Consider the following 72,089-nt stretch of genomic DNA (forward strand, 5'->3'; position numbering starts at 1 on the left):
CGGTCTGCCCGGGAGGTTTGTTGATTGGTTGAGAGTTTTATACAATGGGGCAGAGACTTTTCCACTTGTGAACGGTTGGGTCGGACCCCCTTTTGAGGTGAAGTCTGGTGTCCGCCAGGGCTGTCCACTGAGCCCACTGTTATACGTATTTGCGATTGACCCCCTTCTAAGGAGGGTGGAGCGTGGACCGTTGGTGGGAGTCGGGATGGACCAGGTGGAGCCAGATGCCACCTTGAGGGTAGTGGCGTACGCCGATGACGTTTCCCTTTTTGCAACCTCGAGAGGGGAGGCAGATTGGGTCATGTCTGAGGTTGAGCGCTACTCGGTGGCATCCGGGTCCATGATCAACCGGGATAAGTGTGAAAGTCTCTGGCTGGGAGGGGGAGATCCTAGTTTTGATCTCCCGGACACTCTTCCAGGGCCTCAGGCCACAGCAAAAATACTAGGCATCAGTTTCGGCCCGGGGGACTACCCCCAGCAAAACTGGGAGGGCAGACTTAAGATTGCCGCCCAGAAAGTGGATCAGTGGAAGGGCTGGTCCCTGACCCTGAGGGAAAGGGTTAGCCTGGCCAAAGGGTATTTGCTTCCTTTACTAATATACCTGGGCAGTGTCTGCATCTTGCCAGAGCCTCTTTGGACACGGGTCTACAGCCTGTTCTTTCAACTATTATGGGGGAATAGGCTGAACCTAATCAGGAGGGAGGTCACATACCGCACGAGGAGACTGGGAGGGTTGGGTATGGTCAACCCAGTGGTGTTTCTAGTAAACACCTTTCTTAAGGCAAACATCGCCAACCTCTGGTTAGAGAGGGCTCCTCCGTGGGTATTCTCCTGTAGGGGGTGGTTTCGGCCTTTCTTCCAGGAATGGGAGACAGGAGGGCAGGTGAAGGACCTTCGAACGCCTCATGGGCATCTTCCGGCTTATGCTACCCCGGTTATGAAGGTGATCCTTTGGTGGGGTCTGGGAGTGTGGGAGATCAGGACCTTGTCAAGGAGGTTACTTGACAATAGGGTCCTGTTGACCCACTTTCAGAAGCCCCTGGCGCTCAAGGATTGCCCAAGCCGGGATCTGGAGGTAGGGCTTGGGTTATTGAACTCTAAACGGATCCCCTTGAAGTTTTGGGACTTGGCTTGGCGCTGCTTCCATGGGAGACTGTATGTGAGGGACAACCTGAAGTACAGGAACTCTGATGACCGGGATTGTCCCCGCGAGGAGTGTGGCGGCATGCTTGAGAGCATGGAGCACTTCCTGCTTCGGTGTCCCTTTAATACAGAGGTCTACAGTAGGGTGGGTGCTTCCATTGGCTGGCCCAGGCTGGCAGGCCTTTCCTATGCGGAGTGGGCCTATGGGGCATTCAGGTCCCTGGGTGGCCGAGATCGGGGCACTGTTTTCTTAGTTAGCTTAGTGACTAGGTTTTACACGTGGAACGCACGGTGCTTAGTGTCCACCCAGCAGAAAGCCCTTCCCCGGGAAGAGGTGATTAGGAACATCCTGGGTGACCTGGCAAAAGTGCGCTCGCTGGAGTATGAGAGGCTGGGTGCAGGGAGGGCTTCCCTTCTATGGAGGGGGTTCTCATTCAATGTGCCCTAGGGAGAGTTAGGTTATGCGAGTCTGTGATAGGGTGAGTTAATCTCCTTCTATACTTTATATTTTTTTTTTGTAGCGTCAGGTCGTTGTGTAGGGTCAGGGAGGGACAGACAGGGACAGTCATCAGGGATAGGTAGTTTAGTATTAGGTTAGTAGTGAGGGTCAGTGAGGGACAGGTAGGGACAGGTAGGGAAAGATTGGTAGGGCGCTAGGGACAGGTTTTTTCATTTCTTTAATAGGGAGGGACAGGGTGTTGTGTGTTAGATTAGGGTGAGAGCCTCTGTAGTCTCCAGTTTCCTGGTGGTGGGCTGCTCCCCTCACATTGTAGTTTTGTTTTGCGGTATTGGAATCGGAATATAGGGCTTGCAAGCACTGAACTTGGGTCTGATTTTTGATTTATGGTTGGTTCTTTGTGGTTTGAAATTATCATGTTACTGCTAAGTGTTAAAACAGACTTTTTATGTTGTGTATTGTATGTATATGTGTATTATATGTATATATATGTGTATTGCGCGTGGGGGGATGTAGTTTTAGGTTGGGTGGGGGGTTTCGGGGGGGGAGGGGGAAGGGGTGTTTTTATATAAAAAAAAAAGAAAGAAAAATGGACATCCTGCGGGATGCGGGAAAGGGACCCTTTTTGCGCGTAAATGGCCACAAACTTTCGTGGGACCTTGTTGGTGTTAAGAGGCCACAGACTTTCGTGGGACCTTGGGTGTTTAAAAATGGTGGTGGGGAAAAAAAAAAAAAATTTGTGCGTAGAGTGTTAGTTTTGGCCAGGTGGCCCATCTCTTATTTTTTGCGGTGGGCCGGTTATTTAGTTTTCCTTTTTGGGGTTAGGTGTGAATGTGCAGGTATGAATGTTGCGGATGTTAGGGGTCTTGTGCGCTTTAGGGCGTGGCCTGGCTGGTAGGTACGGAAGGTCTTCCCTTGCTGGGGGGTCTTTTGGAAAGAACGAAGACGTTTTGTGTCTTGTGTTTCGTGTCAAGTGTCATGTGTTAGTTTGTTGGACTCTATATAATTTTTGGATTTGGGCTATGTCTTGCTGGGGTTTTTTGTTTTTCTTGTATAATGTTTGTATTTGTGGTTTATATTTGTGTTTTGTTTTTGTGTTTTTGTACTTTTATATAAAATAAAAAAAAGAGTTCCAGCTCCAGTAGCGTCCACTAAAGCTGCTGCAGTTAAAAAGCTTTTATAAGGATCGAGCTTGGCGGTCCACAGCAAGGCGTGCTACCGCCAGTCCCAGCCCCTTTGCCTTGGGGCGCCTCATTTCCTTTGAAAAAATTAAGTGTCCAAACCACAGGTAGTGTAGCTTGCTTAACAGCTGGGATACTCCGCTGACTAGCAGACACTGCTACTAGGCCCAAAGTATTGCCTGGGCTTGATGCAGTTAAAAATTTGTAATTAGATCTACAGGCGGTGGCTACTCCGCTGACTAGCAGACACTGAAGCTTTGGAGCAGACCTCTGATTCCCAGGCTATAGTATGAGTAAACAGGTCTTCAGACTCAACTATCTGTGTTACCCCAAGCCATAGTGTATGTCGTTTCTTACGGTTAAAAGGGGGGGGAGGGACCCGACCCACCTGGAATTGACGATGCCAGCGTCATGTAAAACACAGCAAGGGGACTCTAAAAGAGTCTCAATTTTTTCCAAAATTTGTGGCACAGACACCACTTAAGTGGCATCAATTGTCCCAGAGTTGCTTAAAATGGTTGGTGAGGTGATTTTCCAAAATCCTCAAGCTTTTAGTCTCCCCAGGATGACACAGGTGGGGCAGATGGTGGTTGGCCTGGCCCGCTAGGCCGCATTGTAGCACAGTGAGCTTCCCACTGCAACTTATGCTTCATATCCATGTGACGGTTCATGCATGAAGTACTCAAGCTATGGTTTTTTTGGCCTCTACTTAGCTTTTGGTGAAAAATATTACAGATAACAAGAGTTGGGTCATCCTTATCAATCTGAAAAAATGCCCAGGCTATGCAAGACTTAGAGCCCATGCGACCTGAAGAGCCACCACGACTTGTGGTCAGAGGCAGAGTTGTGGTTGAGGATGTAGTTGTTGACGTGCTTCCAGTACTCCGTCTCTGTCCAGGAAGGCGCAACCTAACCTCGTCGTCAAAAGCATCCTCCTCCACCTCCTCTGCTGACCTCATCGACTGGCTGACTGTGGGTTGACAGTAAGTAGGATCTCCAACCTCATCAGCATTACCCTGTGTGTTCTCACACCCGTCATCCTCAGAGCCAACCTCTTCCTGCCCTGACCGAAAAGTCAAGTTGTAGCTCCAATCAGGTATTTGAGTCTCATCATCTTCTTCCTCATTGTCTCCACCAACAGGAGCTACAGTTTGGGAACGAGGGTCTACATTATGCTCAGAACCTTCTTCATCTGGTCCTGGATCCAACTCATAAAGATTCTGGGCATCAGTGCAGATCATTTCCTCGTCTGGATTAACAGAAGCTCTGGAGCAGACCTCCGTTTCCCAGGCTATAGTATGAGTAAACAGCTCTGCAGACTCAACCTTCTTTGTTACCCCATACTCAGACAGGCAGCTGGAGACTTGGGAGCTGTGAGGAAGCAAGTGTGATTGTGGTGACACCTCTGAGGACTGGAGTATTTGTGATGTTGAAGTTGAGGTGGAGGAGAGCCCACTTGAAGGAGCACTTGATATCCGTTGAAGCACCTGCTGTTTTTGTGCCTCATCTGGAATTTGTAGCGATGGGCGTGTCCGTAAGAAAGGGATCGTATCATATTGTCCACGAAAAGAAGTAGACATCTTAGTTTGGCTGGAAGATGGTCTTTCTTCTGCAGATGTTACTGTTGCTTTAACACCTACCCCACGGACGCAACATTTTTTTTCCCTTTGCATCACGCCTATTCCCCTTTCCACCAGCAGCAGGCCTTTTGCCTCTCATTTCGGTGGTTAACTAATTGACAACTCTGTAGTTGTTTGCACAAAAAACAATGGATGGAAACCGAGCAGAGCTGAGTGGCCAAACTGTGGTACTAGCCCAAAAGGATTGGCTGGGTTAGATGCAGTAAAACAATTTTATTAGATACACAGGTGGCGTAGCTTGGTACAGATGGGCTACTACAATGAGTAACAGACACTGCTACAGGCCCAAAAGAATTTACTGGGCTAGATGCAGTAAAAAATTGTTATTAAATACAAAGGTGGTGTAGCTTGGTACAGATGGCCTACTACAATGAGTAACAGACACTGCTACAGGCCCAAAAGTATTTACTGGGTTAGATGCAGTAAAAAATTGTTATTAAATACAAAGGTGGTGTAGCTTGGTACAGATGGGCTACTACAATGAGTAACAGACACTGCTACCGGCCCAAAAGTATTTACTGGGCTGGATGCAGTAAAAATTGTTATTAAATACAGAGATGGTGTAGCTTGGTACAGATGGGCTACTACAATGTGTAACAGACACTGCTACAGGCCAAAAGGACTTACTGGGCTAGATGCAGTAAAAAATTGTTATTAAATACAAAGGTGGTGTAGCTTGGTACAGATGGGCTACTCCAATGAATAATAGACACTGCTACTATGCTCAAAAGGTTTTACTTGGCTAGGTGCAGTAAAAAATTGTTATTAAATACAAAGGTGGTGTAGCTTGGTACAGATGGGCTACTATAATGAGTAACAGACACTGCTTCCGGCCCAAAAGTATTTACTGGGCTAGATGCAGTAAAAAATTGTTATTAAATAAAAAGGTGCGGTAGCTTGGTACAGATGGGCTACTCCAATGAGTAACAGACACTGCTACAGGCCCAAAAGTATTTACTGGGCTAGATGCAGTAAAAAATTGTTATTAAATACAAAGGTGGTGTAGCTTGGTACAGATGGGCTACTACAATGAGTAACAGACACTGCTACAGGCCCAAAAGTATTTACTGGGCTAGATGCAGTAAAAAATTGTTATTAAATACAAAGGTGGTGTAGCTTGGTACAGATGGGCTACTACAATGAGTAACAGACACTTCTACAGGCCCAAGAGTATTTACTGGGCTAGATGCAGTAAAAAATTGTTATTAAGTTCAAGAATGGTGAAACTTGGTACAGATGGCTACTACAATGAGTAACAGACACTGCTACAGGCCCAAAAGTATTTACTGGGCTAGATGCAGTAAAAAATTGTTATTAAATAAAAAGGTGGTGTAGCTTGGTACAGATGGGCTACTACAATGAGTAACAGACACCGCTACAGGCCCAAAATTATTTACTGGTCTATATGCAGTAAAAAATTGTTATTAAATACAGAGATGGTGTAGCTTGGTACAGATGGGCTACTACAATGAGTAACAGACACTGCTACAGACCAAAAGGACTTACTGGGCTAGATGCAGTAAAAAATTGTTATTAAATACAAAGGTGGTGTAGCTTGGTACAGATGGGCTACTCCAATAAATAATAGACACTGCTACTATGCTCAAAAGGTTTTACTTGGCTAGGTGCAGTAAAAAATTGTTATTAAATACAAAGGTGGTGTAGCTTGGTACAGATGGGCTACTATAATGAGTAACAGACACTGCTACCGGCCCAAAAGTATTTACTGGGCTAGATGCAGTAAAAAATTGTTATTAAATGCAAAGGTGGTGTAGCTTGGTACAGATGGGCTACTACAATGAGTAACAGACACTGCTACAGGCCCAAAAGTATTTACTGGGCTAGATGCAGTAAAAAAGTGTTATTAAATAAAAAGGTGGTGTAGCTTGGTACAGATGGGCTACTCCAATGAGTAACAGACACTGCTACAGGCCCAAAAGGTTTTACTTGGCTAGATGCAGTAAAAAATTGTTATTAAATACAAAGGTGGTGTAGCTTGGTACAGATGGGCTACTACAATGAGTAACAGACACTGCTACAGGCCCAAAAGTATTTACTGGGCTAGATGCAGTAAAAAATTGTTATTAAATACAAAGGTGGTGTAGCTTGGTACAGATGGGCTACTACAATGAGTAACAGACACTGCTACAGGCCCAAAAGTATTTACTGGGCTAGATGCAGTAAAAAATTGTTATTAAATACAAAGGTGGTGTAGCTTGGTACAGATGGGCTACTACAATGAGTAACAGACACTTCTACAGGCCCAAAAGTATTTACTGGGCTAGATGCAGTAAAAAATTGTTATTAAGTTCAAGAATGGTGAAACTTGGTACAGATGGGCTACTACAATGAGTAACAGACACTGCTACAGGCCCAAAAGTATTTACTGGGCTAGATGCAGTAAAAATTGTTATTAAATAAAAAGATGGTGTAGCTTGGTACAGATGGGCTACTACAATGAGTAACAGACACCGCTACAGGCCCAAAATTATTTACTGGTCTATATGCAGTAAAAAATTGTTATTAAATACAAAGGTGGTGTAGCTTGGTACAGATGGGCTACTCCAATGAGTAACAGACACTGCTACTATGCCCAAAAGGTTTTACTTAGCTAGGTGCAGTAAAAAATTGGTATTAGATACACAGGTGGTGTAGTTTGCAACACAGATAGGCTACTCCACTGACTAACACACACTGCTAGAGGCCCAAAAGGATTGGCTTAGCTAGATTTAGCAAAATGCTGTAAAAAACACTTGCACAGAACTGGCACAGACCTGCCTGGAAAAAAGTGCTAAGAACTGCTGTAACCTAGCCCTCAAAAGGGCTGCAATTACAACCAGTCCCTACTCCCTAAACCTATCTGTCTATTTAAGAGCAAATTTGCCTGCAATTCACACAGTTACAAAGTATAGCGCCCACAGCAGCAGCGGTGCCGTCTAACACTCAGCTGCAGCAGTGAGAAAATGGTGGCGACGGGGAAAATGGCTGGGTGTTATAGGGCAAGGACATGTGACATACACAGCCAATGACACATGCCCTTGCTTGTGTGAAAAAAAAGCACTTCGCTGCGTGTGTGCGTTGCTGATAGGCTTACAGACTGCACCTACCCACTGTAAATGTGGGAAAGAAAAAAAAAATGGAGATCGGCATTATTTCTGCAGAGATCCATCCCCTGCCCCTCCCCCCGCCCACTCTACACTGAAACTGTCTATTAACATTGATTAACAGTATTACTGTGAAAAAATCCAGTTACCCTTTTGGTGCACGAACAGTTATCGAACATAACCTCGAACAGCCGGATTTTTTGCAAATCGTTCGGGTTCGTCTAACGGCTCGAACACCGCCCAAAACAGCTCGAATTTGAGATTGGCGAACAGTTCGAGTCGAACACCGCTCATCTCTATATGTGATCCGTGTGACGGACCATCCACAGTTTTAAATACCTGGCCTGTAAGTAACTATTTTGAACAGCAAACTGGTGTCAATTGCTTCACTGACACACTGAAAAAAATTTTTAATGGAGGTCAGAAATGGCAGTATTTTTTGAAAACGTATATGTGATCCGTGTGATGGAGAAAATACAGTTTTAAATACCTGGCCTGTAGGTAACTATTTTGAACAGAAAATTGGTGTCAATAGCTTCACTGACACATTGAAACAAATTTTTAATGGCGGTCAGAAATGGCAGTATTTTCTGAAAACGTATATGTGATCCATGTGACGGACAAACCATAGTTTTAAATACCTGGCCTGTAGGTAACTATTTTGAACAGCAAACTAGTGTCAATTGCTTCACTGGCACACTGAAATTTTTTTTTAATGGAGGCCAGAAATGGCAGTATTTTCAGAAAACGTATATGTGATCCGTGTGACGGAGAAAACACAGTTTTAAATACCTGGCCTGTAGGGAACTATTTTGAACAGCAAACTGGTGTCAATTGCTTCACTGACACACTGAAATAAATTTTTAATGGAGGCCAGAAATGGCAGTATTTTCAGCGCAATTATATGTGACCCGTGTGATGGACAAACCACAGTTAGAAATAGCTGGATTTTTAGCGCTGTAATATGAAAATGACCTGGCTGTATTCCGCAGTGTCAACAAGCAAATGGCGCAGAAAAACGTTGTTCTCTGGATTGCTTTTTAAGCAAATAATGAGGATTAAGATCCAAAAAAAAATTATCCCTGGCCCCTGAGACCTGGGCCTATTTCTAGAAATATCTAACAGCAGCAGCAGACCAAACTGGATTGGAGCCTCTTGTGCTATGTGCACTGCAGTCTGCTATATACCCTGCCTGCCTATATACATTGCCTGCCTGATATCTTTGCAGATGGATTAGTCCTCAGAAGTACTGTTTGTTGAGATGGATATGTGTCTCTAATATAGTTTGGTACACCTACACTAACTAGAAACAAGCAAATCTAGCCCTAACTCAGCAGCACCTCTCCCTACAGTGTCTGATTCCGGAGTGACTGTGACGAGCATGGCGGCACCAGGTCTGATATAGACCTGATGACGCTGTGCGGCCAGCCAATCACTGCAATGCCACAACCAACATGGCTACGGCATTACAGTGAGTGGCACGCAATCCCTGCATGTTCATTGGCTCTGTAAAGAGCGCCAAACATGCAGGGAGGAGACCCGAGCTCCCGCCAAGCAACCCAGGAAATACTCGGCGAGCGCCGAGCATCTCGAGCAGTGAGATGCTTGGGCGAGCACTGAGCAGTAGCGAGCATGCTTGCTCATCACTAACTATTGGTGATTCAAGCAGAAAGCCAGAACTGATTTAGAAAATTCCACTTCTTTCTTTTGTATTTTTCTAAAGCACGTTAATTTAATGCTGTTACATTTTCTTCACATTACAATCACTGCTTCATTTCTGTGTTTGAAAATTATTAAAATTTATTTTAGCATTAACCTCTTCACAACCTATGATGTACAGTTGTGCTCAAAAGTTTACATACTCCGGCAGAATTTTTGCTTTCTTGGCCTTGTTTCAGAGAATATGAATGATAACAAAAAAAATTTTTCTCCACTCATGGTTATTGGTTCGGTGAAGCCATTTATTGTCAAACTACTGCGTTTTCTGTTTTTAAATCTTAATGACAACCAAAAACATCCAAATGACTGTGATCAAAAGTTCACATACCCCAGTTCTTAATACCGTGTATTGCCCCCTCTAACATCAATGATAGCTTGAAGTCTTTTGTGCTAGTTGTGGATGAGGTTCTTTATTTTCCTAGATGGTAAAGCTGCCCATTTTTTTTTTGCAAAAGCCTTCAGTTCCTGTAAATTCCTGGGCTGTCTAGCATGAACTGCACGCTTGAGATCTCCCCAGAGTGGCTCAATGATATTGAGGTCAGAAGACTGAGATAGCCATTCCAGAACCTTCAGTTTCTTCTGCTGTAGCCAATGACAGGTCGACTTGGCCTTCTGTTTTGGATCGTTCTCATGTTGGAATGTCCAAGTACGTCCCATGTGCAGCTTCCGGACTGATGAGTGCAAATTTGCGTCTAATATTTGCTGATAATGTGCTGCATTCATCTTTCCTTCAACTTTTAGTCAGTTTACTGTGCCCTTGTAGCTCACACCCCCCCAAAACATCAGCGATCCACCTCCGTGCTTTACAGTAGGAATGGTGTTCTTTCATCATAGGCCTTGTTGACCTCTCTCCAAATGTAACGTTTATGGTTGTGGCCAAAAAGTTCAATTTTGGTCTCATCACTCCAAATTACCTTGTTCCAGAAGTTTTGAGGCTTGTCTCTGTGCTGTTTGGCGTATTGTAGGTGAGATACTTTGTGACATTTGCGCAGTAATCGCTTTCTTCTGGCAACTCAACCATGCAGCCCATTTTTCTTCAAGTGCCTCTTTATTGTGCATCTTGAAACAGCCACACCGCTAGTTTTCAGAGAGTCCTGAATTTCAGCTGATGTTATTTGTGGGTTTTACTTTGCATCCCGAACTATTTTCCTGGCAGTTGTGGCCAAAATTTTTGTTGGTTTACCTGACCGTGGTTTGGTTTTTACAGAGCCCCTGATTTTCCATTTGTTAATCACAGTTTGAACGCTGCTGACTGGCATTATCAATTCCTTGGATATCTTTTTGTATCCCTTTCCTGTGTTATACAGTTCAACTACCTTTGCCCGTAGATCCATTAACAATTCTTTTGCTTTCCCCATGACTCACAATCCAGAAACGTCAGTGGCTGGATGAAAGATGCAAGAGTCTGTCTGGATCCCAGAGATTCACTCAGCTTTTATGCACACACACTGATCACAAGCAAACAGGTCACAGGTGAGGATGTTACCTTTAGTAGCCATTCAAACCCATTTGTGTCAAATTCTGAGCATGTGCTCAGGCCTAAGTCACCAGGGTATGTGAACTTTTGTTCAGGGTCATTTGGATGTTTTTGGTTGTCATTTAGAATTAAAAAGAGAAAACACAGTAGTTTGACAATAAATGGCTTCACCCAATTAATATCTATGAGTGGAGAAAATTATTTTTTGTTATCATTCATATTCTCTGAAACAAGGCCAAGAAAGCAAAAATTCTGCCGGGGTATGTAAACTTTTGAGCACAACTGTATAGGTATGTCATAGGTCATGTCCCGGCATCTTTCCAGGCACATGACAGCTGATTTGATCAGCTGTTAATCTCAAACAGAGGCATTTAACATGTGCGCCAGAAGCGCATCACAAACCCCACCCATTGTTGCCCCTGTCACATGATCACGGGACGCTCATGGGTTGCCATGACAACCAGGGGTCTGAAGAAGACCCCAGTGCTTGTCATTGCAGATCTACTATGAGTACCACCCCGTGGCCGACGTTCATAGCTAGCAAATGATAATTTCTGCTACACATAGCACAAGTAGTGTTGAGCGATACCTTCCGATATCAGGAAATATCGTATCGGATTGGATCGGACCGATACTCAAAAAGTATCGGATATCGCCGATTCCGATACCGGAAACCAATGCAAGTCAATGGGACACTAATATCGGAATGAAAATAAACCCTTTCTTTCCTTGTAGGTTAATTCTACATGAAGTAAAACAACTAAGAATAATGTAGAATGTATTATGCGAAAAGCCGGCAATTCATCAGCGCATACACCGGTACCCGACAATTTACAACAGAAAGAATAGAGATTCTCACATAGATTAGATAGATAGAAACATGTCAGTCACATATATATGAAGTACAGTGACAATGTTGCTTACTCTACTTGTCATTTAGTGTAAAGGATTTATTAAAAAAAATAATAGTGTTTTCATGCACTGTCTCTTTAAAAAAGCCGGCCGGCAATTCAGCAGCGGTACCTGACAATTTATAACAGACAGAATAGAGCTTCACACATAGATTAGATAGATAGAAACATGTCAGTCACATATATATGAAGTACAGTGACAGTGTTGCTTACTGTACTTGTCATTTAGTGTAAAGGATTTATTTAAAAAAAATAATAGTGTTTTCATGCACTGTCTCTTTAAAAAAGACGGCCGGCAATTCAGCATCTGTACCCGACAATTTAGAATAGAAGGAATAGAGAATCATACATAGATTAGATAGATAGAAACATGTCAGTCACATATGTATGAAGTACAGTGATAGTGTTGATTACTGTACTTGTCATTTAGTGTTAAAATAAAGGATTTATTTTAAAAAAAATTGGCGTGGGGTTCCCCTTCATTTTAGTCTCTAGCGGAGGTTAAGCAGACAGCTGGAGCAGATGTTTGAAGCCTGGGAAGGGAGTAATACCCACGGAGCTTCCCAGGCTACTAATATCAGCCCCCAGCTGAATACGTAGCCTTTACTAGCTATTAAAATGGGGGACCCCCCCAAAAAAATGACGTGGGGTCCACCCTATTTTAATAGCTAGCAAAGGCTAGGCAGACAGCTGGGGGCTGATATTAATAGCCCAGGAAGGGTGCCATGAATATTGGCCCCCTCCCAGGCTAGAAACACCAGCCCACAGCCGCCCCAGAAATGGCGCATCCATAGGATGCGCCAATTCTGGCACTTAGCCTCGCTCTTCCACGCTGCCCTGGTGCGGTGGCAGGGGGTAATAGGGCTGGGGTTCATGTCAGCGCCAGCTGCCATGAAGCCCAGGTTAGTAATGATGGGCGTCTATAAGACACCCCCATTACTAACCTACAAAGTGTTAAAAAGAAAAAACACACTACACCCAGAAAAAAATAATTTATTTGAAATAAAACACACCATTTTATTTAATTCTTAGTTTACTAAAAAAAATAGTTACCTGTCCACGTTCCTGCGCTGATCTCCCATGCACAGCTGTCACATCTGGAGATGGTGACAGCTGTGCATGGCTGCTGTAAGCTCACGCTGCCGGGAACACGTCCGCTCCCGGCAGTGTGAGCCCTGACTGAGGTCACCGGAGTGCATTCAGTCAGCGCAGCTCCGGAGACCTCCTTTACGGCACTGCTGTACCGTGGGAATTTCTCACGATACAGCAGGGCCGTAAAGCAGCTAACCGGAGCAGCGCTGCCTGAACTCCGGTGAACCCGCTTATGCAATGACGGGGCTACTTTACGGCCCCGTCATTCTAGCGGCGGCAGCGGTTCAGAGCGGTCACATTCTATGTGGCTGCTCTGAACTGGAGATCTTCGTGGGACACTCGTGGACTACTACGGAGGGGTAAGGATAAGGTTGTGGTTTATTATTTTATATTTTATTACAGGAGATCGCTGGCTTCGGGGAATTAGGTGTCTAGGTGAGTATAGGTGTAGTTTTTTATTTTTTACTTTATTTTAAGTGGCGATCGGCGGGGACAGGTAATGTATGAACTAATTTATTGTAGGTAACCACTGGCCACCAATGACATGTATTTAAAATTTATTGGGGACACAGTAGGGCAATTTAAATAGCAGGATCAGGCTGATGGGAACTACTGCTCCCATCGAGCTGATCCTGCTGGCACGAGTGGACGGGGGACAGACATAGGCCGATGGGAGTAGTAGTGTCACATCGGCCTATGTCTGCCTGCACGCACACACCCGCACACATCACACAGACACCGTGCACACCCGCGCACATCGCACAGGCACCGCGCACACCCGCACACATCGCACAGACACCGCACACACCCGCAGACATCGCACAGACACCGCGCACACCCGCACACATCGCACAGACACCGCGCACACCCGCAGACATCGCACAGACACCGCGCACACCCGCACACATCGCACAGACACCGCACACACCCGCAGACATCGCACAGGCACCGCGCACACCCGCACACATCGCACAGACACCGCACACACCCGCACACATCGCACAGACACACCGCACACATCGCACAGACACCGCGCACACCCACACACACCAATCATGACGGGTCTGGGAGGTGTGGCTGACCTGTGCGACCGTGGGAAAGTTCATGTGAGTTCATGCAATGCAGTCAAGCATGAACTCACATGAACCCTCCGAGGGCACCGCGGCGACTTCAAATGAACAGCTGATCGGCATCACCTGATACCGCAGCTGTTCATTTGAAATAACCGGCGGGAAAGCGCAGCACAGAACGGGAAAGCCGGCGGTGAAGTCTTTTCACTGCCGGCTTCCCCGCCCGGGTCCTTCGCTCCCCGCTCCTTGGTGCTGCGCTCCCCGCCCGGTCCTAACTTACGATCGGGATGGGAGGTGGCGAGGGGAGCGGAGGATCGGGGTGGGAGGCTGCGGGGAAGCAGTATGGGGTTGTGTGATTGTTTAAAAGCCGGCGGCTTTTTACCGCCCGCCGGCTTTTAAACAATCAGGAGAATTCTCTCACGCTGGGATGGCATTCTGATGACAGGCTGGATCGCAGCTGAGCGCTGCCATCCAGCTTGGCATCCTTCAGAGAAACGGCAGAGCGCAGGCATTATGGGAACTTCCGATTCCGGTATTCGATATTGTAAAAGTATCGGAATTAAGTATCGGAATTCCGATACCGCGAATATCGGCCGATACCCGATATTTCAGTATCGGAATGCTCAACACTAAGCACAAGTGATCAGAACAGGGCCGGGACAAGGTATTTTGGTGACCTATGGAAATGAAGCTGATGCACCCAAGTAAAGGAATGGGTCAGAGCCTAAGGTAAAAGGACTCCTAACTTACACCCCCTCCTTGTCACCAAAAATTCCAGCAAAAGTAAAAAAAAGTGATGTACTTTAGTGGGGAGGCTCAACAGGGAGTGGGGCCGTTTCATTTCAATTAAAGTGTCCATCATTTGGCAGATGCCCTAATGGAAACGAAACAAATAAAGGGATATGGATACATATGGTTATTTTTAAAGAAGCACTCCTCCCATGTAAAAATTGTATTCTCTTAATATCTTATTTTGCCTTTCTACCCATTTAGGTATTCTCTTTTCCATTAGGTCTATGGCATCACATGATTAAAAACTGACGAGCTGAATCCTTCTAAGTCAAGCCCATATACATTTGTATCTCATTGATGTACAACTCCTAGTATATCCTTAAAAATGGTAAAGAGATGCTGGGAGTTGTTGTAATCAGTCATTAACAGACTGCGGACCATACAGGAACAACAGCACTGATGAGACGTAATAAGTAAACATTTACATCCAGGTACCTTATAGGTGATCTCTTCTTTAATTGAGTAGTTTCTTTCTTTTTGTCTCCATTTTGTTCAGACGCCATGATGACTTTTCACATTCACAGCTCGTCTCTCCAGATTCCCTCTTCTCTGGTCTTCTGCAGCACATCCCGACACAGCGCCTTTTAAAAATAATAGTGTTATTAAAATTCCCTGTGCATAAAAAATATCTGTCCATATTATGACCTAAGTAAGCCTCCTATAGTATATGGGTTCCACACTGTCCGCCTTAGTGTGCTACACACACCATACTGTCTGCCATTATCAGCTATAACTGCTACACCATCTGCCCTTATGAACCATGGCCTATACCATGCTGTCCCCTCTCTAGTTTTCCCTTACACTCTCTAAATCTTTTCACTGCCCCCCACCATGCTAATCTTTCTCCATACTGTGTCCCCATTTCACGCTGCCCCCTGTCCATATCCATTCTGTGCCCCTATTCACACTATGCCTTCATACTGTCCACCACGTTGTCCTCTCCAAACTGTAACCCCCCCTCACACTGTTCTCCTACATGGTATGTTGGTGACCACAGCCGTCCATACAGTGCGATATCTACAACATCCCCCCAATATACACTACAATGTCCATCATAGCCCCCAATATCCAGTATGATGTCCACCACAGTCCCTGTACAATTATGCCCCCAACATATTCTATATAGTGTGATATCCCCACAGCCCAGGTATAACATCCCACACAGCTCCCAGTATAATGTTCCCCACATTCTTTGTTATAATATGATATTACCCAAATCCCCTCTTGTGATAGCTCCCACAGCAAGACCCTAATTTGTTCCCACACCCAGCCTATCTTATGTCCCCTAGAGCCAGCGCCACTTAAGTCCCCCACAGCCAGCCCCTCTTATGTCCCCCACAGCCAGCCCCTCATATGTCCCCCACAGCCAGCCCCTCATATGTCCTCCACAGCCAGCCCCATATATGTTCCCCATAGCCAACCCCACATATGCCCCCCAAAATCAGCCCCACATATGTCTCACATAGCCAGCCCCACATATATCCCCCGTAGTTAGCCCCAAATCTGTCCCCCATTGCCAGACCGACATATATCCCCCATAGCCAAACCCACATATGTCCCACATAGCCAGCTCCTCTTTTGTCCCCCATAGTCAGCCCCATATATGTGCGACATAGCCAGCCTCACTTATGTGCCACAGAGCCAGCCCCACATATGCCCCCCATAGCCAGCCCCTCATATGTCCCACACAGCCAGCCCCTCATATGTCCCATGTAACGGGTCTGGGAGGCGGAACCTCTGAGCTACTATACAAGGGGGCGGTCCTTGTAAGGGAGCGGGTGGCAATCCGGGATGACGGGCAGGCAGTCACAGCAGGTGACCGGGACAGTCTCTGAGTGGACGGGCTGGAGGTCACGGCAAGTGACCGGGGCAGTCTCTGGAAGAACGGGCAGGAGGTCACGGCAAGTGACCGGGGCAGTCTCTGGAAGAACGGGCAGGGAGTTACGGCAAGTGACCGGGGCAGCCTCTGGATGAATGGGCAGGGAGTTACGGCAAGTGACCGGGGCAGTCTCTGGGTAAAGGGTAGGTACGACCTGTGATGGCAGAGCCTCCGGGTAGGCTAGCAGGCAGATGGTAGATGTGTGCTCCCAGGTGAGCAAGCGAGAGTCTCTGGAATGGTAGGTGGTCACAGCACGTGATGGCGAAGCCTCCAGGTAGGCTAGCAGGCAGGTAACAGGTGGGCGCTCCCAGGTGAGCGGGCAGGAGTCTCTGGATAGGCAGATGGTCACAGCACGTGACGGCGGAGCCTCCAGGTAGGCTAGCAGGCAGGTAACAGGTGTGCGCTCCCAGGTGAGCGGGCAGGAGTCTCTGAAAAGGCAGATGGTCACAGCACGTGACGGCGGAGCCTCCAGGTAGGCTAGCAGGCAGGTAACAGGTGTGCGGTCCCAGGTGAGCGGGCAAGCTGGTCCATAGACAGACTGACAGGAGTTGGAAGGCAGACCGTCGGACCTCAGGCTAACAGGCAGGTAGCAGAATATCAGGCAGGACAAAGGCAGCAAGCTGGCAGGAATCTGACAGGTAACTGGCAGGTAACTGGCAACGGGACCTGAGGGCTGAAGCACAGGTGAGACACAGGTGCAAACAACATTGCTCAGGCACCTCCATTTTGGAGGAGGTGCCCTTTATATGGGAGGTCCTCCGGCAATTGGCCGGGGACTCCTTAGGACGGCGCGCGCGGTCCCTTTAAGAGAGGGGGAGCGCGCGCGCGCCCTAAGCACACTGCCGGGGAAGGAGCGCGCGCCGGAAGCAGCGGGGAGAGCAGCGCTGGAGGACGCCGCGCCAGGAGCGGGGAGGTGAGAGGGACGGCGTCTCTGCCTAGAACGGGGCAGAGACGCCGATGCTACATCCCACACAGCCAGCCCCTCATATGTCCCACACAGCCAGCCCCTCATATGTCCCACAGCCAGCCCCTCTTTTGTCCCCATAGCTATCCCCACATACAGTATGTCCCACATAGCCAGCCCCTCTTTTGTCCCCCATAGCCTGCCTCTCTTTTGTCTCCCGTAGCCAGCCCCAAATAAGTGCCCCATAGCCTGCCCTAAATAGAGGTGCATCTCACTAAATTAGAATATCATCTAAAAGTTTATTTATTTCAGTTCTTCAATACAAAAAGTGAAACTTATAGCTGATAAGTTCTTGAGTTCCTTTCACACACGGCAGGAATAGTTTTACATCTGGACCCCATGACTGGACCCCAGGCTTGCACAAATCCTTCTGTCTCGTCATATAATCCCAGACACTAAATTACACTTCAGTAATTGAAGGAAGAATGTGACCCCGCATGTAGAGCAAGATTAACAGAATTGCTAATTTCCCAATATACACTAGGCCTTATGAACCTTTGCAGAATTTTACCCTCTGTCTGGTTAGTTGCTAAAATTATTCCCATGTGCATGTGGATAAGAAGACCCCTATTTTTGTGCAGTACCAGGAGCCTTTTTCACAATTGTACTGTTAATTTTGGTAACACATAACCATGGCAAAATGTGGAAAATATGTGTCAGTGTGTGGTTCATCTGAAACACTTTTTATAATCACAACATTTGTCCAGAGCATTTTTGAGATTGGGATCTCTAATGTCTGCAGTACATCTCTAGTTATGACGTGTTATGGGAGATCACATTTTTCATACATTCATACCATTTACAGTATACAGCATGCTTATTCTGGGAGGTCGCACTATTATTTCAGCGAATTTTACATACCCCATAACTGTTGACAGTTCCACAATTGCTATTTTAACAAGTTCTTTGAGGAAATTCATAGTATCTCTAAGGACATCAGTCTCTACTGTACTACTGATGATGCAATACACAAAGGAACTGAAAAAGCTACTGACACTGGCTGACTCCACAAATTTTGATATTATAGATCAATTAGCAGCAATCTTTCACACATCACTAGAGTTCTAGTACTATATTAGCTTTGGTCTCCTAGGTGAGGAGTCCCTACTAGGGATTTGTCCACTTGTAAACACCATCACTCTTTTGCTCATGCACACAGTTTGACCCATCTCCAATAGAAGGAACTTTCTTACCAGAGGAAACCATATATCTGGCACTTCCAACCTAGCTCCTTCCACTGTAGAGTAACAACCTCCAGCGGCTATTCTCTTTGCATTTCGTTAATTAATAAAAATATACTATTAACACTTCTATTTTTTAAAACTTTGCAGCATTATTTTCGCCTTTGCCTAATTGCACAGTATTCTCTCTTTCCCTATCTATCTACCTATTTTGTATATATACAGTGGCATGTAAAAGTTTGGGCACCCCTGGTCAAAATTACTGTTTTAGTAATTTTAAAATGAAACTAATTACAATACATTGATTTTTTTGCCAAAAATACAAAGGAAATGTGTCATCTTTAACATTAGGCCTTTTAGAGATTATTGCATCTACAACTTGCTTAACTGTTCGCAATAACAGTAATTTTAACCAGGGGTGGCCAAAATTTTACATGCCACTCTAACTACCTTATGCTATTTCTAACATACAGTATTAGGATTTTTCTGCTTGTTATCAGATGCCTTTCTAAAGATTTCTAGACTGTAATGCTCTTCATTATGCCTCATGTAATTTCAGCTGGGCTTTTCTGTTTTGGTAGGGTAAAGCACTCAGTTGCAGGTGTTGTATCTCCCCTCCCCGGTTGCATCAGAATGGTTTATTGGAATGTTTCTTATTCAGTTTTGAATTCAATTCTCAATAAAAATGACATATGTACAGGATTGATGGTATCAAGCATCATCAGGATCAATTCAAGTAAACATTTTCTATTTTGAAACAAAAATCATGTATTGTTTTCATTTAAAATTTTAAGGTGTAAAAACAATTTTTAAGAAAAATTGCATGAAAATAGCATGTCAATTTAATGAAAAACAAAATTCACCTGTGCCTTCAGCAGCTCTGACATGTTGGCCTCCAGTCCAAGCAACGCAGGTTTCTTTTTCTCCTAACTCGTTCTCTCCTCAGCCAGTCAATAACAGCCTCCCGCTCTCCTCTTCCAGCCATTGTTGAGCACCGTTTGCACACATAGACCCAGAGCAGCTACTTTAGCAAGAGGTGACGATTGCCAGCTATGCAAACTGCTGCCTGTCATCTTCTTCAGAGAAGACATGGCAGCACAGTCAGAGATTAGAGTCAGCGATTTAGTTACTCTGATGCTGTAGCACTGAGCTCTATGGTCGGTGCAGGATCAGAGCTCTGAGCACAGTCACCATATCACTGATTCTAATCTCTAACAGGGCTGCATCCTTTCATTACCTCTGGGATGAATGCAGGCTGGGACTGACCCCTGATACTATCCCCCACATCCAGTTTTCACTATATTATCTATGGTGTTATATAGTACAGATAAAGTAGTAGATGTCACCTGCAGTCCTATGTAACACCATAAATATCAGAGTTTGTACAGATAATATAGTAGATGTTATTTTCAGTTGAAAGAGAGCTATCACTGTGTTATCCGTGATGTTACATAGGACTGCAGGTGACATCTAATAAATAATTTCTCTGTACTCAGAGAGTTATCTCTGTGTTGTTCTTTTTTTTCGGGTGGAGGGCAAAGTACATGTCTTAGAGCTTGGGCCCCTGATGTTTTCTGACTCTAGCTGTGCACCTAAATCACTTTAATCAGTTCCATGCTCCACTGGTAACTCCAGCAAAACACAGACTTCTTCCAGTCTGTGCACTGTTGGAGAGGGCGCCATGCAGGGAATATAGGGCAGCACGATGACATCACCACATCATGCCATACAGAGCCCACCGCTGTACCAGATAGAGGTAGAGACGGCGGAGCAGTGGATGAGGAGCCTGGATTAGATGAGTATAAGCTTTTTTTGAAAAATTTTCTTATACTATTTGGCCACAGAATGGGTGACTGTGGGAACATCATATTATATGCGGGTCTGTTGGGAACATTATAGCTGCGGTGTGGGGACATATTATATGAGGGGCTTTGGGGGACATTATACTGTATAGAGGCTGTGGTGACCATACTGTATAGGGGGTTGTGGTAGACATCATACAGTATATAAGATGGCTGTGGTGGATATCATACTCTGTGGGGTACTGTGGGGGCCATTATACTGTATCAGGCTGGGGAGTCATAATACTGTGTAGAGTGTTGTGGGGACCATCATACTGTATATGGGGGGCTGTGGTGGACATCATACTGTATAACGGGGTCTGTAGTGGACATCAAGCTGTATATTGGAGGCTGTTGTGGATATCATACTGTATGGACGCTGTGGTGACCATCATACCATGTAGGGGGACAGCGTGAGGAGGGGTACAGTTTGGAAGGGACAACATTGTGGGCAGTATGAGGGCATAGTGTGAAGAGGGGCACAGAATGTATATGGAAAGGGGCAGCGTGATTTGGGGGCACAGTATGAAGAGAGGTTAGCATGGCGGGGGGGACAGTTTGGAGCTAAAGAGAATGTAAAGGAAAACAATGAAAAGGGGACAGCCATGGTATAGGCCGTGGTTCATAAGGATGGACGGTGTGGCGGTTATAGCTGACTAGCTATTGAACCCGTTCTACTCCCGGGTGGCAAGCATTTTTATTGGTATATGGTCTCCCATGCTGGTATGTGCTGCCCCCCTCCTGGTATTTGCACTGCCCCCATCCTATCTTCACCATCCTATCCTGGTATGCATGGCACCCCTCACCCCCAATCCTGCTATGCATGGCACCCCTCATCCCCTAATCCTGGTATGCATGGCACCCCTCATCCCCAATCCTGGAATGCATGGCACCCCTCATCCCCTAATCCTGGAATGCATGGCACCCCTCATCCCCTAATCCTGGAATGCATGGCACCCCTCATCCCAAATCCTGGTATGTGAGGCACCCCTCATCCCCAATCCTGGTATGTGTGGCACCCCTCATCCCCAATCCTGGTATGCGTGGCACCCCTCATCCCCAATCCTGGTATGCGTGGCACCCCTCATCCCTATCCCGATATGCGTGGCACCCCTCACCCCCATCCCGGTATGCGTGGCACCCCTCACCCCCAATCCCAGTATGCATGGCATCCCTCATCCCCAATCCCGGTATGCATGCCACCCCTCATCCCCAATCCCGGTATGCATGGCACCCCTCATCCTTATCCTGGTATGCATGGTCCCCTCACCCCCCAATCCTGGTATGCATGGTCCCCCTCACCCCCCAATCCTGGTATGCATGGCCCCCCTCGCCCCCCAATCCTGGTATGCATGGATCCCCTCACCCCCCTAATCCTGGTATGCATGGTCCCCTCACCCCCCAATCCTGGTATGCATGGCACCCCTCATCCCCAATCCCGGTATGCATGGCACCCCTCATCCCCAATCCCGGTATGCATGGCACCCCTCATCCCCAATCCCAGTATGCATGGCACCCCTCATCCTTATCCTGGTATGCATGGTCCCCTCACCCCCCAATCCTGGTATGCATGGTCGCCCTCACCTCCCAATCCTGGTATGCATGGTACCCCTCATCCTGATATGCATGGTCCCCTCGCCCCACAATCCTGGTATGCGTGGTACCCCTCACCCCCCAATCCTGGTATGCATGTCCCCTCACCCCCAAGCCTGGTATGCATCGTCTCCTCACCCCCCAATCCTGGTATACATGGTCCCCTCACCCCCCAATCCTGGTATGCATGGTCTCCTCACCCCTCAATTCTGGTATGCGTGGTCTCCTCACCCCCCAATCCTGGTATGCGTGGTCCCCTCAACCCCAATCCTGGTATGTGTGGCCCCCTCATCCCTTTCACACTGTACACACATACAAAAAAATAAACACTTATACTCACCTTTCTTCTCTGTGTTCCAGCGCTGCGGTGTCTTGTTCTGCCGGAGGCCGGGGGAGGAGTGCGGCGCCGGAGCACCGCGCTGTCCGGCACCATTTTGCTGAAGACACACTGCAAATGTGTCTTCAGTAAAATGGTGCCGGATAGCGCTATGCGCATGCGCCGATCCAACGCCTCACTCCTGCCCCGGTCTCCGGCAAAGAGAGGCACCCGGCAACGCTCCTCCTGGTCATGTAAGTATCTAAGTATGGCGCAAACTGCGATCTCCGGCGCCATACACACCCTTTTACCTGTAACGGCTGGATGCCTGCTTCTGTCTGGAGCCAGACTGCGCGTCATACATGTGCAGTTTATAAAGGATCAGACAGAGACACACATCCCCGGTTAAATTATAGATATTTACAGACAGTTGGGTGGTTATCTTTCATTAGGTGAACAGTGTGGAGGCCATATACCTTAAGAAGTGTATTTAGGGCTTAGTATGGAGAGATATTTTTACTCAGGAGCATTTTAATAACACTCTTATTTTTAAGGGCTCCATGTGGGAATGTGCTGCAGAAGACCGGAGAAGATGGAAGTCTGCAGAGAAGAGCTGTGGATGGGAAAAGTCACCATGGAGTCGGACTAGACGGAGAAGAAAAGAATGAGAACGATTCAATCAGAGAAGTTGTCACCTATAAGGTATCTGGATGTAAATGTTTATTTTATAATACTAACTACGTCTCATCAGTGCTGTGGATAGATGAAAACTTGGTACTCAGAAGGACAAAGTGAAAGAAAACAATGTCTGTTGTAACTCTGGAAAATTATTGACGTTTCGGTCACACAACCTGCAACGTCAGTTGTAGTTTGCATAGTGCTACTAACATGACTCATTCACTTCACCCATAGCAATCCACATCTTTCTGATGCAGACCGACATGCAAAACCAAAATGTTAATAATTTTCTGGATTTAAATTCTGGATTTATTGCATTGCATATATAAATGAACTTTGTTTATTTCATTTTATCCTCCTGAGTACCGAGTTTTCATCTATCTAATATTACGGATTGGAACCCTACTCAGGCACCAACCTATCCACACGAGTGCCATATATCATCAGTACTGTGGTTCCTGTATGGTCTGCAGTCTGCTGATGGCTGTTAACATCAACTCCCGCAGTTGTGGATTAAAATCTTTCAGAGCATGCAAAGTCCCCCTGCTCGTGCCAACACATGTCCAGGCCCGTTTGACATTCACCGATGACTATCTGGATGATCAATAGCAGGTATGGGAGAAGGTCATGTGGTCAGATGAGACTAAAATAGAACTTTTTGGCATCAACTCCACTCGCCATGTGTGGAGGAAGAAGGATAAGTACAAGCCCAAGAACACTCTCCCAACTGTGAAGCATGGTGGGGGAAACATCATACTTTGTGGGTGCTTTTCTGCAAAGGGGACAGGATGACTGCACCATGAAAGGAGGATGGATGGGGTCATGAATTGCAAGATTTTGACCAACAACCTCCTTCTCTCAGTAAAAGCATTAAAGATAAGTTGTGGTTGGGTGTTCCAGCATGACAATGACCTGAAACACACCGCCCAGGCAACTAAGGAGTGGCTCCGTAAGAAGCGTTTCAAGTCCTGGAGTGGCCTAGCCAGCCTCCAGACCTGAACCCAATAGAAAATCTATGGAGGGAGCTGAAATTCAATGTTGCCCAGTGACAGCCCCAAAACCTAAAAGATCTGGAGAAGATCTGTATGTGGGCCAAAATCCCAGCTGCAGTGTGTGCAAACTTGGTCCAGAACTACAGAATACGTCTGACCTCTGTAATTGCAAACAAAGGTTTCTGTACCAAATATTAAGTTCTGTTTTTCTATTATGTCAAATACTTATTTCATGCAATAAAATAAAAATCATACAATGTGATTTTTTGGATTTTTTTATGATTCTGTCTCTCAGAGGTGAAATGTACCTACAATAAAAATTAAAGAGAAAAAACACAAAATTTGAGCATGGCTTAAGTTGGTATACATGCAGCACATAAATGCATGTTTCACAATGGCCATGAAGCAGAAAAACCTACAAGAAGCAAAAATAAACATAAACCCTGCTGTAAATAAATAAAAAGCAAGTGCATTTAAATAAAATAGGGTTCTTAGTAACACTGTTTTTGATCAAAAATAGTATATAAGCCATCCCACCATCGACAAGGTGAACTTGCTCGGGATAGTGGGATGGCTTATATACTATTTTTAATCAAAAACAGTGTTACTAAGAACCCAATTTTATTTAAATGCACTTGCTTTTTATTTATTTACAGCAGGGTTTATGTTCATTTTTGCTTCTTGTAGGTTTTTTTAATAAAAATTACAGACCTCTCCATTCTTTGCAAGTGGGAAAACTTGCAAAATCAGCAGTACGTCAAATACTTATTTTCCCCTCTGTACATCTTCAAGCAAACTGATTGTGTATGTGTATGGAGAGCTCTTTGGCTGTTGGAGAGCAGAATATACGTAGTGGCACTGATCTTGATAACTGGTAGCAGTTTGTTGTATATCTGAGGCGTGTGGGCTATGTTGAGTTGTAGTTTATGCTCAGTTTACAACCTCCGTGGAGGAGGAGTTCAGAATTGAGAAAGCGTATTTTCTTCAGGAGCATCCACGTCACTATGCTATGAAGCATGTGTATGTGGACTCAAATCAGAGTAAGCCAGAAAATGACTACTATTGTCTTGAAACAGACAGCGCTTTTCTAACATGCAAATCATTCATTCATCCCATATTCAACAATGTCATCTACTTCAGTCCAAGAAGCATGCAGAGTCCTTAGTGTTTTATTCCACAATAAACCCTTGACTCAGAAAGGAAAAATTAGCTTTTTTAGGGCTGATTGGTTCATGCTTATAGTTGTACACGTACACCTTCAATTTGTCAATTCCTTTCCTTTGTTTGAACTTGTTTCTTCAACTGTACTAGGTAACCATGTAAGAAAATTACCAATTCAAGAAAAGCACCTTATTTACTTATATTTAAAGGGCTGTCCGCTACTTGGACAATCCCTTTTTAATTGCTATATCCCCCCTAAATGATAACAACAGCCTAATTTAAACTTTAGTGCCTTCACCATTGCAGCAATGACAGCACCTCGTCTCCAAGGGCTCGCATGACATTGGCAGCAGCGTTCACACGGCATAACAATCAGCAGCCATTTCAATATCATTGCCTTCGGGCGAAACTCACAGAAGTGGGAGCTGCTGCTGCTCTCTGTCCTTTTTCAAATGTCAGATAGGTCTGAAGGCAGTGAGAGTGAAGCAGCCACTGATTGGTTGCAGGGCTCACCTGGCATAACAACGTAAAGCGAGCCCCAGGTGAGCCGATGTCATCATCGCTGGAACCGCTTTAGCACCAGTGGCGAGTATAAGCTGTTGTTATTTTATAAGGGGAATATAGAAATTAAGAAGGGATGGTCCAAGTAGTAGACAACCCCTTTAATATTCATATCCTAGCTATATGGCAGTTGACCAATGCTTTACCTCTTTGGGGATTTTTGTACTTACCAATTTCACTGACCTATACTGTATGTAGCAGAGCACAAATATAGGACAAATTTCTCATGCTACGACATCACAGAATGGATTGTTCAATAATTGGTTATTTTTTTCTGCAAGAAATTATTTTGTTAAAACTATTAAATGCACATTACAATCACATAGAACTATTTGGGCGATATGAAAAAAATAGAGAATATAGATAGAAGATGCAATATCCATCCAGCACAGAAAATAAGCGCAGTTAGAAGCTATGTCAATGGCTATCATCCCAACACAACTAAATACAGCGTAGCCTATTTTGTATTTTGGACAATGAGCAGGCTGGTGTTTTTTTGCTAAATGCAGAATAATAGAAAAGTTCAAACAAGGCAGCAACATTTGCCAAGTAGAACTTCAAAGTGATCAGTCTTCATTGTGAAAGTAATTTTATTTGTACTGCTCTTGGTGGCACACTTAATTTCCTAAAAGCTCCTCATTTATAAATAAATTACTGCTTTGCAATTGGAGAGAAAGAATAGTGTACAAATATAGCAGAGCTGAATTTGCCATTTCCTAATTCCTCTGTCAGATGTGAGGCAACTGGGTAGATTTATGTATAGCCCTATGGAAAACCACAGATGATATATCGGGGATATAAGAGATTGTTTAAAAGGAGTTTATCAACAGAAATTGACGTATTATATGAATCAAGCTTTAATGTTAAACATATTTCTTAAATATGTGTTGATTTTTGCTTTATATTTTCCATATTGCTATCTATAAAAAACAAGCAAACAAACAATGAAATAGCATTTATCACTGTGGTAATTAAGCTTAATATAAGGCTATTATTTTCCAATTTGTATAGATCACTTTTTTTATTAAAAAACATTAATCATCTTATTATCATCACAGGCAGGATTATAATAAAAAAAAACAGGCAGGATTATAATACAATATATGGTTGTTATCTTTTTTATGTGTAACCGGCGGTTTGTTAGCTGTGGCTTGCATCATCCACACCCCACCGCACTAAGGGAAAATGGGGGTCCTGGCCAGGTGAGTGTGCTGTTATTACTTTTGTGATATGCCTCTGCAGACCGCATGAGGTCCAGGACCAGATGAGGTAGACGTGATTGAGGGAGACCGGGGTTGAAAAATAAACGTTTTACTTTTTTCATGCTCCTTGCTGTGCTACTGCATCTACAGCTCTCGTAAGAGATCTCGTATTCAAGCCTGACCACGTTCTCCTGGATGGGCCTCAGTCCTGACTACACTCTAGCTTCTTATCTAATACTAGATGGTGGCCCGATTCATCGGGTATTCTAGAATATGCATGCGGCCGACCGGGCGTGACTAATCAGCGAAGCAGTGTTTAAATGGGTTGTGCACTACTTCAAAGTAACTTCACAATGTATCCCCTCGGTGGCCCTAATGAATTTTGTCATTACGTCATGTTGTCAATACTGCTTGTGACAACATCGCTGACGACGCACAGCCAGCACGCAATTCTCCCGGCTGCAGCGGGCTCTTGCTTACGCTTACATCACGACTATTTGCGGCTGCAGCCAGGGGTCTGCTGTTCCGCGTACCACAGTGAATGACGGGCTGTGGCTGGGCTTATCCTCCATCGTGTCACACCCAGCATCCACCGCGCGCTCTGTCAATGTATGCTTGTGCGGTGAATTCTGGGTGTGACGGGATGTGGGATAACCCCGGCAACAGCCTATCACTCACCGTGGAACGCGAAACAGGAGACCCCTTGGCTGCAGGTGCAAATAGTCGTGACATAAGCGGAAGCAAGAGCCAGCTTCAGGCGGGGGTACATGCTGCCTGTGCGCGGTCACCCGAGTATAAGCCGAGACCCATAATTTTTCAACCAAAAAAATGGGACAATTTATTGACTTGAGGATAAGCCTAGGGTGGGAAATGCAGCACCTACTGTTAAATTTCCATATGCTGGTATGTATGCCTTCCTCATTCTGTAATTGTGGTGTATGGCTGACTTATCTTGGATTGTACGGCTTCCTCATCCTAGCTTGTATGGCCCCCTTATCCTGGTTTTGTATGACCTACTCATGCCCCCATCCCCACAGCACAGTTAAAAAACTAAACCCTAATACTCACTTTGTTTCCTTTTCTCTGCTCCAGCGCTGTCCGTCCTGTTTTCAGCAGCTCCTCACAGGATGTGAGGCACAGCACGCACTCTCCGATACTGCCCTGAGTCTGTAGATTCGCTCCTTTCCACGCCGGGACTAAGTGCGTGGAGAGGCACAAATCTGCATTCACTTTAGTAGCACATGCTGCAGATGCCGCTATGAAGATTTAAGAATGATACAATGAATACACAGAATTTTCTGTGTAAAATAATACTTTATTATTAAATATTATTGCTTATAGAACTTAATACAACTGAACAAAATTATTAAACAGATGATTCAAATATATAAACTATTCCATGAATATCTAACTATATTTTAAAATAAATCATCGGACAAAAGAAGTACGACCCTAGAATATATTTCTTAACAATATCAACCTAAAATATTTTTGTACACGACATTTTTGATGAATACTTTTGGACTATCTGTAAGCAACTTCCTTGTAAATGGGTATCCAAAACTTGCACCTAGACATTGGATCTCATTTTAACTCTTGAAAATGCAACATAGAGTTGTCCATGACCAAAAACGGGCTCCGGTAAATATATGCCAACACGGTGTAGAGTTTGACCTTGTGACTTGTTTATTGTCATGGCAAATGCTGGTTTTACTGGAAACTGTTGACGTCGAAGCCTAAATGGAAGACCGGTGTCTGAAGGACATAAATCAATGCGTGGAATGAACACTTCGTCTCCTTTTACAGATCCAGTGATCACTCTTGATTGAATTATGTGGGAATGGAGTCCAGTAACAATAATGCGAGTTCCATTACATAGACCATTTCTTGTATTTAGATTCCGCAGCAACATTACGATTGCTCCAACTTTAAGTTGCAGTCTGTGGGATGGCATTCCTGATGGAGTAACACTATTTAAAAATTCAACTGGATAATGCTCTCGTTCATCTTCATTGTCTACATCCACCGAATCATCACTTTTGTACAATTTATACTCTCCAGGCATTCTATCCATGACAAGGGAATTTAGCAGAGCTACATCATCGTTCTTGGGACAGAGAATTGCATAGGAAGAGGCCCTCTCAACACTGCTTTGGTCGTTCACATCAATTTCAACGCGTTGTCCAAAAACATCACTTACGATGCAGTCAGTGCACAACATGTCTTCTGGTATTTCAATAATGTCTTCTCCAAGGTTATATTCATTGCTAAGTTCACCATTGCCAAGTTTAAGAAGCCAGTTGCTGTATTCTGGGTCAGAAGATCGCATGTTGTTAATTAGTTGGAGTTTATTAAACTCTTTCCAAAGGTCAGACATTTTTAAGGTGGACTTGATAATATTTCTTCTTGTTCCATTTGGTACAACTGGAAGGCATTGCCTAAAATCTCCGCCAAGGACAAAAACTTTACCTCCAAAAGGAATTTCATTTTTTTCTGCAATATTTGTAGTCATAAATTCACGCAGAAGTCTGTCAATTAAGCTCAAAGCATATTTGGGTGCCATGGTGCACTCATCAAGTATCAAAAGATTTGCACTGTTTAACTGTTTTCCTGCAAATGTGTCTTGTTTGATTCTGGAAACTGAGATTTCATTGACTGGAACTGGTATCCCAAAAAGTGAATGCATAGTGCGACCTCCTCGTAAAAGGTTTGCTGCAATACCTGTTGCAGCCGATGGCAATACGACTTTTCCCAACCCTCTAACGTGATGCATTAAAACTTCATAGAGGAATGTTTTACCGCTGCCTCCAGGACCGTCAATAAAGAAACATTTTGGCGTTGGATCGTCTTGGTTTTCTACAGCGCTCACAATAGTGTCATATGCAATCCGTTGTTGTTGATTTAAGGAGTTTTTCTTCTCTGTTGCCAACAATAATTCATAAGCTTCGTCATACTCTTGAATATGTGCAACTTGACTTGCAGGCTGTGGCAAATTAAAGTCTGAAAACGTTTTTCCATGCAGTAGTAGGACATTTTGGACATCTTGCATGGCATAAGATTCGCAATTTTGACAATTTCCACTTTTGTTGTGAAGACGTAAGCAGTAATCTTCTTTTGAAATTTGTCCAAAGTTGAGCCGGATTTGTAGGCGGTCCAAAGACACAAATGTAGGCAAACAATTTCTTAGGCATATGTAGGGTAACTGCGTCTTCTAAAGTAAGTGTCCACATAGTATCAGCCAATAGAAGTCCTAAAGCCAAAGATGCAGCTTTAAATGTATCGTGCAATACTCCATTAACTGTTTTCAAATCTTCGTAACTTCTAGCTCCTTTGGCATGCAGTAATAACAGCCGAAGGCAATATCTTTCTTGAGCCTTGACACTAACAGTATACATGTGTCCAATTATTCTGCTAAGTCCTCGTTGTCTTGGCTTCCAAGTTTTTTTCCAAACGTAATGCTCTGGAATCTCTCGATAGAAATACTGCCTTGCGTTTTCGTCACGTTGGTTTAGCAAAAACCATTCCATTAATGTTGACATTGTGCTTAAAGTTTTTGAGACATCTTCGACTTAAGCATTTTCAAAGAAATAAAGCTGCTGTTGATTTGGTAAAAGAATAGCTAAACATGGATTCGGATTCACTACACCAGTTCAAGTGGGGACTGGATGCATTTCTAGATACCAGGCAGATTTCAGAGTATACTTAAAAATAAAATAAAATAGTAAGTTGATACAGGGATTTATTCTGACTGCTGGTTTCAGAGTCGGGAGGGAATTTTTCCTCAGATGAAGATTGGCCAAATCATTTGGGGTTTTTGCCCTCCTCTGGATCAACTTTAGCAATTACAGAACTAACAGGTCGAACTTGATGGACGCAAGTCTTTATTCGGCTTTACAAACTATGTTACTATATAATGGCATGGGACTGTGAATGCATTGGAAACGCAAATATTCTCCAAGCAGCTTCTGGAGCACGGACATATCTTGAGTCCACAAACCATGATGATTCATCATGATTGACTGTTTTCTGTTGTATTTCGATGTGAGCTTTGTCATGCCACTTGTAGATGTACTTGAAAAGATATTTAACACTTTTTATTGAAGCGCAGATTTCAACGTTGATGTGACAGTTGTAGCGTTTTAATAAGTACGGGTTGTATGGAACTATCCATGAGTTATTTATAATTTTTTTGTTGTGTACAATGTTATCAATCAGTTGTCGCCGGTAGGATGGGTAGCCATCCAAATCTTTAACAGTGTGCTGTTTCAACTGCTTTGGAAACCCTTTTGTACACTTTCCGTTTTCCATGCATGGACTTTTTGGATTTGCTACACCGCATGGGCCATGAACCATATTACAGATTACAATATTATACAATTCAGGATACTTTTCTTGGTTAGGAATTTCAGCCCACACTATGTTGTCAATTTCATCCTCCGCACGAAACTTGGAATCCGCGTCTAAAATAATTAGTATATGCGCATGTGGGAGACCTCGTTTCTGAAACTCTATGACGTGTACCATTGCTGCGACTGTTCCAAAAAGCCCATTTTTGATGTCTTTAAAAAGGCTGCTGAGTTTTAGTCGAAATACGCGTGCAGCTAAGTCCGGCCTGTGTTCAACTTTCTGCCAGGGTTGTAGATTTTCGGTAATTTCCGGCCATTTAGGATTACAGGTCATTGTTAAAAAAATGTCAGGTCTTCCATACTTTGTTACTATTGCCATTGGATCTTGATAACGCTGTTGCATGTTGCAGGGGCTACCTTCAAACGACGACGGGAGAATTACTGTTTTTCCAATTGGAATTCCTTTTTGAATGGATTGTTTTTGCAAATGTTCTTGAAGAACGCAGTAGTCTTCAACTTTAAGTTGTTTTTGGTTCATTCGTATGAAATTGAGTCCATTAGCTTCAATTTTAACGTATGCGTCGACTAAGTACTGTTGTGTCAGTTTCCCACCGTTTAAAATAGGATTGAAGTAATTTCGGACAGACAGAAGAAAACTGTAGTACTGTAGTTGTGTAATTCTTCTTGAAGTTCCTTGCTGGTGTAGGTTTTCATGCCACCCTTGATCACCACTTGGAAAGAATAGCAGATACAGAAGGTTGCTGTGCAAAATGCTAATTCGTTGTGTTTTAGGAACGAAAGGGTTGGTTTGGTCTGGCTTAAGATGGACTAATATATCCCTTTGAAAAGGAGGCTCTCCATCATCGTTTTGAAAAACAACTGCGACCTCACTTACACGTGGTTTGTTGTAACATCGGGGATCTTGTTGACGTTCTTCTTTAATGGCCATGATAATAGAAGGCATTTCCGTCCCATTTTGTATAGCTCTCTGTTCCTCCTCGGCTTCGACGTCTTTTAGCATGCGATATGCGGCAGCAAATGGGCTGATTGTTGTACGGCAATTAGGTTAATCAGTTCTGCATTACACTTTTCATTTTCTTTTAGGTTCATCCTTTGTTCTGTAGCCTCATTTGGATCAAAAATGTATAATTGTGCAAATTTTGGTGGTTGTCCTAGTTGTGGATGAAGTATTCCAGTGCGGTGGTAGATCTGGCCATGAATTTTAAAAAAATACGGTCCGAATCCAGGGGGCGGTGCAATGTTGGCACCAAATGAAGCAAACGCATGAGAACTGTTGATACTTCTGATATTTTCCAGAAAATTTCTACTGTGTTCATGCGTTCCTTTCATCAACTGCTCAAACAGATCTGAGTAGTGACATCTTGGTAGCATAACTTTTCCTTTTTGGCAGCATTGAGTAAACTGATTGTCAGATGGTTTTTCCTCGATGAAATTCAGAGAGTCGCATTTAGAACAAACTACATTCATATTCCCACAGTAGTGTTGAATAATTATAGTTTCATTGTCTGTTACGTAACGTGCAAGTTGTTGAATGTTCTGCTGGGTTTGCCTTAGTTGGTAGAGCATTCGTTTTTGACAAATTTGGCGATCGTGTTGTTCTCGGTTTGTCCTTGATTCTGGAGATTCCTTCAGCCGACATTGTCTATGGGATTCCGCATCGTGCTCCTGTCTAGCCGTAGTGTTGCGGTGTTTCCCGTTCCCGACGTTGTCTGTGAGATTCTGCATCCTGGGCTTCTCTGGCAGCAGTGTGTTGTGGTGTCTCCTGTTTCCGACGTTGTCTGTGAGATTCCGCATCCTGGGCTTGTCTGGCACCAGTGTGTTGTGGTGTCTCTTGCTCCAGACGTTGTCTGTGAGATTCCGCATCCTGGGCTTGTCTGGTGGCAGTGTGTTGTGGTGTCTCCTGTTCCCGACGTTTTCTGTGAGCTTCCGCATCCTTGGCTTGTCTGCCGGCAGTGTGTTGCAGTGTTTCCAGTTCCCGGCGTTTTTGGCGAGATTCCGCATCCTGGGCTTGTCTGGCGGCAGTGTGTTGCGGTGTCTCCTGTTCCCGGCGTTTTTGGTGAGATTCTGCATCCTTGGCTTGTCTTGCGGCAGTGTGTTGCGGTGTCTCCTGTTCCCGGTGTTTTTGGTGAGATTCCGCATCGTGGGCTTGTCTGGCGGCAGTGTGTTGCAGTGTCTCCTTTTTCTGGCGTTTTTGGTGAGATTCCGCATTCTGGGCTTGTCTGGCGGCAGTGTGCTGCAGTGTCTCCTGTTCCCGGCGTTTTTGGTGAGCTTCCGCATCCTTGGCTTGTCTGGCGGCAGTGTGTTGCGGTGTCTCCTGTTCCCAGCGTTTTTGTTGAGCTTCCGCATCCTGGGCTTGTCTGGCGGCAGTGTGTTGCGGTGTCTCCTGTTCCTGGCGTTTTTGGTGAGATTCCGCATCCTGGGCTTGTCTGGAAGCAGTGTGTTGCGGTGTCTCCTGTTCCCGGCATTTTTGGTGAGATTCCGCATCCTGGGCTTGTCTGGCGGCAGTGTGTTGCGGTGTCTCCTGTTCCCGGCGTTTTTGTTGAGATTCCGCATCCTGGGCTTGTCTGGCGGCAGTGTGTTGCGGTGTCTCCTGTTCCCGGCGTTTTTGTTGAGATTCCGCATCCTGGGCTTGTCTGGCGGCAGTGTGTTGCGGTGTCTCCTGTTCCTGGCGTTTTTGGTGAGATTCCGCATCCTGGGCTTGTCTGGCGGCAGTGTGTTGCGGTGTCTCCTGTTCCCGGCGTTTTTGGTGAGCTTCCGCATCCTTGGCTTGTCTGGCGGTAGTTTGTTGCAGTGTCTGTTGCTGTCGACGTTGTCATTTTCTTGCTGCTTCTGCTGCTTTTCTATCTTCCTCCATGGTGCAATTTTGCTTACGACATGGTGAGATTCTGCATCCTGGGCTTGTCTGGCGGCAGTGTGTTGCGGTGTCTCCTTTTTCCGGCGTTTTTGGTGAGCTTCTGCATCCTTGGCTTGTCTGGCGGCAGTGTGTTGCGGTGTCTCCTGTTCCCGGCGTTTTTGGTGAGCTTCTGCATCCTGGGCTTGTCTGGCGGCAGTGTGTTGCGGTGTCTCCTGTTCCCGGCGTTTTTGGTGAGCTTCCGCATCCTTGGCTTGTCTGGCGGCAGTTTGCTGTGGTGTCTGTTGCTGTCGACGTTGTCATTTTCTTGCTGCTTCTGCTGCTTTTCTGTCTTCCTCCATGGCGTAATTTTGCTTACGACCCATTATAAAACAGGAAGCGTAAAGAAGTATCTCTTCAGCGCGCTGTCACTGGCAGAACGTGTTCAGTAAACCTGACAGAAGTCCCTCGCACAGTGTAACAGAAGTCCCTCGCACAGTGTGACAGAAGTCCCTCGCACAGTGTGACTGAAGTCCCTCTCACAGTGTGACTGAAGTCGCTCGGACAGTGTGACTGAAGTCCCTCGCACAGTGTGACAGAAGTCCCTCGCACAGTGTGACTGAAGTCCCTTGCACAGTGTCACTGAAGTCCCTCGCACAGTGTGACAGAAGTCCCTCGCACAGTGTGACAGAAGTCCCTCGCACAGTGTGACTGAAGTCCCTCGCACAGTGTGACTGAGAAAACATGCTCAGTACGTTATGAGCAGTTGGTGAGTCACATGACCACATGGGCGGAGTTAGCCCTGCTATCTCCCGAAGGTGGCGTACTTATTTGAAATCCTGCGGTAATTGCCTGGAGAGCGTGTTTAAATTTGGAGCGAAAATCTGTGATTGCTTGCGGGCGGCATCCGCGACCAATCATAGAAGCGGGTTTTAAATCTCGCGCAAATATCGCTGATTGGTCGCGGGCGGGGGCCGCGACCAATCAGCGAGCCGTGTTACTAAGGACCGAACAGCGTGTTTAAATTTTGCGTTAAAATCGCTGATTGGTCGCGGGCAGCGGCCGCGACCAATCAGCACAGCGGTGTTTAAATTTTGTGCCAAGATCACTGATTGGTCGTGGCAGGAGTGCGCGACCAATCAGCGAATTGTATTAGTGAGGACCGGGGAGCGGCGCTGCCTGTGCGGCTACTTCCACTGCGAGAAGCCGGGAGATGAGCCGCTCCCTTGACACCCTAGCCGCTGATCTCCCGACAGTAGCCGCATGGTGTTACTAAGGACCGGACATTTGTGTCCAAAATCGCTGATTGGTCGCGGGCAGCGTCCGCGACCAATCAGCACAGCAGTTTTTAAATGTGTCAGCAAGATCGCTGATTAGTCGTGGGCAACGTCCGAGACCAATCATCGGCAAGATCGCTGATTGGTCGCGGGCAGCGTCCGTGACCAATCAGTACAGCAGTGTTTAAATGTGTCGTCAAGATCGCTGATTGGTCGCGGGCAGCGTCCGCGACCAATCAGCACAGCATTGTTTAAATGTGTAGGCAAGATCGCTGATTGGTCGTGGGCAGCGTCCGCGGCCAATCAGCACAGCAGTGTTTAAATGTGGCACCAAAATCGCTGATTGGTCGCGGGCAGTGGCCGCGACCAATCAGCACAGCGGTGTTTCAATTTTTTGCCAAGATCACTGATTGGTCACGGCGGCTGTTTAAATGTTGCGGTAAAATCGCTGATTGGTCGCGGGAAGCTTCCACGACCAATCAGCACAGCAGTGTTTAAATGTGTCGGCAAGATCGTTGATTGGTCGCGGTTGCTGTTTAAATGTTGCGGTAAAATCGCTGATTGGTTGCAGGCAGCGGCCGCGACCAATCAGCACAGCGGTGTTTAAGTTTTGCGCCAAGATCACTGATTGGTCGCGGCCAGAGGCGAATCGTATTGGTGAGGATCGGGGAGCGGAATCATACTGGTGAGGACCGGGGAGCGCCGCTGCCTGTGCGGCCACTTCCGCTGCGAGAAGCCGGGAGATGAGCGGCTGCTCGCAGCAGAAGTATCCCGATCTGCAGCGCCGCTCCCCGGTCCTCCCTTGACACCCTCCCCGGTCCTCCCTTGACACACTAGCCGCATGGAGGTCAGCGGCGCCGCCGGTCGGGGTCCTTCTGCTGCTAGTGGCCGGGAGATGAGCGCCTCGCGCCGATCATCTCCCGGCTGCATCGCCGCTGACCTCCGTCCCGCAGATGAGCCGCTAACGGCCGCCATCTTTTTATCAAATCCCGCGTCGCTGATTGGCCGTGGCCGGACCAATGAGCGAAGCGGTATTTCCTGGACAGACAGACAGACAGACAGACAGACAGACAGACAGACAGACAGAAAGACAGACAGAAAGACAGACAGACAGACGGGATAAGACGATTAAATATATAGATAGATAATTGTATGCTTAAGACCCTCTCGCCTGAGATAACAAATCCTTCCTTCAGCTTAGTGCTTCCATTAGGCCTCCTAGATTGGGATAAGGAACCCATCCTCCTCTTAGTCCTTGCTAGGCCCCCTTGCCTTAGATCCATAGTCCATCTGCCGCTTAATCCTTGCTTTTCTTCAGAACATGCTATCAGATGTGGCCTCCCTTCTTGGCACACAAACATAGATTTAATTTCAAGTCTGCAAGCAACAAGATCATAGGTCTGTTCACTTCTCAATACTTTCCTTATCTATATAATAAAAGGAAACTGAATTCCCTTGTTCCCACCTAGCTCCTCCCATCCTTGGATGGTCGCAGTAGTTAACCCTGTCTGCAGCTAACCACTGTTGCAGCCCACAAACCAGGTAAAACAACATTTAAACCATGGCAATGCATTATATAAAAATAAGAACATCAAGGGGGTGTAGGCAGCATCTCCATTCCTTTCCATAAACAGTACAGACCAAAAGTTTGGACACACCTTCTCATTTAAAGATTTTTCTGTATTTTCATGACTTTGAAAATTGTACATTCACACTGAATGCATCAAAACTATGAATTAACACATGTGGAATTATATACTTAACAAAAAAGTGTGAAACAACTGAAAATATGTCTTATATTCTAGGTTCTTCAAAGTAGCCACCTTTTGCTTTGATGACTGCTTTGCACACTCTTGGCATTCTCTTGATGAGCTTCAAGAGGTAGTCACCGGAAATGGTCTTCCAACAATCTTGAAGGAGTTCCCAGAGATGCTTAGCACTTGTTGGCCCTTTTGCCTTAACTCTGTGGTCCAGCTAACCCCAAACCATCACCAGGTCTGGTGACTGTGGAGGCCAGGTCATAAATGTCATAGCTGACCTACTTCCAGTCCCTGTACAATGACTTCTACATGGATCTATAAAACTCTTCCATAGAAGTCAAACATAATTTCAATACTATTGTTATCCATGATACATGCAGCTGCTGTAAATCATGCACCTGATTCATCATTGCCAGTTTTCTCAATTCATTGATGGGCTTCGCCACGATTCTTACTCCAGTCCCCAACCGGAGTAAGATTTCTGATATAATGAAAAGCCACATCTCGTCATGAATTGTACATTCACATTATACATGATCTGCGAAAAACTAGTGTGAAAACATCTAAAGTGGCAAATTTTTGGCACAACTCGCAGTTGCGCTAAAATTTTGCAACTTTTCAAAGCATTTTACACCAGAATTCTGGTGAAAGTGACATACAGTACATAAATACAAATTAGAAATCTATATTAAAAAAATTGAAAAAAATATGCTTTTAGAGCTCATTTTAATTGATAAAAATAACAGATTACCCTTAATCTTAACCTATTCCCAAATAGACAATTTTCCATTTTTGCGCTTTCATTTTATCTTCCTGTTCTTCCAAGATCGATAACTTTTTTATTTTTCCACCCACACTGCCATTTGAGGGCTAACTTTTTGTGGAACGAGTTGTAGATTTTGAATGTCAGTATTAAGTTAACATTCAGCGAACTGGAAAATAGGACAAATGTGGTGAAATTGAGCAAAAAACACAATTCCGCAATTGTTGGGGATTTTGTTTTTACCACATTCATTGTACCGTAAAAAAATGACCTGGCAATATGATTCTCCAGACCAGTACAATTACGGCGATACCAAACTTGTGTATTTTCTTTGAAGTGGTGAATTTTTTTTTGCTATTTTCTGATGTCTGTAATATTTTCATTTGTTCTTCAATGGAGCTGTGTGATGGTTTGTTTTTTTCCGTGACCAGTTCACATTTTTATTGAAACCATATTGGGGTAAAGACGATGTGTGATTGCTTTTTGTTGCATTTTTTTGTGGTGTGGTGGCAATAAAATAATGCATTTCTAGCATTTCACTTTTTTTCTCTTTATTGTGTTTACCAATCAGGTTAATTAATTTTATATTTTTGTAAAAAGAACTTTTACAGACCTGGTGATACCAAATATAATTGATTTTTTTTATAATTGTTTTTAATTCCTCTAGTCTCCATTCCCCAGTTGGCGGCTTTCTCAAAGTGGTTCCGTGTATGGGTATGTCGGATGAGATGGCTGTCGGCTGAACAATTGGCGGAAGCAGCAGCCATCTAATGTGTATGCTAACAACTCTCTGAACCATTCTATGCTACAGTATCCGCACCCTGTGGATGTAGATACCGTTAAAGTTGCGATGACGGGGGGGGGGGGGGAGATGGAGGAGGCAGTACCAAGCTGCCTCATTCCATTTTACAGTATCTGAACCCTGTGGATACAGATACCATTGAAGTTGTGACCACAGGTGGAGTGAATTGGTGGGGGCCGTACCCCCTTGAGCTTAAGGGCCCGATAGCAGCCCCATGATATACCGCTCTCAATAGTATGCCCCCTACTAGGTAGTCAGGGCCATATTTATCATTCGTGCTGCCGTAGACACAGTAAGTGGCCGTGCCTCCTACTGATAAGTCAGACTAAGAGAATATGCACACGACGTCTGTAACTCACCTGAACAAGCACTAAATAAATTATGAAAAGAAGGAACATATGCACTGTTGGGTAAAAATGACTTTCTGTTCATATGTTCAGTCTTTTGAGCTTCTTTTAACTGTTTCAGGTTTTCAAAGATGCAAAGCAGCTAAAGAAAGTGAACTGACCTATTTTCAGGCGGCTTTTGCTTTGAAGCTGTTTATTCGTTTATTTAATATAATTTAAATAAATAAAATAACGTAGACAAAAGATGTTGGAAAAGAAGACTGAAAACAATCAACAAAGTTGCTTCAAGACAAAAAAAGACACCAGTGTGTCCTGAAGCATCTTCTACCTGAAAATGTGCTGTGTTTGCAGACATCTAAAAGGCATCGTGTGAACATAACCTTCAAGTGCAATAAACCACATATTACTTAAGGTACCTATACATATTAGATTAAAGCTGGGCAAACCTGGAGATATCAACAGTCTAATGTGTATGGGGGCTCCAGACAGATGATTGTCAGGTGATAAGGGTCCAGCATGTTTTCAGACTGCAGAAGCTTTGCTCTCTAGGTGATAAGACACCACCAGAGATGTCTAGCAGCAGATCTCTCATTGAGAACATACGGACTTGGTAGAGTGAGCACTCCTGTGTATGGGAAACACAGACAAGATACCAGCAGGCAGAATGATCAGAGAGCTGTCTATAGTGTATGGGGGTTTAGTTAAATACTTGTTCATCTGACATATATGGACTTATTCAGACCGCTGTATTTTCAGTCCAGCACATTGACCCTATATTAATCTCGCATCAAAGTGAATTAAAGATTACAGCATCTACATTAATACATCACCAGAACCACCGTCAATGTACGAGAACATCACCAGAATCAGGGCCAATACATGACAACGTCACCAGAAACACTGTCAGTAAATGACAAACATCAGCAGAACCACGGTTAGTACACAACTATATCACCGTTAGTACATGAGTATATCACTAGAACCACCGTTACTATACACCTACATCACCAAAACACCATCAGTACAAGACTACATCACCAGAACCACCATCAGTACATGACAATATCACCAGGAGCATCCTCAGTACACGACTACATCACTAGAACCACTGTCAGTCCATAGCTACATCACTAGAACCACTGGGAGTACATGACAATATCACCAGGATCACTGTCATTGCAGGACTACTTCACCAGAACCACCATCAGTACACAAGCACATCACCAGAATCACCATTAATACATGATATTATCTTGCACTGACAGAGTTTCTGGTGATGTAGACGTGTACTGATGGTGGTCCTGTACATGACTACAGCACTAAGTTTCATACAGTGATCAATTGCAACGTCAGGTCGGCACCTGACATATACATTTAAATTTCTTGAAACTGCACTAGTAGATCATTAGCAATAAGGAGATAATGGAAGTTGTTAAAAGCTCTTATCAAACTGCAGATCACACAGAAATCACAGTCACAGGGAGTAGAACTATTAAATATTTTATAGCGTAACTTAACTTTTGGGAGATATCTTATGTGTTTTAGGTCCACTAATTCTGGTGCCCGGATCCTGAGAGCCCCACCAATTTCTCAAGAACCCCTTAGAAGTGCACAACTCAGGAGACAGGACTATGATTTTCTACTGCATCAGCACTACCCTGTGTGCTCTTCTGTCCACTGAGTTGAGCTTTTCTAAGAGGTCTTTTAAACAATTGTTGAAGTTGTCAGGACTGGATCCACTACCTAACTGCTCAGAATTAATGACGCTAACCATAAAAAATCTCCCAAAAGCTTAATTACTCTTTAAGGTGCAGTCAATAATCAGAAACTGATCATGGTTATATCTAACCAGGCTGTCAATCACCCGATGAGCAAGAAAAATGTTGGTTTGTCAGGTGAAATTATTTTTAAGCTTACCTAAAATGATTCTGTGGCCCCCAAAATGCCAATTAAACTGCATAAAAATTCATACAGAGGGTACAACTCCTATATAAATCACATCAGGCATATACAGTTTAGCTTAAGGTTTGTTAAAAATTAAGGTTTGTTAAAAATTCTACTTATATACAGTACAGACCAAAAGTTTGGACACATCTTCTCATTTAAAGATTTTTCTGTATTTTCATGACTATGAAAATTGTACATTCACACTGAAGGCATCAAAACTATGAATTAACACATGTGGAATTATATACTTAACAAAAAAGTGTGAAACAACTGAAAATATGTCAATGTCAATAAAGACAAGGGACAGTCTATAATATGCAAATAGGAGGGTAGTATGGTGCTCCAAGGCATAGGCCATGCCAATGTTGAATGGTGAATATGCATATTAAATAAAATAAGATTCTTCTGCAAATATTAAAGAATACTCCTGGTAATTTTTTTTCACCAAATCTGTGTGAATGTTAATGCAGTGTCAGTGTGTTAATATACTCACCGATTGCCATCTTCTCCGGTATCCAGCTCCGTTCTGCTCCTCTCCTGAGTCACATGATTGTGATTCAAACTATCCAGGTCACACTGCGCTCTCTGTGACCTGGAAGTGGCTTTTACAATGTAAGTCTATGGAGAATCAGAACGAAACTCCAGACTTACATTATAAAAGAAATGTTCAGCTCACACATAGAGCACAGTGTGATCTAGAGAGTCTAAATTGTTGCCAGGTGAGAAGAGGTGCAGAATAATGCTGAATACTGGAAAAGACAGAAATCTGAGAGTATATTAACACACTGACACTACGCTAACATTAAGGGTATGTGCCCACGATGCGTTTTTCAAGCATTTTTGATGCAGAATTTCCGCAGCAGAAACGCTTTAAAAACGCTTGGTAATCCGTGCCCCATGATCACCAATGTAAATCTGCATGTTCTGTGCCCATGCTGCGGATTTTTCCGCAGCGGATTTTCCTTGCAGAAAAATCCGCAGCATGTCCATTATTTGTGCGTTTCTGCATGCGGATTTGAGGTCCCAATGGACTTGAAAAACGCAAGTCAAATCCGCATGTAAAAACGCTGCAAAAACACTGCAAAAACGCATGTAAAATCCGCAAGCGTTTTTGACTGCCAAGACCATGCAGAAACGCTGCAGAAATTTTCTGCTTCATTTCTGCATCGTGGGCACATAACCTTACACAGGTTTAGGGAAACAAAATAAAGGTAGTGCTTCTTTAAATTAAACTGTATATGCCTACTCTGATTTTTATAGGGGCTATATCCCCTATATAAATGTTTATGCAGTTTAATTGGCATTTTATGGGTGAAAGACTCCCTTTAAGCTTAGCAGCATGAATAATGTTTTTCTATGTGCACAGGATAATCATGTTAATGATTGTCCTGTGCACATGCAAGTGAGATCACACCCTGTCTAAATAACCTATTAAACAACTACTGATCTGTTTAATATAGCAGATCAGTGGTTGTTTAACCCCTTAATAACATCTGACGTACTAATACGCGTCTGTGCCCTTGGACTTAAGAGCCAGACCCGTATTAGTACGTCATCGCGATCGCGCGCGCATACAGGCTGTGCGGGCGCGATTGCCGCCGGGTGTCAGCTGATTGTCACAGCTGACACCCGGTACTATGTGCAGGGAGCGGTCCTGCACCGCTCCCAGCACATTAACCCCCGCGATGCTGCGATCGAAGTCGATCGCGGCATTGCGGGGGCAAGGGGAGGTGATCGGCGATACTCACCTCCTTTTCCGGCTTCCAGCGCAGTCTGAAAAGGCTTCCCGGGTGTTGCCATGACGACCCGATGTCGTCATGACAACAACCGGGTCACCAGAGAGCAGGAAGATTGCTTGGACATGCGCAGTGCATCTCCAAGCAATCTTCACACTGTGCACTTCTGACAGCCTTCATGGCATAGGGATGGTGCTCCATTCCTGTGCCATGCAGGCGATCAGAAAAAAAAAAAGTGAAAGTCCCAGAGTGGGACAAAGTAATAAAGTGTATAAACTGTGTGAAAGTGGGGAAAAAAAAAAATGTGCAAAATATTATAAAAAAATAAAAAAAATAATACACCAAAAATAAAAATATAATGTACCCATCAATAAATATTATTATAAAAAAAATTTAAAAAAAACAATAAAAGTACACATATTTGGTATCGCCGCGTCCGGAACAACCTGACCTATAAAACTGTCCAACTAGTTAACCCCTTCAGTGAACACGTAAAAAAAAAAAAAAAAAAACGAAGCAAAAAACAATGCTTTATCACCATACCGCCAAACAAAAAGTGGAATAACACGCGATCAAAAAGACGCATATAAATAAAAATGATACCGCTGAAAACGTCATCTCGTCCCGCAAAAAATAAGCCGCCATACAGCTCCATCAGCCGAAAAATAAAAAAGTTATAGCTCTCAGAATAAAGCGATACTAAAAAATATTTTTTTCTATAAAATAGCTTTTATTGTGTATAAGCGCCAAAACATAGAAAAATGATACAAATGTGGTACCGCTGTAAACGTACTGACCCGAAGAATAAAGCTACCTCATCAATTTTACCACACGCGGAACAGAATAAAAAAAAACAAAAAAAAAACAATTCCTGAATTGTTGGTTTTTGTTTATTCTGCCTCCCAAAAATCGGAATAGAAAGTGATCAAAAAATGTCACGTGCCTGAAAATGGCACCAATAACAACGTCAAGTCATCCCGCAAAAAACGAGCCGTCACATGACTGTCTGCCAAAATCTGGAAAAATTATAGCTCTCAAAATATGGCGATGCAAAAACTAGATTTTACAAAAAATGCGTCTTTTAGTGTGTGACAGCTGTCAGTCATAAAAACCCCATATGATTCTGGCATTGCTGTAATCACACCGACCCGAAGAATAAAGTCGTCTAATCACTTATACCGCACAAGGAGCGGCGTCAAAAATAAACTCTTGGGTTAGGATTGGGCTAGGGTTAGGGCTGGGTTTGGGGCTAGGGTTGTGCTGGGGCTAGGGTTGTGCTGGGGCTAGGGTTGTGCTGGGGCTAGGGTTGTGCTGGGGCTAGGGTTGTGCTGGGGCTAGGGCTGGGGTTGGGATTTTTTTCAAAAGTAAGAAAAAAAGATGACGATATGGCGACTAGTGTTGAGAGCAAGTGCTCGCTACTTGAGTTTGCATCGGGTGCTCTGGTATGCATTGAGTATCGTGGGTATTTGAGTGACATGCTCGAGTCTCTGCCCCATATGCTTCGCGGCCAAAAAACTTTACGGGGATTGCCTGCCATGCACGAGCGATCCCCGCATGTTTTTTTTTGGGTGTCTAATAACCGTGAAACATGCGGAGCAGGGACTCGAGCATGTCACTCGAGCACACGCTGTACATGGTGCATACCTGAGTACCCGATGCAAACTCAAGTAGCGAGCACTTGCGCTCAAGAATAATGACAACTTATTCAATATGATGACCTAATGTAAACAAATTCTGTGCCGTACTTCTGGGTTCAAAATGTTCACTATACACCTTAATAAAATCCTTGAGGGGTATAGTTTGGACACTTGTGGGGGAGCTCCACTGTTTAGGCACATCACGGGCTCTCCAAACGCGACATGGTGTCCGCTAACAAATTGAATGGAAAATCGGCTCAAATTGTTAGCGGATGCCATGTTGCGTTTGGAGAGCCCCTGTGTGCCCAAACATTGGAGCTCCCCCACAAGTGACCCAATTTTGGAAACTAGACCCCCCAAGGCACCTATCTAGATGCATAGTGAGCACTTGGAATCCCCAGGTGCTTCACAAATTGATTCGTAAAAATGAAAAAGTGAAAAAAAAAACACTTTTTCATTTTTATGAATCAATTTGTGAAGCACCTGGGGTTCCAAGTGCTCACTATGAATCTAGATAGGTGCCTTGGGGGGTCTAGTTTCCAAAATGGGGTCACTTGTGGGGGAGCTCCAATGTTTGGGCACGCAGGGACTCTCTAAATGCAACATGGTATCCGCTAACAAATTGAATGGAAAATCGGCTCAAATTGTTAGCGGACACCACATTGCGTTTGGAGAGCCCCTCTGTGCCCAAACTTTGGAGCTCCCCCACAAGTGACCCCATTTTGGAAACTAGACCCCCCAAGGCACCTTTCTAGATGCATAGTGAGCACTTGGAACCCCCAGGTGCTTCACAAATTGATTCGTAATAATGAAAAAGTGAAAAAAAAAACACTTTTTCATTTTTATGAATCAATTTGTGAAGCACCTGGGGTTCCAAGTGCTCACTATGAATCTAGATAGGTGCCTTGGGGGGTCTAGTTTCCAAAATGGGGTCACTTGTGGGGGAGCTCCAATGTTTGGGCACACAGGGACTCTCCAAATGCAACATGGTATTCCCCATTTTGGAAACTAGACCCCCCAAGGCACCTATCTAGATGCATAGTGAGCAGTTGGAACCTCCAGGTGCTTCACAAATTGATTCGTAACAATGAAAAAGTGTTTTTTTTTTCACTTTTTCATTTTTACGAATCAATTTGTGAAGCACCTGGGGGTTCTAAGTGCTCACTATGCATCTAGAAAGGTGCCTTGGGGGGTCTAGTTTCCAAAATGGGGTCACTTGTGGGGGAGCTCCAATGTTTGGGCACACAGGGGCTCTCTAAACGCAACATGGTGTCCGCTAATTATTCAAGCAAATTTTACAATCAAAAAGTCAAATGGCGCTCCTTCCCTTCCGAGCCCTACAGTTCGCCCAAACAGTGTTTTTTCCCCAAATATTGGGTATCTGCGTGCCCAGGGGAAATTGCACAACAAATTTTGCGGTCCATTTTTTCTTGTTACCCCTGTGAAAATAAAAAAAATTGGGTCTAAAGTAACATTTTTGTGAAAAAAGTTAAATGTTCATTTTTTTCTTCCACATTCAAAAAATTCCTATGAAGCACCTGAAGGGTTAATAAAGTTCTTGAATGTGGTTTTGAGCACCTTGAGGGGTGCAGTTTTTAGAATGGTGTCACTTTTGGGTATTTTCTGTCATAAAGACCTCTCAAAGTGACTTCAAATGTGATGTGGTCCCTAAAAAAATGGTTTTGTAAATTTTGTTGGAAAAATGAGAAATCGCTGGTCAACTTTTAACCCTTATAGCGGGTTTTGCTCTGCTTGTCTACTGCACCTGCGGGTTTTGCTCTGCTCTGCTTGTCTACTGCATCTCCGGGTTTTGTTCTGCTCTGCTTGTCTACCACACCTGCGGGTTTTGCTCTGCTCTGCTTGTCTACCACGCCTGCGGGTTTTGCTCTGCTCTGCTTGTCTACCGCACCTGCAGGTTTTGCTCTGCTCTGCTTGTCTACCGCACCTGCAGGTTTTGCTCTGCTCTGCTTGTCTACCACACCTGCGGGGTTTGCTCTGCCCTGCTTGTCTACCGCATCTGCGGGTTTTGCTCTGCTCTGCTCGTCTACAGCACCTGCGGGTTTTGCTCTGCTCTGCTTGTCTACCGCACCTGCGGCTCTGTTCCTGTATCCCAGTCTGTACTGGTCCCTATCTTGCCTGCGCTCCTACCAGCCAGTACCCACTTGTCTGTATACCAGCCATGCCTGCCAGTACCCACCTGTCTGCATACCAGCCGTGCCTGCCAGTACCCACCTGTCTGCATACCCCCATGCCTGCCAGTGCCCACCTGTCAGTATGCTAGCCTAACCTGCCTGTTCCTGCATTCCCCGGTGTAGGTCAACAGCTGTGACCGGGGTCTGACCTGGAGTGGCACCTGGTCCCTCTGCTTGGTTCCTCCTGGGTTCACGGAGTCGATTGAGCCGCCGTGCGACCTTGGTCGGACCAAGTTGATACTTAGTCATGCCCCTCCAGGCACTCCTCGGTTCATGGTCGAGTGGGATCACTAACCACTCTCACGTCAGTCAGTCCGGGCATGTGCGTAACATACAGGCTGATCCAATTTTGATGCAATGTCCTTAAAACAAGTCAAAATGAGGCTCAGTATTGTTTGTGACCTCCATGTGCCTGTATGACTGCCTTACAATGCCTGGGCATGCTCCTGATGAGGTTGCTGAAGGTCTCCAGCGGGATCTCCTCCCAGACCTGGACTAAAGCATCCGCCAACTCCTGGACAGTCTGCTGTGCAACGTGACGTTAGTGGATGGAGCAATACATGATATCCCAGATGTGCTCAATCAGATTCATGTCTGGGGAATGGGCAGGCCAGTCCATAGCTTCAATGCCTTCATCTTACAGGAACTGCTGACACACTCCAGCCACATGAGGTCTGGCATTGTCCTGCATTAGGAGGAACCCAGGGCCAACCGCACCAGCATATGGTCTCACAAGGGGTCTGAGGATCTCATCTCAGTACCTATTGGCAGTCAGGCTACCTCTGGCGAGCACATGGAGGGCTGTGAGGCCCTCCAAAGAAATTCCACCCCACACCATTACTGACCCACTGCCAAACCGGTCATGCTGAAGGATGTTGCAGGCAGCAGATTGCTCTCCACGGCGTCTCCAGACTCTGTCTCGTCTGTGACGTGCTCAGTGTGAACTTGCTTTCATCTGTGAAGAGCACAGGGCGCCAGTGGCGACTTTGCCAATCCTGGTGTTCTTTGACAAATGCCAAGCGTCCTGTACGGTGTTGGGCTGTGAGCACAACCTCCATCTGCGGACATCGGGCCCTCATACCACCCTCATGGAGTTAGTTTCTAACCGTTTGTGCAGACACATGCACATTTGTGGCCTGCTGGAGGTCATTTTGCAGGGCTCTTGCACTGCTCCTCCTCTTCCTCCTTGCACCAAGGCAGAGGTAGCGGTCCTGCTGCTGGGTTGTTGCCCTCCTACGGCCCCATCCACGTCTCCTGGTGTACTGGCCTGTCTCCTGGTAGCGCCTCCAGCCTCTGGACACTACGCTGACAGACACAGCAAACCTTCTTGCCACAGCTCGCATTGATGTGCCATCCTGGATGAACTGCACTACCTGAGCAACTTCTGTGGGTTGTAGAGTCCGTCTCATGCTACCACGAGTGTGAAAGCACAACCAACATTCAAAAGTGACCAAAATATCAGCCAGAAAGCATTGGTAGTGAGATGTGGTTTGTGATCCCCACCTGCAGAACCACTCCTTTATTGAGGGTGTCTTGATAATTGCCAATAATTTCCATCTTTTGTCTATTCCATTTGCACAACAGCATGTGAAATTGATTGTCAATCAGTGTTGCTTCTTAAGTAGTGTTGAGCCACCCCCGTAGTGTTCGAGTTCGGTTCGGTTCGTCGAACACCCGTGTGTTCGCCGAACTGTTCGTCGAACTGTTCGTCAAACACCTTCGAACACCGTTAAAACCAATGGCAGGCAAACAAAAACACATAGAAACACATAGAAAACACCTTCAAAGGTGTCCAAAAGCTGACAAACTGCTCTGAAGACACAACTAACACATGGAAAAGTGACAAGTACATATAGTCATGCGAAAAGAAAAGAGGTGGAGGAGTAAAAGGAGGGGGAGACACAGATATAGGCATGTCATGCCCTTCTAAAATCCAAAAAGTGAGAAGCCGACACGTTCAGTCCGCTCCTGCCCGTGCCACCTCCGTGTCGCCGGGTTTGTGCCAGAGCCGCGGTGAACCCTGACGGCCAGCCCCCCTCTCCCAATACTGGTGCCTGTCCGCTGGTGGGTCGAGCGAGCCCCCCTGTGGTGGAGGCAGCTCTAAGCTTTTTAATTTAAATTGTCTCTCTAATTTGAATGAATACACTTTAAATCCATTTACAAGGATCTATTGGAGGGCAAGTCTCATGCCAGCAGCCGCGTAATTCCAGCTCCAGTAGCGTCCACTAAAGCTGCTGCAGTTAAAAAGCTTTTATAAGGATCGAGCTCGGCTGTCCACCGCAAGGCATCCTACTGCCAGTCCCAGCCCCTATGCCTTGGGGTGCCTCCTGATGCTCTTCACTGAGTATCCCGTGGTCCCGAAGCATTTCCTTTGAAAAAATTAAGTGTCAAAACTACAGGTGGTGTAGCTTGCTTAACAACCGGGATAATCCGCTGACTAGCAGACACTGCTACTAGGCACAAAGTATTTCCTGGGCTAGATGCAGTTAAAAATTTGTAATTAGATACTCTCGTTGGATGCTGAGAAAGCATTCCATAGAGTCTCCTGGCACGCCATATATGATTCTCTTAAAAAGCTTGGGGTAGGGGTCTAGGGGACCCTTTTATAGCCAAAATCACGGCCCTGTATCGCAATACGTCACCTAGGCTGAAGATAAATGGAACTGTATTACCCTGAGGGCTCGGTTGCTACAGAGGTATTGCACCTCACCCTGAGGTGTGATATCTCACTCTCAGGTAAGGATGGAGTGTGGATCAGGACCCGACACCTGCATGCATTACACCACATTGCCGTGGGGCAGGGCGACCAATATGCCCCTGAGATGGGCACGACAGTCCCTGTCCCTGGCTGGAGTGTGGGGAGGGAACACTGAGGAAGGGGAACCCTGTAGTGCAGGAGCAGGGAGGAAGCAGTTCCTGGGTGCATTGAGAAGGGAGTATAAAAGGTGGGCACCATCTTAGTTCAGTGCAGAGAAGTCTGAGCAGAAGTGGCAGGGAGCAGGGGCTCTGCATGAGCTCTGCTCCGGAGGCGGGCCTAGTAACAGAGGCCCAGGCCTGGAAGAGGGAGAAGGAAGGAAGAGGAGCGGAGAAGGCTCCAGGAACGAGGAATGAAGGGATCCCAGGGGTGCGGACGGGCGAGTCGCCACCGCACGCCCGAATCCACCTGCGTGGAGGGGTCAGGCCAAAGGGGGAGACCGGTCCCCGAAACTAGTGGAGGCAGGAAACGACCCTCAGCTAGAAACCGGAGGCTGTGACATTTTATGTGGCGCAGCCCCTCGCTACACCCGCTAGGAAGGCACCACATAGGGTCAGGGAAACTGGTGCCAAGTTTACCAAGAGGAGGCCCGAGGCAGCCGGACAGAAGGGTTGGTAAGAAAGGCCAGACAAAGGACACACAAAGGGGGTCCTGTGAAGCGCTCCAAAGTTATCTGGGAGTTGTCTGAGCCCCTCACCTGGTGAGCACAGTACGACGTGGGCAGCCGTTACCTGCAGACGTGGTCTGGATAATAAGAACTGTGAGTAAAGGCCCTGGACTGCATCACTGACTCCGTGTCGTTACTGCTGCTGCCCTGCACCATCACCCCCATCCTCCGCATACACTGCCCTGAGGCTATACTCCTCCCGTGGGGAGTTATGCTACGCTCTGCTGCACCCACAACACCAGCCTCAGCGGTCTGCCCTGGAGCGGCGGTTCACTCTGACCGCAATACACGGGTGGCGTAGTCGGACATTTAAACATCAAAACCACATAAATAGTTCCGCCACTGGTTTGACCGCCCTGAGTCACGGAACCGGGTCGCCGCCACGGAGACTACAACCACCAGCATCCACCAAAAAGGGTCCGGCTCCGGGTGTCCCAAGGCCCAGGGGGCGCGTCAGAACATTTTCATCAGCTTTCACAATCACCAATGGGACAAGGCAGGGATGTTCTCTGTCCCCTCTCTTATACATCCTAGTGACGGAGCACCTGCTCTCATCAATTCGCCATAACCCCAATATTAGGTGGATTGAGGTGGGAGGCACCGAGTACAAGTGCTCTCTATTTGCTGATGATGTTCTAGTATATATCACTCAATCACATATATCCATCCATGCTGTTATGGCTGAAATAGATCACTTTGTTACATGGTCAAATTTTAAAATCAATGCAGCGAAGTCTGAGGCCCTCGATGTCTCCCTCCCCAAATCCATATAGGATTCCATCCAGTCCAACTTTCCCTTTGCCTGGCCCTCACAGGGTATCAAATACTTAGGAATTCCTATTCATAGAGACCTCTCCCATCTATGTTATCTTAATTTTGGGCCCTTTATTGAACAACTCCATACAGACCACAGTTGGCAAGTTAGAACTGTAAGATTCACTACGTGAACCACTGGTGTTTTGTGGAAAAGCACATGTACACTGTGTTCGAAATTATTATGCAAAAAGTGTTTAGGAGTGATAAGGGAAGAATTTGTTTGTTTGTCAGTTAAACTCATTGATGGTGATGTGTGTCAGGGCTCTTTATATCACTGTAAGCAATTGCAGACACCTGTGTTAATTAGTTTGGCAGGTGTGTCCAATGAAAGGCAAGACTACTTAAGAAGGCTGTCTCACATTATTAAGCAGCCTACATTTTCTGCCAAAATGGGAAAGAAAAAGGATGTGTCGGCTGCTGAGAAGCAACAAATTGTGGAGTGTTTAGGTCAAGGCATGACTACAATCAACATTGTGCGATGATCAGGATGAAGTGTCTTGGCAATCAAGAAGTATGTAGCTGATTCACAGTACACACGTGTGCGTGCTGATAAGGGCAAATTGAGGACTATTTCCTACAAGCAATTACGTCAGGTTAAAAGAGCAGCGGCAAAAAAGCCTTGTCATAGCAGCAGACAAGTTTTTGAAGCTGCTGGTGCCTCCAACGTCCCCCGAACAACAAGATGCAGGGTCCTTCAGAGGTTTGCAGCTGTGCATACGCCATCCTGTCAACCTCCTCTATCCACTTCACACAAGCAGAAACGGCTCCAGTGGGCCAAACATTACATGAAGACTGATTTCAAAACTGTTTTGTTCACGGATGAGTGCCGTGCAGCGCTCGATGGTCCAGATGGATGGAGTGGAGGATGGCTGGTTGATGGACACCCCACGCAAACACGGCTACAGTGCCAACAAGGAGGAGGTGGAGTAATGTTTTGGGCTGGAATCATGGGGAGAGAGATTGTCGGCCCCTTTAGGATCCCTGAAGGTGCTAAAGATGAACTCCATAATGTATGTGGATTTTCTCAAACAGCACTTCCTGCCATGGTTCAAGAAGAAGAACCGTGTATTTCACAGCAAGATCATTTTTTTGCATGATAATGCACCATCTCATGCTGCACATAAAACATCTGCATCTCTGGATGATATGGGCATAAAAGGGGACAAAATTATGGTGTGACCCCCATGCTCCCCTGACCTCTACCCCATTCAGAACCTCTGGAGCATCATCAAAAGGAGTGTCTATGATGGCGGGAGGCAGTTCACATCTAAGCAACAGCTCTGGGAGGGTATTCTGTCCTCATGCAAAACAATTGAAGCAGAAACCATCCAAAACCTGACAAATTCAATGGACGAGAGAGTTCAGAAGCTCCTTTCGAACAAGGGGTCCTATGTGAAAATGTAACATCACCTAGAATAAAGTTTCTAATAACCTGCTAATGCTTATAATTTCAAAAATGACCATTTTTTTGGTCTTTATTAAAATGAAAAGGTTGATCGAAAAGTTTGGGGGATCTAAGAGTGTGGCAACCCAGTAGTCATGATTACTTCGAATTCTGACAATATGAGGGTCATGTTGCAGGTAGTGCAGCAAGAAGGCACTTATGTGTCTTGCGCATCTCGGAGCCCCAAAATTATTTTCCGGGCTAGATGCAGCTAAAAATTATTATTAATTTTAAATCTGGTGGAGCTTAGTATAGATGGCCTAATAGGATCAGTGCTGCACACTGCTACAAAGCCCAAATTATTTTCCAGCCAAGATACAGATAAACATGATTAGTAATTTGAAAGCTTAAAACGGTTGGTAGGGTGATTTTAACCAATCATCAAGCTTTTACTCTCCCCAGGATGACACAGGGGTAGAAAAGTCGTTTCGGATCCATGATTTGTTCATCTTTATGAACGTGAGTCTGTCTACATTATCAGTGGAGAGCCGCGTGCGCTTATCTGTCAGCACACCACCAGCAGCGCTGAACACACGTTCAGACAGAACGCTGGCTGCAGGACATGACAAGATCTCCAAGGCGTAAGTGGCTAGCTCCGGCCATTTATCCAGATTGGAAGCCCAAAAAGAGCAAGGGTCCAGTGACACAGTCATGGCTTCAATGTTTACTTGGAGATACTCCTGTACCATCGTCTCTAGGCGTTGACTATGTGTCAGACTTCTTGTCTCCTGTGGCCTTGCAAAGGATGGGCTAAAAAAGTGGTGAAATGATTCCGCAAAATTGATGTTACCAGCAGATACTGTGGTTCTGTTACGGTTTGAGTGCTGAACACTTGACGGTCCCACGGTTGGCAAGTTGGAACTGTGAGATTCACTACGTGCACCACTGGTATTTTGTGGAAAAGCACATGTAAGATTCTGCAACAGTCTCTGCTGATACTCCTGCATGCGTGCATCCCTTTCTATGGCAGGAATAATTTCTGCAAATTTACTTTTGTACCGGGGATCTAACAGTGTGGCAACCCAGTAGTCAGGATTATTTCTAATTCTCACAATTCGAGGGTCATGTTGCAGGTAGTGCAGCAAGAAGGCACTCATGTGTGTTGCGCATCCAGGAGCACCAAGTCCCTGTTGTGTTGGTGGCGAGGTGACAATCATGCTTCCTTCCTCTGTCCTCTCCCCCCAACCTCGCACAACAGAAATGTGATCAAGGTCTCCCTCATCTGATGAGTCTTCCATCAGTTCGTCCTCCACTTCTTCCTGGGCTCCTGCACCTTCCTCACTAGTTTGGCTGCTACCATGCGCCCTGGTAAAACCATCTCCCCCACCCTCACATGCCTGCCGCCTTGGTGCTGCCGACCGTCTGGACCTTGCAGATGTTAGCCCTTCCGCATACAACTCCTCCTCCTCTACTTCCTCCACCTCCTCTTGTGCCACCACCTGACTCCGAATTCTGTTTAACATGTGATCCAGCATGTAAATCACCGGAATAGTCATGCTGATAATGGCATCGTCAGCACTAAACATCTTCGTCGCCATTTCAAAACTGTGCAGAAGGGTGCATAGGTCCCTGATCTGAGACCACTCCTCCAGCGTGATTTGCCCCACCTCTGGATCTCGTTGGCCCAGGCTATACGTCAGAACGTATTGCACCAGGGCTTGTCGGTGCTGCCACAGTCGCTGCAACATGTGCAGAGTTGAATTCCACCGGGTAGGCACATCGCATTTTAGCCGGTGAAGTGGCAGGCCCAACGACTTCTGTAGAGATGTAAGTCGCTGAGCTGCGGGATGCGAACGGCGGAAGTGAGCACACAGCGACCGTGCCCTCTGCAGAAGGCCATCTAGTCTGGGATAGTGGGCTAAAAATTGCTGGACAACAAGGTTCAACACGTGAGCCATACAAGGCACGTGTGTGACATTGCCCCGGCGAAGGGCCGCACCCAGGTTTGCAGCATTGTCGCACACGGCCTTCCCTGGTTTCAGGTCCAGTGGAGACAACCATTCATGAAATTGGTTCTCCAGAGCTGACCACAACTCCTCAGCTGTGTGACTCACATGTCCCAGACATTTCAAAGTAAAAACCACCTGATGACGTTAAGCCCTACTGCCAGCATAGTAAGGAGGTGTGCAGGATCCCTTCTGCGCAGTTAGAAAGCTTGTGGCATGACCAGACAGGCTTTGGGTGCAGGTGGAAGACCGAGAGGAGGTTGAGGAGGCAGAAGCAGTGGAGGAACTTTGACATAAAGAGGATTGACGCACAACTCGTGGGGACGGCAAGACTTGGACAGCAGCCCCTTGTCCTGCTGTCACCATAGTTACCCAGTGCCCAGTCAGCGACATGTAACGCCCCTGTCCATGCCTACTCGTCCAAGTGTCTGTGGTGAAATGCACCCTGTCACACACAGAGTTTCTCAAAGAAGCGGTGATGTTGTGTGCGACATGCTGGTGGAGCGCAGGCACACCTTTCTTTGAGAAGTAGTGCCGACTGGGCATCTGGTACTGGGGCACTGCGACGGACATAAGGTCTCGAAAATCCTCTGTGTCCACCAGGCGGAAAGGCAGCATTTCTGTAGCCAAGAGCTTGCAGATGGTGAAATTCAACCTCTTAGCTTTCTCATGGCTAGGAGGAAATGATCTTTTACTTGTCCACATCTGAGGGACCGAGGGCTGGCTATTGTGCTTAGACGGGGTTGATAAGGGTGTCCCCGGCAAACTGCCGGTCTGTGAGGAAGATGCAGGCGGACATGTTAGGTTGCCTTGATCCAAAGGTGGTGCTATCGATGTCAGACAGCGCTCAACACCAGCTGGTGTTACCACCTCCAAAGAAAATGATGACCTGCCAATCACGCTGGCTGTTGCGGGTAAAGAGGTGGCAGGTCTGCGCCCCAAAACAGGTGTGACTGCTGTCCCCCCAGTCACAGAGGATGAAGAGGCCGCGGATGCACAAGATATGGCAGACGGTGGTTGGCCCGGCCGGCTAGGCCGCATTGTAGCACACTGAGCTTCCCACTGCAACTTATGCTTCATGTCCATGTGCCGGTTCATGCATGAAGTACTCAAACTATGTATTTTTTGGCCTCTACTTAGCTTTTGCTGACAAATGTTACAGATAACACGAGTTGGGTCATCTTTATCGATCTGAAAAAATGCCCAGGCTATGCAAGGCTTAGCACCCATGCGACCTGAAGAGCCACCACGACTTGTGGTGAGAGGCAGAGTTGTGTTTGAGGATGCAGTTGTTGACGTGCTTCCAGTACTACGTCTCTGTCCAGGAAGGCGCAACCTGACCTCGTCGTCACTAGCATCTTCCTCCACCTCCTCTGCTGACCTCATCTCTTGGCTGACTGTGGGTTGACAATAAGTGGGATCTCCAACCTCATCATCATCACCCTGTGCGTTATCACACCCGTCGTCCTCAGAGCCAACCTGTTCCTGCCCTGACAAAAAACTAAAGTTGTCGCTCCAATCAGGTATTTGAGTCTCATCATCGTCTTCCTCATTGTCTCCACCAACAGGAGTTACAGTTTGGGAATGAGGGTCTACATTATGGTCAGAACCTTCTGCGTCTGGTCCTGGATCCGACTCATAAAGATTCTGGGCATCAGTGCAGATCATTTCCTCGTCTGGATTCACAGAAGCGCTGGAGTCGACCTCTGATTCCCACGCTATAGTATGAGTAAACAGCTTTGCAGACTCAACCATCTGTTCTACCTCATACTCAGATGGGCAGCTGGAGATTTGGGAGCTGTGAGGAAGCAAGTGCGATTGGGGTGACACCTTTGAGGACTGGAGTATTTGTGATGTTGAAGTTGATGTGGAGGAGAGCCCACTTAAAGGAGCACTTGATATCCGTTGAAGCACCTGCTGTTTTTGTGCCTCATCTGGAATTTGTAGCGATTGGTGTGGCCGTAAGAAAGGAATCTTATCACATTGTCCGCTAAAAGAAGTAGACATTTTAGTTTGGCTGGAAGATGGTATTTCTTCTGCAGATGTTACTGTTGCTTTAACACCTACCCCACGGACACAACCTTTTTCCCCTTCCCAACACGCCTATTCCCCTTTCCACCAGCAGTAGGCCTTTTTCCACTCATTTTGGTGGTTAACTAATTCACAACTCTGGAGTTGTTTGCACAAAAAAACAATGGATGGGAACCGAGCAGAGCTGAGTGGCCAAACTGTGGTATTAGGCCAAAACTATTGGCTGGGTTAGATGCAGAAAAAAATTATATTCAATTTGCAACCTGATGGAGGTCAGTATAGATGGAGTAATAGAACAAGTCCCACACACAGCTAGAAGCCCAAATATTTTTTCAGAGCTAGATGCAGATAAAAATTATTTTTAATTTGCAACCTGATGGAGGTCAGTATAGATGGACTAATAGAGAAAGTCCCACACACTGCTAGAAGGCCAAATATTTTTTCAGAGCTAGATGCAGAAAAAAATTATATTCAGTTTGGAACCTGATGGAGGTCAGTATAGATGGACTAATAGAGAAAGTCCCACACACTGCTAGAAGGCCAAATATTTTTTCAGAGCTAGATGCAGAAAAAAATTATATTCAGTTTGCAACCTGATGGAGGTCAGTATAGATGGACTAATAGAGAAAGTCCCACACACTGCTAGAAGGCCAAATATTTTTTCAGAGCTAGATGCAGAAAAAAATTATATTCAGTTTGCAACCTGATGGAGGTCTGTATAGATGGATTAATAGAACAAGTCCCACACACAGCTAGAAGCCCAATATTTTTTCAGAGGTAGATGCAGAAAAAAATATATTCAGTTTGCAACCTGATGGAGGTCAGTATAGATGGAGTAATACAACAAGTCCCACACACAGCTAGAAGCCCAATATTTTTTCAGAGCTAGATGCAGAAAAAAATTATATTCAATTTGCAACCTGATGGAGGTCAGTATAGATGGACTAATAGAGAAAGTCCCACACACTAATAGAAGGCCAAATATTTTTTCAGAGCTAGATGCAGAAAAAAATTATATTCAGTTTGCAACCTGATGGAGGTCAGTATAGATGGACTAATAGAGAAATTCCCACACACTGCTAGAAGGCCAAATATTTTTTCAGAGCTAGATGCAGAAAAAAATTATATTCAGTTTGCAACCTGATGGAGGTCAGTATAGATGGAGTAATACAACAAGTCCCACACACAGCTAGAAGCCCAATATTTTTTCAGAGCTAGATGCAGAAAAAAATTATATTCAATTTGCAACCTGATGGAGGTCAGTATAGATGGACTAATAGAGAAAGTCCCACACACTAATAGAAGGCCAAATATTTTTTCAGAGCTAGATGCAGAAAAAAATTATATTCAGTTTGCAACCTGATGGAGGTCAGTATAGATGGACTAATAGAGAAATTCCCACACACTGCTAGAAGGCCAAATATTTTTTCAGAGCTAGATGCAGAAAAAAATTATATTCAGTTTGCAACCTGATGGAGGTCAGTATAGATGGAGTAATAGAACAAGTCCCACACACAGCTAGAAACCCAAATATTTTTTCAGAGGTAGATGCAGAAAAAAATTATATTCAGTTTGCAACCTGATGGAGGTCAGTATAGATGGACTAATACAACAAGTCCCACACACAGCTAGAAGCCCAATATTTTTTCAGAGCTAGATGCAGAAAAAAATATATTCAGTTTGCAACCTGATGGAGGTCAGTATAGATGGACTAATACAAGTCCCACACACAGCTAGAAGCCCAATATTTTTTCAGAGCTAGATGCAGAAAAAAATTATATTCAATTTGCAACCTGATGGAGGTCAGTATAGATGGAGTAATAGAACAAGTCCCACACACAGCTAGAAGCCCAATATTTTTTCAGAGGTAGATGCAGAAAAAAATATATTCAGTTTGCAACCTGATGGAGGTCAGTATAGATGGACTAATACAACAAGTCCCACACACAGCTAGAAGCCCAATATTTTTTCAGAGCTAGATGCAGAAAAAAATTATATTCAATTTGCAACCTGATGGAGGTCAGTATAGATGGAGTAATAGAACAAGTCCCACACACAGCTAGAAGCCCAAATATTTTTTCAGAGGTAGATGCAGAAAAAAATTATATTCAGTTTGCAACCTGATGGAGGTCTGTATAGATGGATTAATAGAACAAGTCCCACACACAGCTAGAAGCACAATATTTTTTCAGAGGTAGATGCAGAAAAAAATATATTCAGTTTGCAACCTGATGGAGGTCAGTATAGATGGACTAATACAACAAGTCCCACACACAGCTAGAAGCCCAATATTTTTTCAGAGCTAGATGCAGAAAAAAATTATATTCAATTTGCAACCTGATGGAGGTCAGTATAGATGGAGTAATAGAACAAGTCCCACACACAGCTAGAAGCCCAAATATTTTTTCAGTGCTAGATGCAGATAAAAATTATTTTTAATTTGCAACCTGATGGAGGTCAGTATAGATGGACTAATAGAGAAAGTCCCACACACTGCTAGAAGGCCAAATATTTTTTCAGAGCTAGATGCAGAAAAAAATTATATTCAGTTTGCAACCTGATGGAGGTCTGTATAGATGGATTAATAGAACAAGTCCCACACACAGCTAGAAGCCCAATATTTTTTCAGAGGTAGATGCAGAAAAAAATATATTCAGTTTGCAACCTGATGGAGGTCAGTATAGATGGACTAATACAACAAGTCCCACACACAGCTAGAAGCCCAATATTTTTTCAGAGCTAGATGCAGAAAAAAATTATATTCAATTTGCAACCTGATGGAGGTCAGTATAGATGGAGTAATAGAACAAGTCCCACACACAGCTAGAAGCCCAAATATTTTTTCAGAGGTAGATGCAGAAAAAAATTATATTCAGTTTGCAACCTGATGGAGGTCTGTATAGATGGATTAATAGAACAAGTCCCACACACAGCTACAAGCCCAATATTTTTTCAGAGGTTAATGCAGAAAAAAATATATTCAGTTTGCAACCTGATGGAGGTCAGTATAGATGGACTAATAGAGAAAGTCCCACACACTGCTAGAAGGCCAAATATTTTTTCAGAGCTAGATGCAGAAAAAAATTATATTCAATTTGCAACCTGATGGAGGTCAGTATAGATGGACTAATAGAATGATGCTATGCCCAAAAGATTTTAATTCACTAGGTGCAGTAAAAAAATTGGTATTCTATACACAGGTGGTATATCTTGCAACACAGATAGGCTACTCCACTGACTAACACACTCTGCAATAGGCCAAAAAGGATTAGCTTTGCTAGATTCAGCCAAATGCTGTGAAAAAAACTTGCACAGCACTGGCACAGACCTGCCTGGCAAAAACTGATAGGAACTGATGTAACCTAGTCCTGAAAAGGACTCCAATTAGAATTAGTCTTTACTCCCACAACCTATCTATTTAAGAGCACAGACCTGCCTGATAAAAGTCATAGGAAATGCTGTAACCTAGTCCTTAAAAGGACTGCAATCACAACTATTCCCTACTCCCAAGCTATCTGTAGATTTGTGCGAAAATTGGCTTGAAATTAACAAGGTATAGCGCACACAGCAACAGCGGTGCCGTCTAACACGCAGCTGCAGCAGTGAGAAAATGGTGGCGACGGGGAAAATGGCTTGGTCTTATAGGGCAAGGACATGTGACATACACTGCCAATGACACATGCCCTTGCTTGTGTGAAAAAAAGCACTTCGCTCCGTGTGTGCGCTGCTGATAGGCTGACAGATTGCACCTCCCCACTGTAAATGCGGGAAAGAGAAAAAAAAATGGAGATCTTCATTATTCCTGCAGAGATCCATCCCCTGCCCCTCCCCCCACCCCGCTGTACACTCAAACTGCGTATTAACATTAATTTTCATCATTACTGAGAAAAAATCCAGTTATGATTTTGGTGCACGAACAGTTATCGAACATAACCTCGAACAGCCGAATTTTTCTCATATCGTTCGTGTTCGCCGAACGGCTCGAACACCGCCTAAAACAGCTCGAATTTGAGATTGGCGAACAGTTCGAGTAGAACAACGCTCATACCTATTCTTAAGAGGACAGTTTGATTTCACAGAAGTTTGATTTACTTGGAGTTATATTCTGTTGTTTAAGTGTTGCCTTTATTTTTTTGAGCACTGTATATAGCCCTCCATGCTGCCCCTCTATCCATACTGAGTCCCCCATGCTATCCCACTTTACATGCTGAACCCACTGAAACATACCTTGCAGCGTCCTTGCATAGTGGTCCATCTCCCACTGTGCAAGAGCGCGCACTTGATTTCCAGTCCAGACTGCCACTCTGGCTTCTTTCCATACTGTCTGCTTTGCTCTGCTCTGGCTGCTTAGGGCGACGCCCGCTGAACTTCCTGTTTCTTGTAGCTGCTGCAGACACACCCCTAATGCGTTCTCAGCCTATTGCTGTCTGTCACCTGGTATTTAAACCAGCTCCGCCTTTAAATCCATGCATCTTGTTCTGTCAGTTGGCTTCTTGTCACTGATGTGCCAGGTCCTGTCTATGTTTTCTGCCTTGCGGTATCAGTTCCTGTGTCTGAACTGTGTCCTGTCTGTGTACTCTAGCCAGCTGTCTGTCTGCCTTCCTGGAGGTTGTATTTCCAGGCCTGTCTGAACACGCTCCTAGCCTGTTCGTCTCGCCCTCTGGGGGCCGCAAACCCAGACTCGCTCCTGTATTTGTTGCAGTACAGTTCCTGTCTGAACTGTCTCCTAGCTTCCTACCTGTTTTGTCTTTATGTCCGTTTGTTCCCTTTTTCTGCAGTGTCTGAACCAGCACTTGGCTTTACCTAGGCTCGTTCCTGCATTTTGTTGCAGTTACTGTTCTTGTCTGAACTGTCTCCTAGCTTCTTACCTGTTTTGTCTTTATGTCTGTTTGCTCCCTTTTTCTGTAGAGTCTGAACCTGCACCTAACTTCTACTCGTTGTCATTGTACTTCCGTTTGTGAGTTGGAGTCCTTTTGCTACTTCTTTGCAAGTACCTTGTGTGTTTCTGGTTCTGCCTTTCTTTTCCAGTCTGTTCCGTGTGAACAGAGCCCTGTCCCCTTTGCTTTATCTTTGTTTACCGCTTCGGCGATTTATCTCTGTCCTGTCTTACTTACTGCTTCGGCGGTTCCTGCCCGCTCAGTCTTGTCCACCGCACTTGCGGTTTTGCTCTGCTCAGCCTTGTCTACCGCGTCTGCGGTTCCGCTCTGCTCAGCCTTGTCTACCGCGTCTGCGGTTTCGCTCTGCTCAACCTTGTCTACCGCATCTGCAGTTTCGCTCTGCTCAACCTTGTCTACCGCATCTGCGGTTTCGCTCTGCTCAGCCTTGTCTACCGCGTCTGCGGTTTCGCTCTGCTAAGCCTTGTCTACCACGTCTGCGGTTTTGCTCTGCTCAGCCTTGTCTACCGCGTCTGCGGTTTCGTTCTGCTCAGCCTTGTCTACCGCGTCTGCGGTTTCGCTTTGCTCTGCTTGATTACCGCATCTGCGGCTCTGAACCCGTCTCCCAGTCTGTACTGGACCCTACCCAGCCTGTACTCTAGCCTGCCTGTTCCTGTATTCCCCGGTGTGAGCCAACAGCCGTGTCCGGGGTCTGACCCGGAGTGGCACCAGGTCCCTCTGCTCGGTTCCTCCCTGGTGCACTGGCGTCGTATGCCGTCGTGCGACCTTGGTCGGATCGGGCAGATACTTAGTTACGCCCCTCCAGGCACTCTCCGGTTCATGGCACAGTGGAATCACTAAATCACACACACGCCAGTCAGTCCGGGCGTGTGCATTGCACCCACTATGCTGTTTTTTCCCTACATTGAGCCCACCACATTGCCTTCTGTCACTACCCTTTGGTAGTGCATTGAGCTGTAGGGTGGATTGCTGCTAAAAGGGAAAAAACAAAAAAACTCTTTAAATCTTCTTCCTTAGCGAGTGTGAACAAGCTGAGTGTGACCGGAGTGTAAGTGCAAATGGAAGTAAGTGTGTGAATTGTTTTTCAGTGAAGAGGTATTTGGGAATCCTGCAGAAAATACCTGTGTGAATTTCTGTGAGTTGTTGAATTGTGAACTGCTGAGTGCTTTTCTACCCGTTTAGTTTTACTGGGCTTTTAAAACCTATTTTCTCTCTACAGTTTTAGGCTATGTGCCCACGATGCAGAAATGCTCAGGAGCGTTTTTGCCGCTGCGGAAACGCTTAAAAAATGCATCGTCGGCATACAGCCTTACAGTCTCTTATTTTACTACCTGTGTATTTAAGGGTTAACTACATTGCATTTAAATCCTGAGGTGTAGCTATACTCACAAGGGGTTAATTAAGGGTGAGGGGTCATAATTAGGGGTTTATAAGGGGCAGCTGGTTGGGGCATCCAGTCCTTTGGTAGTGCATTGAGCTGTAGGTTGGATTGCTGCTAAAAGAGAAAAAAAAACAACTCTTTAAATCTTCTTCCTTAGCAAAGTGTAAGTGCAAACGGAAGTAAGTGTGTGACTTGTTTTTCAGTGACTTGGATTCAGGGAGTTTGGAAGGGAGGAATTTGGACTGAATTGCTGTCTGCATTTTATTAATTCTTTACATTTATTTTCACTTAACATTTCTGTCTAGGGCAATCCCCATTAGGAAATGAGCTCCATTATTGACAATGCTATCCAGTGTACATCTTGCCACATGTATGCAATCTTTGAACAGCCGGTCGTGGATGCATACTGCTGTGTGAGATGTGTGCATATTGTGCATTTGGAAGCCCAGGTACTGGATCTAAATGAGCAGCTGGCAACACTGAGATCCATTGACAATATGGAAAGGAGTCTGCTGCTCACTGAGCAGAAACTCACTGGGGCAGATGTGGGGGAGGGTGATAGTAGGGAGCTGCAGTACAGTGTGGCAGCTAGCTGAGTGACAGTTGGGGGGAGAGGGAAGAGTGCCAGGGAGGCTAGTCCTGATATGGCACACCCCAATAAGTTTGCAAAGTTGGCAGATGAGGGGGGTGTAGGTACAGGGGTACCTCTGAAAGCCGGAGGAGTGTCAGCACCAGTAAGGGGGGAAATAGGAGAGCAGGGCAGGCCAGGCAGGTGCTGGTAGTGGGGGACTCAATTATTAGAGGAACAGATAGGGCAATCTGTCAAAAAGACAGGGATCGTCGAACAGTGTGCTGCCTACCTGGCGCTCGAGTCCGGCACATTGCTGATCGGGTTGACAGATTACTGGGAGCGGCTGGTGAGGACCCAGTGGTCATGGTGCACATTGGCACAAATGACAAAGTTAGAGGTAGGTGGAAGGTCCTTAAAGATGATTTCAGGGAATTAGGCTGCAAGCTTAAAGCAAAGACCTCCAAGGTGGTATTCTCTGAAATACTACCTGTACCACGTGCCATGCCAGAGAGGCAATGGGAGATTAGGGAGATAAATAAGTGGCTCAGGAACTGGTGTAGGAAGGAGTGGTTTGGGTTCCTGGAGAACTGGGCCGACTTCTCAGTTGGCTACAGATTCTACACTAGGGACAGGCTGCATCTCAATGGGGAGGGTGCAGCTGTGCTGAGGGAGAAAATGGCTAGAAGGTGGGAGGAGTGTTTAAACTAGGGATTTGGGGGAGGGTATTCATTTTATAGGTGGGGAAGATAGTGCAGATAGTGACCTGGGCACAAATAAAGAAATTGGGGGGTGGGGTTAGAAGAGTCAATATAGTAAGAAGGAATTGTTAGAACCCTCCTATTTGTTTTTTCCATCTTGTGTTTTGCGGTCACGTGACCATCTGCCTTTATATTCCAGCTCCGCCCTTTTGGCTGTGCTGGACTTCAGTGTTTGACTGTTTCTCTAGCCTGGTGCTTCGGTGCCTTTCTCTGTCAGTTTGCTTGGTCCTTCTGGGACCTCTAGTACCTTTTTGTCAGTTTGTCTTTTTGTGTTCTGCAACAACTTCTCTGCTTAGGAAGTGTCCCATTTTTGTCCCAGTCCTTAGTTCTTTTAGGGACCCCTCCCTTTATGCTATAGGTCTTCGTTCAGACTAGCCGAGGACTAAGGCGGGTCTGTTCGCTAGGAACAGGCAGCCCGCTACATCGTAGGGATTCAGCTTAGTCTTACTGTAGGGACAGCTTTCCCCTATCTTTCCTTAGTTCATGTTGCAGATCATAACAGGAATAGAGGTACAGAGAGATAAATAAAATGCATGTACACTAATGCTAGAAGCCTCACCAACAAAATGGAGGAATTAGAATTAATTTTGTTGGAAAAAAATTATGACATGGTGGGGATATCTGAGACATGGCTGGACGAGAGCTATGACTGGGCAGTTAACTTACAGGGCTATAGTCTGTTCAGAAATGACCATACAAACAAGCAAGGGGGGTGTGTGTGTTTATATGTAAAATCATCCTTAAAACCCATCTTGTGTGAGAATATATGTGAATCTAATGAAAATGTAGAGCCCCTGTGGGTGGAGATAAGGGGAGGGGGGAAAAAAATAATAAATTACTGATAGGGGTTTGTTATAAGTCTCCAAAAATAATGGAAGCAGCGGAGAATATTCTCATAAAGCAAATAGATGAAGCAGCGACTCAAGGAGAAGTCATTATTATGGGGGACTTCAACTACCTTGAAATACATTGGGGAACAGAAACCTGTAGTTTCAGCAAAGGTAATAGGTTTTTGACAACTTCGAGAGACAATTACCTTTCAAAACTGGTTCAGGACCCAACAAGAAGGGGGGCACTGCTAGACCTAATATTAACCAACAGGCCAGACCGCATATCAAATATACGAATTGGGGGTCACTTGGGTAATAGTGATCACAAAATAATAAGTTTTCATGTATCCTTTAATAAGATGTGTAGTAGAGGGGTTACAAGGACACTAAACTTCAGGAAGTCAAATTTCCAACAGTTGAGAGATGATCTTAGTGCAATAAACTGGGACGATATCCTGAGACATAAAACTACACAAAGCAAATGGGAGACATTTATTAGCATCCTGAATAGGACCTGTGCACAATATATACCCTATGGGAATAAACATGCTAGAAATAGGAGGAAACCACTATGGCTAAATAGAGCTGTAAGGGGCGCAATAAGTGACCAAAAAAAGCATTTAGAGAACTAAAGCAAGTAGGTAGTGATGAGGCATTAAAAAAATACAGGAAATTAAATAAATTCTGTAAAAACCAAATCAAGGCAGCAAAGATTGAGACAGAGAGACTCATTGCCAGAGAAAGTAAAAATAATCCCAAAATATTCTTTAACTACATAAATAGTAAAAAACTAAAAAATGATAGCGCTGGCCCCCTTAAAAAAAAAGTCTGGGTGAAATGATGGATGAGGATGAAGAAAAAGCCAATATGCTAAATGATTTTTTTTCAACAGTATTTACACAAGAAAATCGCATGACAGAAAACATGATTAGTGATGACAAAAATTCTCCATTAAATGTCACTTGCTTAACCCAGCTGGAAGTACGGCAGCGTCTAAAAATCACTAAAGTTGACAAATCCCCGGGCCCGGATGGAATACACCCGCGAGTACTGCAGGAATTAAGTAATGTCATAGATAGACCATTATTTCTAATCTTTAAAGATTCCATAATAACAGGGTCTGTACCACAGGACTGGCGTATAGCAAATGTGGTGCCAATATTCAAAAAGGGGACAAAAACCGAACTTGGAAATTATAGGCCACTAAGCTTAACCTCTACTGTAGGTAAAATCCCGGAGGGTTTCCTAAGAGATGCTATACTAGAGTATATGAAGAGGTAAGTTCCGGACTGGACCAAGGAAATGCAGTGGGTGTTGTGTATATGGCCTTTTCAAAAGTTTTTGATACGGTTCCACACAAAAGATTGATACATAAAATGAGAACAATGGGGATAGGGGAAAATATGTGTATGTGGGTTAAGAACTGGCTCAGTGATAGGAAACAAAGGGTGGTTATTAATGGAACACACTCAAACTGGGTCTCAGTTAACACTGTGGTATCACAGGGGTTAATATTGGGCCCGCTTCTTTTTAACATATTTATTAATGACTTTGTAGGGGGCATACAGAGTAGTATTTCAATATTTGCAGATGACACTAAACTCTGCAGGGTAATCAATACAGAGGAGGACAATTTTATATTACAGGAGGATCTATGTAAACTAGAAGCTTGGGCTAATAAATGGCAAATGAGCTTTAATGGGGATAAATGTAAGGTAATGCACTTGGGTAGAGGAAACAAAATGTATAATTATATGCTTAATTGTAAAACACTGGCAAAACTGTCACTGAAAAAGACCTGGGTGTATTGGTGGATGACAAGCTTACGTTTGGTGGGCAGTGTCAGGCAGCTGCTGCAAAGGCAAATAAAATAATGGGATGCATTAAAAGAGGCATAGATGCTCATGAGGAGAACATAATTTTACCTCTATACAAGTCACTAGTGCGACCACACTTAGAATACTGTGTACAGTTCTGGCCTCCGGTGTATAAGAAAGACATAGCTGAACTAGAGCGGGTGCAGAGAAGAGTGACCAAGGTTATTAGAGGACTGGGGGGTCTGCAATACCAAGACAGGTTATTACACTTGGGGTTTTTTACTTAGGGGTGAAGGCTGAGGGGTGATCTTATTACTAAGTATATGAGGGGACAGTACAAAGACCTTTCTACTGATCTTTTTACTCTGAGGCCTGAGACGGGGACAAGGGGGCATCTTCTACGTCTGGAGGAAAGAAGGTTTAATCATAATCACAGACGCGGATTCTTTACTGTAAGAGCAGTGAGACTATGGAACTCTCTGCCGCATGATGTTGTAATGAGTGATTCACTACTAAAATTTAAGAAGGCCATGAATGCCTTTCTTGAAAAGTATAATATTACAGGTTATATATTCTAGATTCCTTGATAGGTCGTTGATCCAGGGAACTAGTCTGATTGTCGTATGGAGTCAGGAAGGAATTTTTTTCCCCAATGTGGAGCTTGGTGTTTGCCACATGGTTTTTTTTTGCCTTCCTCTGGATCAACATGTTAGGCTATGGGTTGAACTAGATGGACTTAGTCTTCCTTCAACCTTAAAAAGTATGTTACTATGTAATATTGCCTTCTGTCCACACTGACCCCACTCCATTTTGTCCCTTGAACTATCTCTCACTCTATTAGCCACCCTAACCCAAAGTCTATAGCCCTCCTAACTACCAGTAAGAGCTCTCTGAACCTCAGTCTACAGTAATAGCCCTTTCTAACTCCCAGTCTGTAGTAATAGCTCCTGAATCTTTGGCTCCATGATTGCTTACCTTCTCCTGGCTCCAGGGTCTTCTACTCCTATGCGGCGCTAAGCTGTGACATCTGCAGCCTGGTGAGGTGACCTCATCACACTGCAGCTATGCCAGCAGCATTAGAATACCACTGCACATCAGAGCAGGGAGAAGACTGTAATTCCTCTGAACCTGGAATTGCCAGCATTAGCACTTTTGGGGTCAATCAGCTCGTCTCAGTGGTTCACTTGCATTCATATTTTTAACCCCTTCTCAACATATGATGTATATTTATGTCATATGTCATGTCCCTGCCTTTAATGGGGGCTCACACGCTAAACCCAAACCTTTTCCCGCGCGTAATGACTGATTCAATTAGTCATCATATGCTTTTAACAGCCACGTGTGGAACGGTGCTTGACAACTGACAGCGGGATTTAACACACATAAGTGCATCATTAATCCCACCCATTGGCGCCACTGTCACATGATTGCGGGGCGATGATGGGTTGTTATTAGCGATGAGTGAGCACTAAAATGCTCGGGTACTCATTGCTCGGGTCAAGCAAATTGGAATGCTCGAGTGCTCGGTCCGAGTAACGAGCCATGAGCCCAATGTAAGTCTATGGGAAGCTCGAGCATTTTTCCGGCGACGCCCCACCCAGTGGTCTACAGAGGGCCTAAAAATTGCTCAAATCGATGGGAACAGTGCTCAAATGACATGGGAACAGCATGGGGAAGACCCCTGGAAGCATCTCTAACTCCCAAGTCACTGCTGTCAACAACGTTGTCAGAGGTATTACGCCACTTTTACGGACTAACAATAAAACATACAAAAATGAATTTAAAATGGATTTTCCTGGGAAAAATGTTAAGGAACACCCTTTCCAGGGTAATGACTTATATATAAGGCAAAATAAATAACCAAAAACAAAAATGCTCCTGCACACCTTGGGCTTTGTTCACAAGTAGCGTTTGGATGCATTTTTGCATATTTGCATTGCTTTGAACAGTGAAAAATGCATTCAGCAGGAAATTTAATTTTAACATTTTACTACCTTATCTGGCCATGTGGTGTGTGAGACATCATCAGACACATCCTATTTTATTTATGAAGGAGGGACTCTGAAAGTCAAAAACACTCTTTTTATAGGGCAATCAGGCGGCCCTTACTATTCTTAAAGGGCCAGCAGTCGGCTATGCTTTGTTGTTCCAATTATTAAAGAGTGGGTCTCCTATAATGTTATTGCGCATGCAGCGACTGCAAGGGCTGTCAAAAATTTGGATGCACTCCAATACCCCTTTGAAGAGACATAGAGGAGGGTCTCAGTAAAAGAAAGTTCCCATTATAAAGGAGTGGGTCTCCTATAGTGGTAATGCCCATGCAGTGACTGCAAGGGCTGCCAAAATTTGGGAAAAACCCTAATAAAAATTTAAAGACACATAGAGCTGGGCCACAGTAACAACATGTTCCCATTAGAAAGGAGAGGTTCTGCTATACAGTTATAGTTTAAATAGAAACAGTCAGTTCATTTAGGGTTAAAACTGAGTTTTCTGAGACTCTGGACTCATGTGTAATTGAGCTTCTGAACAGGTGATGTCGGTGGGTGGCTATTTTCTCCATATGCCTTAAAGATTTTTCCATTTCAACATTGTATTATGCTATGAATAAGGATCTACGTATCCGAAATGCATAAGCCTGTTTACGCTTTTATTTGCACTATGGTCTCATGTTGTTAATTTTTTCAAAATAAAGGCTATTTTTTAAGTCAATTTCACGAGTTGCTGGATAACTACCCTTTCATACAGTTATAGGGTATGCAGTAAGTCCAATGGCTGCCAAAATTTAGGAAATACCCCAATAACAATTTAAAGACACATAGAGCTGGGTGTAGCGTCGGTGTCCCTGCCTCCTGCTAGGCAGGGACGCTGTTCCCCTCACCTCTCTGCTCCGAGCCCGGCATCTTCCTCCCGCTCTGCTGGCAGCACGTGCTCCTTCCCGGCCACGGTGCTTAGGGCGCGCGCGCGCTCCCCCCCTCTTAAAGGGGCCGCGCGCGCCGTCCTAAGGAGTCCCCGGCCAATGGCTGGAGGACTTCACCATATATAAGGCACCTCCTCCAAAATGGAGGTGCCCGAGCAATGTTGTTGCACTGTTCACTACTCTGCTTCAGCCCTCAGGTCCCGTTTCCAGTTACCTGCCAGTTACCTGCCAGTTTCCTGCTAGTTTGCTGTCTGATTCCTGCCTGTTATCCGCCTTCCTGCTTGCTAGCCTGAGGTCCGACGGTCTGCCTTCCGACATCTGTCAGTCTGTCTATGGACCAGCTTGCCCGCTCACCTGGGGGCGCTCACCTGCTACCTGTCTGTTAGCCTACCTGGAGGCTCCGCCGTTACGTGCTGTGACCACCTGCCAGTCCAGAGACTCTTGCCCGCTCACCTGGGAGCGCTCATCTGCTACCTGCCTGTTAGCCTACCTGGAGGCTCCGCCGTCACATGCTGTGACCACCTGCTTATCCAGAGACTCTTGCCTGCTCACCTGGGAGCACACTTCTGCCATCTGCCTGCTAGCCTACCTGGAGGCTCAGCCGTCACAGGTCGTACCTACCCTTTACCCAGAGACTGTCCCGGTCACTTGCCGTGACCTCCTGCCCGTTTACCCAGAGACTGTCCCGGTCACTTGCCGTGACCTCCTGCCCATTCACCCAGAGACTGCCCCGGTCACTTGCTGTGACCTCCTGCCCGTTTACCCAGAGACTGTCCCGGTCACTTGCCGTGACCTCCTGCCTGTTTACCCAGAGACTGTCCCGGTCACCTGGTTCCGCCTCCCAGACCCGTTACAGTTTGCTCGGGCCATGGAACCCGGTGGCACCCAAGCTCCCTCGCTCTCGGACCTATGTCATGAACTGTCCCGTCAGAGGTCCCAACAGGAGTCCATCCTGAGTCACCTGCGGAATGTCAACTCCCGCCTCGACACACTGACTGCTCCACCAACAACCACCGCTAGTGTCAAGACTCGCAACCCGGCAGCGCCGCTGCCCACCAACACCATGGTATCCTGTCCTGGACCCCGGCTTTCCACACCTCCTCGCTTCGGAGGTGACTCTGCCCAAGCTCGGGGCTTCATAAACCAGTGCACCCTGCACTTTGAACTCTTGTCCCACCAGTTTATCTCCGACCGGTCCAAAGTGGCCTTTATCATGTCCCACCTTACGGGGGAGGCTCTGGCTTGGCTAAATCCTCTATGGGAGAGAGGAGACCCCCTGGTGGCCGACTTGTCAGCCTTTCTCACGGCTTTCCGGAAAGTCTTCGATGAACCCGGACGGAAGACCTCAACCGCTTCGTCTCTGCTACGCCTCCGTCAGGGAAGTCTCACCGTGGGCCAATATGCCATACGGTTTCGTACCCTTGCCTCGGAGCTGGCCTGGGATAACGACGCTCTGGTATCTGTCTTCTGGGAGGGTCTGTCCGGCCGTATTAAAGATGAACTCGCCGGTCGGGACGTTCCTACCACTCTCGACGACTTAATAACTCTTGCCACCCGGATTGACCTACGGTTCCAGGAGCGCGCCAAAGAGGTCACCCGTGAGAGGAGGTTTCCACGTCTAGCTCCTACCTTCCAGAAACCCGTCACTCCCTCCGTTACTCCCCAGGCACACTCTACTGAGCCTATGCAGGTCGACCAGACCAAGATGGTCAAAACCCGTCAAGACTTACGCCGTGCCGAGGGGAGCTGCTTCTACTGTGGCAGTAAGGAGCACCGGATCCGTACCTGCCCAGAGAGGTCGGGAAACGCCTGTGTCTAGGATCGCTCAGAGAGGTCGTCCTAGACAAGAATAAACCCTCTCCATCTCTGCTGCTGTCAGTCTCAATCATCTGCGGGGAGAACCGTTATTTCGAACTAGCCCAACTTGACTCTGGAGCAGCCGGGAATCTTATTTCACTGTCCCTGGTAGAAAAATACCGCATTCCCACCAAACCTCTGGCTGTACCCTTATCTGTCGCTGCCGTGGATGGGGGCCTCTTACCACGTCCCATCCAACTCATCACCGAATCCATTACTCTGCAGGTGGGAATGCTGCATTCTGACAGCATCTCCTTTCATGTTCTGCCTGGACTCTCTCACGCCCTCTTACTAGGCCTACCTTGGCTCCAGAAACATGCACCCGTGCTTGACTGGCAGACCGGAGAAGTCCTTCGCTGGGGACAGGACTGCCATAAGACTTGTTTCGTTCCCGTTCATCCCGTCCGTCCTTCTCCTACCCCAACTAATCTACCTGGACTTCCGATTCCCTATTGGTCATATGCTGATGTCTTTAATAAAAAGGAGGCAGAGACATTACCCCCTCATAGACCATACGACTGTCCTATCGACCTGTTACCCGGTACTACTCCTCCCCGTGGGCGTATTTACCCGTTGTCCGCTGCTGAGACCCGGTCTATGTCCGAATATATTGAGGAGAATCTGGCCCGAGGATTTATCCGGAAATCTACCTCCCTGGCGGGAGCAGGCTTCTTTTTCGTTAAAAAGAAGGACGGCTCTCTCCGTCCCTGTATAGACTATAGAGGCCTTAACCAGATCACGGTGAAGAATAAGTACCCCCTTCCGCTCATTCCGGAATTATTTGATCGTCTG

The sequence above is a fragment of the Phyllobates terribilis genome, unplaced genomic scaffold, assembly GCF_046119375.1.
Source record: "Phyllobates terribilis strain yellow unplaced genomic scaffold, ASM4611937v1 Scaffold_1__5_contigs__length_1240528914, whole genome shotgun sequence".
Taxonomy (NCBI): domain Eukaryota; kingdom Metazoa; phylum Chordata; class Amphibia; order Anura; family Dendrobatidae; genus Phyllobates; species Phyllobates terribilis.